Genomic DNA, 62,701 nt, shown 5'->3' on the forward strand with positions numbered 1-62,701 from the left:
AAGTACACCGGAGAGGACCACAGCTATTCATTTAGCAAATGCAAGCTAAAGTAAGGTCCTACCTCACAGCACAGGGATTAGACCCTAGTCCGACAGTAGGCTTTGTGTTAGATGCGCTAGAAGGGAAAGCTCACCGACCAGTCATGTTGCTTCCCTCCAAACGGAGACAGTCAGAGGAAACTATTCTGGCGGAGTTGACTAAATTATAAGGAGATAAGAACGGGGGGAGAAGGTAGAAACTGTCATGTTGCGTCTTTGTGAATTTTTCTCCAGGTGGTAGAGGAGCTCCCCCGACACCACAGGCCCCCGAGATGAGGTCCTGAAGGATCACTTCGTTAAGGGCCTAAGGGAGGGCCCACTGAAAATCGAGCTGGAGCGACATGGCAGACGCAACCCCACGTGACCTTTGAAGCTCTCTGCACAGAGACCGAGGCAGTGGAGAAGGAGGCAACCAGAAGGGAAATGCTGGCTTGTGGGGCCTGTGTGGCCTCCACCATGACACCCTCCCACCAGGAATCCATCCCTCCATCGGAGTGGCACCAGCTGAAGGACGCTCTCCGCGCTACGCTGAAATAGGAGATATAAAGCCAGGTGTCTCTCCTGGGCAAGACCATCGCAGAGGAGATATGCAGCCAGTTTCAGCAGTAACCAGCCCTGGCCCCTCGAGGTAACCATCAGCCACCCCGTGGAGGACCACCGACGGGACAAGAGACCCAACCATTCCAGTGGGATGCTGAGTGTGGAGCCGCTGTCCCACACTCAGCACATAGGGGGCACATAGGGTTAAGGTTAACCCTAACCCTAACCCTCCAGATCTGCAACAAGATATGGACAGGATCCCCTGGATCCCCCTCAAAGCCGCCATCGGATTGCGGATATCCTACATAGGCTATGCAGTCTTAGACTTTGCTGTTGGAGGGATCGAGGTAACGAACAAAGGGATAATAATAATGATTGAGGACAGCAGTATTGGCACAGAGTATGGCCTTCTAGAGATGAACGTGATCAAGGACTGTTGGGAGAATCTTTTCCTAAATGGCCATCCTGGGGAAATGGCGTTCAAGTCCACCGTACCCCAAGCCTTGATTAAGACGTGGGACACAGCTTTTGTCATCTGCAAGAGGATCCGGGCCCAAAGGGAGAGCCCCTCCAAGTAAAGGCAAGGCTGACTCAGCGGAGCCCCATCTCCATTCCCCCACGCTTGAGCTGGGCACAAGGAGGTAAGGTCCCAGTGTATATCTGTAATCCCCAGCTGTTCCCGGTGCTTCTCCCCCATCGATTGACCCCTCGGACGTCCAGGGGCGGTACCATTTGGTTCTACGAGACCCGACCCCAGGAGCGGTGGACGTGGACGTGTGAGGGCCCAGCAAGAGAGACGCCACCGCATGGTGGGGAGAGCGCTGAACTTCTTCCAGGCAGTCGGAAAAGTTCTCTGCCTTGCTAAGGAAGTGGCCAAGGGGTCCTGAGTACGTTTGTCCAGGTTACAGAGGGTGGAGCGGAGGCCAACCCTGCTGACCACCCGACCCACCTGGGAGACCCAGAAGACAGGCCCTGGTTGGAGTGGCAACCCCAGGACCCCGACCTCCAACAGATCTGCCTCTGGGTGGAAGTGGGCACTCTTACCACTGGGCCAGGACAAGCGTTCCCTCTCTCCCCAGATGCACCAACTACTGCGTGAGTGAAGGTGGACAGGGGTCTCCTGATGAAGCAGTGAGTGAAGGTGGACAGGGGTCTCCTAATGAAGCAGGTGCCAGAACCTGATACTGGGGCAGGCCTCCAAATAATCCTCCCGCCTAATTAAATTAAATTAAATTTTATTTGTATAGCCCTTAATCACCATTACAGTCTCAAAGGGCTTAAGTGCGGGAGGGACCTTTTGATGGAGTACCACCGGGCGGTGGGGCATAGTGGCGTGGAGAAGGTCCTATCCATTCTAAGACGACAGTTCTTTTGGCCAGGCATGAGTAGGGGCGTGGACGCAAGAATGCCCTACGTGCCTTGTAAGTAAGGGCCGGCCCGTTGAACTAGTAGGGCTAGATTAACTCTCTCTGGGGAAACCAGCTGATGCCTTCCATTCCTTATTACTGACTTCTTTTCCCGCTACGCTCTGGCCGTACCCACACGGTACCAGACAGCCACGACCACAGTGAAAGCTTTGTGGACAGCCCTAATCCAGCCATTTGGGTGTCCAGAACGAATTCTCACCAACCAAGGGGGCACCTTCGAATCAGCATTGATGCGTCAACTCTGTGAGTTGTATGGCTGTGCAAAAAGTCGCACCACCCAGTATCCCCCAAGGGAACGGTGCATGTGAGAGGTTCTGGGATTGCTGAGCTTGCTGGATCCCATGGACCACCCGCGATGGCACCACAAACTTCCGGCCCTAATCCAAGTTTATAATAACTCTGGCCACGCAAGCACAAGGCATGACCCTCCCATTTTGTTATTTTCGGACGCCATGCCAGACTACCGATTGAGATGACCCTTAGAGTGAACCCGCCCCATTGGCGAGGTGATCTCGAAGAATGGGTCCACCAGCACCATAATACCCTGATGGACGCTTACGCCACGAGTGTAGCTACACTTCTCGGCGTGGGACCAGAAGCGTTACAATAGACAGGCAATCATCTGCTACCTGGCGAGCGAGTGCTGGTCAAGAACTTCCGCAAAAGGGTACAGGGGAAACTGACATCGAAGTGGCTTCCCACCCCTTATGTTGTGATAGATCGACCCCGGCCAGAACAGCCCGTCTACCTCACTTGCCCGGAAGGGGAAGAAGGGCCCACACGAACTTTGAATCAGAACAACCTCCGCCCATGCCCAGCAGGAGTGCTGGCCAGTCCGTAGGTACAAGAGGAAGGCCCACCTGGTGCCAACGTGTCTGTTCATCTGCTACCTGGCGAGCGAGTGCTGGTCAAGAACTTCCGCAGAAGGGCACAGGTAGGCCCCAGTTCAATCTTCCCGGTTTCCTAGTGCCCCCGTACCCCTCCTGTCCACACGTCCCTGGTGTCCTGCCAAGAGCAGTACAGCAGACAAGCAGACAAGTACAGCCCGCGCTACCCCCCGGTCGCTTTACCCCTATATAATCCACCTCCATTCCCATAGGTCCCCCCAAGGCCTGCTTTAAGCATCCCCACAAAGAGGACCAGGAAGCAGACCAGCACGCACGGAGCCTTGTCGCTCACAGCAAAGTAACTTTGGGGTACGACCCACACACTATACCTGATTTACCAGGTCGGGGGACCATGGTTAAGGGGGGGGGGGGGGAGGCGTGGAAGGCGACTAGGGGGGGATAGTACATTAATTGCAAAGACAGTTGATCCCTGTTATGTATGTGGTATACCCAAATAATGAAGGCACTACTTTTTGTTGTATGCGTTGCCTGTGGTATGTGTGCGCAGTGATGTTTCCAGTTATGTTGAACAGTAAAACTATGTTGACTACAACTCCTGGTTTAGACATCCTTATTACGTTGTATTAATGAAGTTAATACATAACAATTGGCGACGAGAATCGTGTTGTATCCCCACGGTGCAATGCTCCATAAGACAGGTTGAATGTGTCTTTGATGGCCGTCAGAATCGCGTTGTTTACCCACCCGCATGGCGGCTGCTTTAATGGAAATGCTACTGAGTATCCTACGGAAGAAGTGACTGGATAAAAGTTTAACAGTGAGTGAAAAGAAACGAAACAAGTGAAAATGAATATTGGACAGTACTGTAGAGGATTGGTCTGCTTATGTGGAATGACTCGAGCAATACTGTGTGGCAAATGACGTGGAGGACGAGAAGAAGGTTGCTGTGCTTTTGAGTCTGATGGGAGCTAAGACATACAATTTGCTGCGTAACCTCACAATACCGGATAAGCCGAATAAACAGAATGTGGATTTGCTAAAATGCCACTTGAATCCGAAGCCACTAGTCATAGCCGAACGTTTCCGATTCCATAAGAGAGATCAGCACAAGACGGAGTCTATAGCTGAATATATGGCAGAGCTCCGCAGATTGGCTGAACATTGTGAATTCGGGGCGGGACTTTTGGATGCACTCAGAGACAGGCTCGTATGCGGATTGGACAATGAGAGTACACAGCAAAGAATATTGACGAAGAAAGATCTAACACTGGATATGGCATATGACAGCCTATTCAACTAGCGGCCCGCGGGCCGAATACGGCCCATCTTACTTTTTATCTGGCCCGCAAGATGTTGGCTGTAAAAAAAAAATATATATAAAAAAAAAAAAGAAGAAAAATATGAATCATATTACACCGTGTATTACACACTCGGACCGTGACTTTTACCACGAGGCCCTAGTCCCCATTAGCGTCAACAGCGAGGGTATTCTCTCAGGATTTTGAAGAGAATCTTTTTTATTTTTTTTACCCAGAGACAGCGCAGGGAAATTATCTGATTGGATAAGGGCTCTAATACATATATTGTCGCGCTGGAGGCAACGCAACTGAAGGAAAAACAAATAAATAAGTATTTAGACTTATGTGAACACACTTATTAAAATAGATAGAATGAATGAAAAATATATATATATTAAAAGGTATAAAATTATATATTTAATAGAAATAATGTATTGTTCTGAAAGAATTATATAAAGAATTATACGGCAACAGGATTACATCCGCTCTGTCTGCACCTGCCAACGGCTCAGTCAAGGTCAAATTGCATTTTATGCTTGCAGACCACGGAGAAACTCACTGTAGCTAGGCTAACAACAGCTCCAAGATGTCTCTTTCTACGCCAAAAAAAGGAAGGTTCATGGTGAAAATCGCCAATTCAAAAGCGAATGGACTGAAAAATATTTATTTACTTTGCCATCGGCCGCAAGTAGTAAACCGATGTGTTTAGTGTGCAACGAAGCCATTTCCGTGATTAAAGAATACAATGTGAAGAGCACTACCACTCACATCACGGCTCGTTTGCTTCCAGTTATCCCGCGGGCTCGGAGGAACGGAGAAAGAAATGACAGGTGCTGCAAGGAGCATGGTACGTTTTATTACTCTGTTTTCTGGGAATAATTGACGCAAGCAGAAACCAGAAAACGAGCCCTTTTTTCGTTTTTTTTCGTTTTGACAAGAAAACGAAAATCAAAATTTCAGTTCGTTTATTCGATTTTTGGTTCTTACTGAGCGAAACGAATTTACCACTCAATATCTGGTTTCCGCCGGTGGGCGGGTCCTCTTATTGGCTAGCGTGCTTCATTGCCCTGTGCTCTTCATAATAAAAGTTCTTCCGTTTGATAATGTCGACAAAAATATTACTGTATTATAGACACTAGCAGACACAGAGGACCACACCACCCACAGTCAAGACTGACACGGCTTCAAATAACAAATAATAGTATTCATAATCATTTGAAAATGAGAACTTATGAAGTTATGATGACTTCAGTGCAGTTGATGTTTAGCCACAGTAATACATGCAGAGTAGACCTGAGGGCTTTACTACGACATCATTGTCCGGCTCTGAACTATGCGCTCTGTGCGTTTTCACATTAAAGGAGCTGCGATCGCGGGCTGCTGATTTCCTCACAGCCTGAGAGCTATGAGGAATACAAGTGATTGCAACACATTTCTGACAGCTGAACATTGCGCAGGGCTCTCCGTGAGAGGCACGCAATTCAACCCCTTCACACGCCACACAACTTGCGCCGCTATTTAACAGTGGAAGGGTAGGAATCAAATGCGTCCGGGTGAAATTTCAAAATCGTCCGGGATTTTATTAAAGCCGAAAGGTTTTTCGATGGAGTGAGATTTCAGGAAGAACTTCTTGGGCTTATTCCGCTGGAGGGACACACTACAGGTGAAGTGATTTTTCAAAAGATAGTGTCATTTTTTAATGAACATGAACTGGATTTACAAAAGGTGTGCCTGTTGGTTACTGATGGCGCTCCGGCTATGATTGGCAGAGTTCAGGGGCTGGTGGCGCGGCTATCAGCCATAGCCCCGCATATGCAGTATTTGCACTGCATTATTCATAAATCGGTGCTGTGTGCTAAACAATAGCAGTATGGCGTTGTGTCAGTTCTGTTTGGTGCGTGGTTACTTGTTGCCCGAAAGCGGTCCTGAGGTTGTCCAGGGGTGTTTTTGGAGTGTGGAGGCTGTTGTCTAATGTTTATAACCAGTGGCAGGCCTTATTTTTTTTTAAGGTGCATAAACTGTTGAGAGGTAAAAAAACGATGTCTGACTTATCATACCAGTTTAACTATTGCATTTATTAGCGCGTTTAGCGCCCTCCGCCTTGTATTAGGCCTATCGTATTTGTGCGCGTGAATGTGTAAACTGGGTGCATCCATTGCCTCAACAACGAGAACAACATATTGTCGATAATAATACAAATACTACTACTAATAATTATAGTTATATTGATAATAATAAATAATTGGCCTAATACTAGTAAAGAAAAACGTGTGCATTTCTGCTGACTCCACTGCGTTAAAATATTTCTCAAACAACAGTGCCCCCCCTACTGGTGACCCATGCCCCTCCAGTAGAAGTGCTCTGGCGCCGACTCTGCAGATCGTAACGTCATATGGGTGACACCTGAGGAAGAGGGAGTGAAATTAAAGATGGAGTTGGCTACAGGATCTGCCCTCTCAATCATCTCCCACAAAGATCCAACCACATTAATGCTGAAAACATACAAAGGGGAGATAATCTCTCCTATGGGAAAATTGAAAGTCAAAGTGAAACATGGGAAGGACAAGCAAAAGTTGGAGTTGTATGTGCTGCAAAGTGAGGGTGTACCTTTATTTGGATGTGAATGGATGAGAAGCATTCATCTCAACTGGCAGGCAATAAAGGCAATACAGATCACCTCAAAGCAAAACAGAAGCACTACTGATGAAAGACTAAAACGGATACTGACACAGTCTGCACAGGTTTTCCAAGATGGAATAGGCACCCTGAAGCATCTGAAAGCACAGGTTGTGGAACGGGCAGGGCTCGAAAAACTCCAGCCAATGATTTCCAGACCCACGAGTGGCATTGGACAGTAAGTACGTCAATCAAACTGTCGTACTGCACTCCCCCTCCCCCGCACGACCCCTACTCAAAGCTCATGACCCAGAGCAAGCTTCTGTTTGTTGTTATCCTGCGGTAGCTACTGGAGCTAGCTAACTAGCTAATGGCTCGCTCTCGCGCATCTGTGTTCGCGCTCCTGCATGATTGCGCGTCCATGTACTTGGAATGGGTGGAGTCAGAGTCATCGTTGAAGGAGAGGGGGTAGGACCATTTGAGTTGTGTATTTTCAAAATCTGCTGGCATTTTGCAAATCCCATACCCAACCTTTAAGTTAACTTATCCACACCCCATTTAAAATCAGACACTACCAGCTTTAGGATTATGACTGTATATGCCACAGACAAAAAAAGTGGCATTGTTAACTATTACAAATGCATATTTCACTGTTTAAATTAATTATGCTTTCACAGGGCTCATCTCTTAAAGGCCCATTATTTTAAGGCCCACACTTTTCTCGTTTTGCGCTCGCACTTTTCTCTACACAGCTCCCCCTACAGCTTCGTAGTAGGTATTTTGCAACACTGTCATAACAACTCGTTGACGACCCTTCGCCATGCACTTCTACGCTAGCCATCTGCATTTGTTTTCAAAGAAGCTGGCGAATGTGTGGAGCCACGTCCGAGGTAGATTTTCATAAAGAGTAGACAAGGTTATACATTTTGAAATGGTGTATTTGTGTTACAATAAACATAAACCCATCCTTTTTTATAGTTGACAGGGACATTTTATATCCTAGATTAGAATTGTTATATTTGGTTCAACAGAACGATCAGTGTAAGAGTGTTTGCCAACATAATTCATAATGATAGCATGAACAATTTGCGCAACATTCGTACATTTATGTATCTGCTCAAGTACGTCACTTGTGCGGAATCGCCGGGAGTTGGATCCAGACAACAAGAGGGTATGCTGTCGCCAGTGTGTGGAAGATTAGGGACACATTTATGTATACGTGTCAATGTTTGCAAATAAAAATTGTAAATAATTATTGTATATGGTTTTAAAATGTTTCCCTTTTTTTTAAAAGAACAGATGTTTGCACCACCTTTCTTTCATTTGTTCAATAATGCATACTTTTTGATTAGAAAAATATTTATTTTGGATATTGAATAAAATGTAAGTGACAGTTCTTCATGGTTATTTTTTGTGCCTTACGGCTGTGTAGCATCTTCTTGATGGTTCTCTTGATTTCCTCGTGACACTTGTACCCGCACAAGTTCGGATGTGAGTGGCTGTACCGGGGCAAGCATGCTGAGACATCTTGGGTCATCAAGCAACAATGCTGTTTGCCAACGCTTGTAACTAAGAAAAAATACAAAGTAATCTTTTTACAAATATGTTTACACACGGGGAACTACACCAAAGGTATAACATGGCTAAAGCTATAATGGAGGTTCACGTCTCGTAAAATGTAACAGTTCTGTTACTGACAAATATGTGCTAACTAGCAGCTCTCGTGCAGGGTACTGCATTATATGGCCAGCCGGACATATCAAATGATATAGGCTACACTCAGGCCCACCGCTCCCTATACGCAGAGTACGCAGAGTGCGTAGGGTACCAAGGACCTGAGGGGGCACAAAAAAATAAGGTTTGTAAATAAATAAAAATAAAAAATACATAATTGAATTAAAAAAATATGTACATTAGTTATGAAGAGGCCCACCGTTGTTTGTTCTTAATTGTATAACCTATCACTCAATTTCGTCAAATTAGATGTTTTTACCTAATATATAAAATGGGGCTCCCCCCCACACTCTTAGGAAAATCTGAGGCACTCGAATACCAGTCAATGATCTATTCTAAATAAACAAGAACCTGGATTCGTGGATTTAGCCTGTATCAGGGGGACGAGACAGACGAACAGCAAAACAACCATGGAAACAAATGTGTTTGGTAGCGAGTATGCTAACAGCCCAGCAAGTAAGCAAGCTAGAAACATACAGGGCTCACAACAAAACGGTCGAGCAAACACATTTTTACAGAGACTATCAACATCAAGAAAGCCATGAGGACAAAGTTCACCCAAGGGTACTTACAATTTCAAAAGCAACACAGCCAAGTCGGCGTCCGATTTGCAGTCTTCTTTTTCTTTCCGTTCACGCTATTCCTGAAAAGCTCCCCTAACGTTTACTCGTGTCTGGCCTCTCTGTCGGTCGTCTCCCTTTTCCCTTCTTCTGTTCCTCCGACATTAGGTTTCTCTGTCTCTTTTTAGTCGGCTGATCCATGATGAATGTAACAATCCCTTCGCTACTTGTGTTTATATCGAGCCGGTTCCGTGTTTGTGGGTCTGTAGTGCCATAAAACAATTCGCTACTTCGCGAGACTGGCATGTTCCCTTTCTCCGCCAAGATGCGCTGGGGGGAGTCGAAGCAGCGACCAATCGAACCAAAAAGTGTAATAGAACCATCACAATGACTCTTGACCTGTTATATTAAGGTAAATTAAGCCAAAAAAGTTGCATAGTTCCCCTTTAAACCAATGTGGTAAGTCATGGGGATTTAAGATCAGGTTAATAAACAAGGTAATGGATAGATTTGAATGAAAGACCTCACTTCGTATAATCTGTAACTTCATGTCACTAATGTTTAATATGTAACCCTTGTGTACGTAATGCTTCAATTACTGTATGGAATGTACTTTTGGATATCGTGGAAGTGAATGTCGAGGGCCCGTAGTTTAGAGCATTGTGATTGGCCAAGGACATCTTAGGGGAGGCCACACAATAAGGATATAACGCAGAGCTCCGAGACTGTTCGCTAGTTCTTTGCAAACCAACTCAGGTGATGTTGTTACTCTCTGCGGTGACAATAAGCCGTGATCATTCAACCCTAGTCCTTCTTAACATCTCGTAATTTTAGGCTGTGGGTTTTATCCACGACATTCTGCAGTATCGTTTTTCCAGTTTCACGCTATGTCCGTGGGTTCTTCTTGGTACAGCTAGTCTAACGCCTCGCCTCGTGCCCACTACCTCCGTCCGTTGACTGATCCCCATTGACTTTGAATGGGGACGGACGCGCAATGCATTGTGGATCCGTCTGTTCCGTTGGAGCCTTCGGCTCCGTCAAAAAGTTGAATTTTTTTTTCAACTTTTCGGCAGCGAAGGATCCGTCATCCAATCAGATCGCGTATGCAAATGTAAGCACTGTGAGGCGACTCGGGCTCTGATGATACTGGAAAGCGAGAAAGCGGGTCATCTATCGCAACAAGCAGGAAGAAGCGGGAAGTACCCTGCGAAGCGATTTGATTGGCTGACGGATGCCTCTGCAAAGACTACTCCCCCATCCGTCAGCCACGCTTTCCCACGTCCGTTGACTGACGGTGCGGTGGGCATGTAGGGTCATGCCCACTGCCTCCGTCCGTTGACTGATCCCCATTGACTTTGAATGGGGACGGACGCACAATGCATTGTGGATCTGCGCTCTGTCAAAAAGTTGAACAATTTTCAACTTTTTCGGCAGCGACGGATCCGTCATCCAATAAGATTGCGTATGCAAATTGAAGCACTGTGACGCTACTCGGGCTCTGACGACCCTGGAAAGCTCCCCCATCCGTCAGCCACGCCTTCCGACGTCCTTTGACTGACGGTGCAGTGGGCACGAGGTTACTAGCTGGATATCCGAGGTTGCCCTGCCTCTATAGTCTCTGATCTGTTCTCGCTTGCACGCTGTTTAGATACGGAGTAGGCACGGCCTCTATGACGTAGTACATGTGATACTATGTTGTTGAGTGACCGCCTCCGGCTTCCTCATATGTGTGATGGTGCTGCCATCTTGTGGCAATGTGCAGTTATTACAGCTTATATGCTTGGTCCTGCTCCCTTTGTGGCTATGTGCAGTTATTGCAGCTTATATGCTTATTTGCCTCACATGTCCCCACGGCTACGCCTGTAGAATAGGGACGGCAGATTCAGCAATCTGATCCTCTCCCCATAGGGTTGGTTCCTCATTTCCAACCCTATCTTGCTAGGAGACCAGACCGACACCCCAGACTCAAGATGTCAATTTAATTGATTGTTGGGTACACCTTTGTACCGTCTGTATAGAGCATTGCGAAGCTGGAGATAATGTCTGGCCGGTCGTTGATGAATACTATGAATAGAAACGTAGGCTTATGCCGTAGGCTTGTCGTTTCTGAATCGGGACAGTGTCAAAGGCCTTCTGGAAGTCTAGATACAGAATAGCTAGGTTTGATCCTTCATCCAGGAGTTCCGTCCAATGGATGAGTACCTTCAGTAGCTGTATGGTGGTGGACCGCTTAGCTCTGAAACCATGCTGTGTGTCTGTGAGGCGGCTATTATGCTGTAGGTGGTTCGTCATGTGTCGCCTCACTACTTTCTCAAGGAGTTTGCCCACTGTTGACGTCAAGCTCACAGGTCCGTAATTTCTCGGCTGCGATTTCCGATTTCTGGACTTAAAGGCCTTTGATCTCATCTTGGCTTCCTTCACTATTAGCTTCTCGAAGTCTCTTCTCAGTTGTAGGTTCATGTTTTGTGACACGTTCCTCTTCCTGGTGTATTTCTCATAGTCTTCTTTGCTGCCTGTGTATGCATACCTCTTCAATGCCCAGTATTTCTTCTTGCAGCTCTTCCTGGCCTTGCCATTCATCCACAGCGGTCTGGTCCATTTCACGCTTCCCCTGGTGCATCATGGGACATAGTCAACAGCTTGCTGGTACTTGTCCTTGCTGTAGTTCCATTTAGCGGCTCCATGACTTCCCAGTTTGTGTCAAAGAACTTCCTCATCTTTGCATATAGTCAACTCGGTTTATACTGTGCTTCAGGGTCTCCGATTTGGTAATCACTGGTTCAACATCTATTATGAAAATCAAGCATAATTGATCACTTTTACCCAGTGGTTCTGTGTATGTGACACTTGTAATAATCTCTTCCTTGTTGCTTAGGACTAGGTCCTGTAGGGAAGGTGTCTGTCCGAATCTGTGTCTGGTAGGTTCTGTGATGTGTTGCGTCCAGAATTCGTCTTGAATGACATCTATGAACATTTTCTCGTCTCTGCTAACACAGTTTTGGTTTTCCCAGTTGATTCCCGTCATATTGAAGTCACCCACTACTACTCTAGTTCTTGGCGTTTCCTCTGCAAGTGCCACTCAACATATCTCTCAGTCGTTTGTTCTTTGTGGTACTGCGCGGGCTGTGGTATATGTGCCCTGAGTAGAATTCTGTTCCCATCTGTTGATCTCATTATGCACCATAGTTGTTCCTTGTGAGCTGCTGCAGACAGAGCTTCTTCTCTTGTCACTTCCAGGTGATTGGCAGTATATATCAGCACTCCTCTATTGCTATGATTCCCTTCCATCAGCTTGTAATCTTTAATGCTGAACTCCACTGTTGCGTCCACCCAGGTGTTCGTCTTGTTCTTGGGAAGGGACTTGGTTATGGCTATAATGTCAGGCTGGTCTCTGTTGATGCGCAGCTTCAGCATGTTGCGTTTCCCGAGTAAGAAGTCTGCTTTTGTGTACATCTAATCTACAGATACATCTAATAATACCTCTTGTTTGTCTAGTGGTAGTCTCTTCACCCGCATCCCCATCCATCGTATTCTCTTCAGTATCTCTGGAACTCCCGTGATTGTAGATTCATCTGGAAGGAGACTATTGTCCATGATTTGGCTTGATCCGCTTCCGAAGTCAGAGGAGTCATCTTCGCCTAGATCTGCGGTTTCCCCATCCAACTGCACATCATTTCAAAATATCTCTATGTCGTCCCCCGTGTCATCACCAGTTACTCTAGTTGCATTAAAACCTTCATTATTGCAACATTAAAACTTGATCCTTCACCTGAATAAAATGCCTGGTCCCCTTCTTGGTTGTGGGTCCTACTCATCTTCTCCTTGTTGCTGGTCTCCAGTCACTTGTTCCACTGATTGCCAGTCCTTGTTCACCACTCTCTTCTCTCGTCTTTATCTCGTCTCTCAATGTTTTGTTGTAGTCTCACCTTCTTGGACTCATCTGGTGCAATGTAAATGTGTTTCAGTTCTTCTATGTTCAGTAGCATCTTGGCATTGTTCAGCAATCTTCTTTTCTGGCTGAACTGTCCTAATACTACTTGTCAATAGTGCGCCACGAAGAATCCTACGTATAGACTTATCAAAGTCGTGCGAGGGCTTGTTTACCTCTATAGTTCCCGAGCGGTTTCTTGGGAAACACTCCTTACGTCGTTTGTACACAGCGCTGTCCAGAAAGAAAGTGCTGAAATCGATTGCTCAGAGTTCAATTTTCCATTTCATGCGCAGGTGCATGCACAGCGTTCAAAAAAATATTGTAGTCTTTGCGAATAAAACATTGCTCAACATCCTTCTAGTAGGCTTGAACATTTATTTAACTATTGGTGAACATACTACACATACTACACACATATTACTACATACATATATGGAAAATATACAGAAATCCATAAAATGTACCCAAAAAAAATACAGAACAAATACTTACTGGTACTCCATACAAGTGCTCCACAAAGCAACAACCCGCACACACCACGTCTTCACATCCAAGATTAACAAGTTGTCCACCGGTAAGCACAAGAAAGAACGGACCAAGATGCACCGGGCGCAGCATTAAATAGCAATATACGTTTTAGGCAGGTCTTTGGTCTATAGTTGGGCTGGAAATTGTCAATCCAATCTGGAAACAAATCTAGACAAACAATATTGCTATATGAAAGCTGAGATTCAAATGAGTCCAACGGTAGGCCTAGAAGCCTCATCATTTATCATTTTGTGAGCTTATTTTGATGAACTGTTAAGGAATAAGGTCAATAACATACCTTTCCAAGTAACTACCACCAAACACACACACACACACACACACACACACACACACACACACACACACACACACACACACACACACACACACACACACACACACACACACACACACACACACACACAGACGCGCACAATCAGAACAGCTCAGCTATTTTATATTTTATCTCAAATGTATTCAAAATTGATCACTTTAGCTATTTATTTAACTCTTCACTTTATTTGTTTCCAACCATTTTATTTTTTTTAAATGGTGTGTACATTCTTTACTCCATTTAGACTCTGTTCAAGTCATTTCACTTGATTTAAGCCATTTATCATTTATTTGCGTCTTAAACGATGTGGTTTACTAAACCATATTTTACAGGAAATACATTATGTAGTAGCCTACTGATTCTGATTATGTTGGTGTTTTGTCCATGTTGTTTCATCCCGCCCTGCAGGCGTCACTGTGGTGCATAATATGTGCTGCTCAGGTGACCGAGTGAAGAAGAAGTCCGTTACTACGCAACGGCCCTAACGCTCATGGCTTCCTTGAAACTGTGTTCTGGTTCTGATCTGTTCCTTAGCATCATGGTGGTTCACTCTTCAAACAGAAAGCTTCCAGATCATTGATGTAACGAGGCTTTATAGCTGTTTATCCATCAATGAACACGGGAGCAGGTGTCTGGAGACTCGGACCCAGACGGTAAAGTTTAGCTGACCAAGCTCGACCCCTATCAGTTTAATCTTTTGGTTACCTTCACATCATCAATGGCAGAAAGCTGGAATACAGACACGAGTGAGGCTGTGTACCGATCGAGGGATGCTATCAAAAACCTCAGGATATCGTAAGTAATCTTTTACCTTTTGGCCTTCTTCCATCTCGCTAATTCGGCCTCACGTCACCTCCAACACATCATGAAACTACATTAAAGACCTCGAACCCATCATGAAACTACATTAAAGACCTAATTAAACTACATTAAAGACCTGCAAACCATCATGAAGCTACATTAAAGACCTCATGAAACTACATTAAAGACCTCCAACTATCATGAAACTACATTAAAGACCTCCAACCCGTCAGGAAACGACATTAAAGACCAACAATACTGACCGCCTTACAATGTAATCATGATGATGACTCATTTAAATGGTTTTGGTGTCTGCTGTCGGGTGTCTCAGGGTGCGTGTGGAGAGGGTGACTTCCAGCGTGGTGCTGTCCCAGCATCTCCAACAGACAGTGCTGTCCCAACAGAACCCAGGGGTCATTGAGCTGGACACCCTGACCCCGCAGGCCCAAGCTGGTACTTTTCACGAAGTGGATACTCTGTTAGTAACAGATGAATGTGCACTTTAAGTATTGTAGTTATCACATCTGCACTTAGTAGTACATATGATAATACAAGATCTGACTTCTGGTAGTTTACCCTGTTTTGTGCGTAAAATATAAAAACCATTGATCAAGAATCCTAAGTATGCACTCCTCCTTGCAAAAAATACAGCACAACACTGTCTTTTTTCTCTCTCTCTCTCTTTTTCTCTCTCTCTCTCTCTCTCTCTCTCTCTCTCTCTCTCTCTCTCTCTCTCTCTCTCTCTCTCTCTCGCTCTCTCTAGGAGATAATGTGGAAGAGCTTGTGGTGCATTGGCAGGAGAAGCTTTTCAGCCAGGTACCAGTACAGGCCAGTTAGTTTGTAGTTAGAATGTCTAGGATCTCTCCTAATGTCTCTCCTTATTTCTTAATGCTCAACCGTTACCTGTTGGACCACCAGTGTGTTCTTCTGTGTGTTCAGAGTGAGATGGATCTCTTCCAAAGCGAGGCAGCATGCCACAGTCCTCTGGAGAAGCAGTACCACACAGAGGTCAGGGCCCTCCTCCGGACCAAGGGTCGACGCAACCAGAGGGTCTTCACCTACACCGAACACGACCGCTTCACCAGCCTTCAGCAGCTGGTGGGGCTCCAGTGGCATGCACACGTTTCCACGAAAACACGCACAGACGCACGTGCGCACACACACACATTGAGAAATGCATGAGATGGACATGAGGAAATGTAACTTTTTTTATGTGCAAGTACGAATAAGCCCACCCTTGTGATAAAAACACTCTGTTTGTGTGTTCCACGGTTCTCTATTTAAAACTCTGATGTGATTATTAAAAAAAAAAAAAATGAAACAGCACAGTGAAGACTCGGTGACCACAGCCCAGTCGGCCCCTACCTTCCTGGCTGAGAGGATGTCCACGGTCAGAAACCGACGCCAGGAGAGACGCACCGTGTAGGTCGTCCTGTTGCTCAGATCGGCCTCCACCTCATTGGAAGGCTTTTAGACTAACAATGTTAAAAAATGAACAGTAATATGCATGGGAGGGAATATATTTTTACTTTGTTATTTAATCGGCTGGCTGAAGTATTTCCAACATAGTAAGGCAACACACTGGATTATCTCCCAAAGCTACGTTGCTGAACAATTTAAACCGGTGTTCATGGTGCTGTGGTCCGCCCGCAGAGACTGCAGTGTTCCCCGGTCTAAGATGATTACCTGGGAGCCCTCGCACGACTTTGTGAAGAGCAGTCATGTGGTGACCAACGCCATGACAACCATGCACATCATGGCTGACCTTGGACCTCCGGGCAGGTGAGTGGAGGGGGAACCATCACATGCGGCCATGTTCTGACCTCAGGAAACCTAGCTTGTTGTGTGTAGAACCTCCCCTTGTCATATAGTCTTTGGTTGTGAAATGTTTGCATAAGTAGCTATTAGTGGAGCCATGAAGCTGAATTTGTCTGGATGCAGTCAGACAGCTGGGTCAATAAAGTTACAGAATATCCTACTTGTGAGAAGTATGGATTCATTCGTTAAGGGTGATTATGTTAGAACTAATGTCATCTACCTCAAACCGTTCAATAAAGTAATGAATTCTGTACAGGATCTAATACTCTTTATAATGTAAGATTTGGAAGTTGCGAAGTGAAAGAACAGAAGAGATCGAGATAAGATACATAAAACTGAATTAAAGCACAATAAAACCTTTCTTCCCTCTCTGCTCCCTTCCTCTCTACACGTTTCTCTGCCAATTAGAAGTGCTGCCATTCACCTGTGAATTAGGGGTAACATGGATACTGACAACCAATCAAGGAAGAGATGCCCTGATAAGCCACGAGCAGTCTAGAAAATGTTCCCATCCAAAAGCAGGCGTTGTCAAACAGTACAGAATATTCCCAAGGAGCGTTTCCCTCACTGATAGCCGATGGATGGCTTAGGCATTCCTTAAAAAAATGTGAAATGTAAATAACTACTTACTTCCATAGTAATCGTACCTACAGCACCTTTTAATGGAATTATGACGAATGATTGTATTCACTATCCAGGCGTGAATGTTGCAGAACCCTCTTGTCTTGTACTGTACCGTCTGTGTGTGTGTGTGTGTGTGTGTGTGTGTGTTTCCAGGTTGGGCCTCAAGGAGAATGAGTGTCTTCTGTTCACTGTGAGGACGGACGGAAATGGCGTTGTCCTCCTGAAACCAGACTTTAACAAAGGGAAGGAACCATACAGGTAGGTCTATAACGGGAACCCTTCCTCATCATCTTTATCCTTTGGTTAATGTTGGGGTCCTCTCCTCTCTCAGACACCTCTCACTACACACCTCCCCCTCTTGTTGATGAGACCCAACAAGAGGTATCTCTCTGATACGACATGTCTGTGTGTGACTCGCAGGGTCGAGACCAACGGAGAGAAGAAAGAAGTGTGGCGTCTCACTCTGGACAACGTGTCGACGGCAATGGCGGCGGAGGACAAGGAGAAGGAGCAGCACATGTACAAAGATGTGAGCTCTTCTCACGTCAAGCTGAAGGTTTAACAGACCGTTAAACCTGTCTATTAAACCTGACTTCAGCTCTCCTTACATCAAGCGTCAGGTGTAATAGACCAATCCAACCATGGTTTGGCTGTTATTAAATCCTTTGACCTAACACATTCATGTGTTAGGTCAAAGGATTTAATAACAGCCAAACCATGGTTGGCTACCAAGGCTATTATTACTGAATACCTTATGCTATCCACAGCTATACTCACGGCACAAAGACTACCTTAACAGCTTGGTTGGACATGATTTTGAAATGGTGAGTCAATGTAAAATGTGGGTAATTTATTTTTAAGAGGGACAATTTCTGTTTGAGAAAGGAGATGGCTTGCCAGCCTATACTAATGTTTGTTGATTGATGCATTTCCTCTAGCCACCACCAGGAGTCCTCCGTCTCATGGTGAACGGGGAGATCGGTGAGTGAGACCCATTAGACCAGGGGTTCCCAACCCTTTTGTTTGTCAATTAGAATGCAGCATTTTAAGATGCATCATTTTTAAACAAAGGATGGGGCTGTTTTTCAAAATGGTTTATGTGTCATATTCACAACAATTAAAGCAACTGCAAAGAAATGCCTGAGTATCAGGCTCCCTTCAACAATGCATTCATATAAAAACTACAATATATACTTATAAGACAAACACAGGAAAAGTCACCTCCGACTTCAATAAAAAGTAGTGCAAAGACAGTCCTTGATTTTCAGATTAATTCACTAAATGTTTCCCTTTTCTCCACTACAAATAAGTATATTGAGTCTATGCTTTGGAGGAGATAACATGACTCGTGTATCCTAAGTTATGCAAAAAGAAAATATATATTTATTTTTTTGTGGAAACAGTTCAAGGCCAGGTTCTAACTGGTCCACGGACCGGCTCCGGTCCGCGGACCGGGTTAGGGATGTCTGCATTAGACCATTCCAGAACACCAGACTACTCCGATTTGTCTCCTCATCCCTGCTCATCCCTCCTCTCCTCCTCTTCTCCATGTCCCAGTGTCTGCCCTGGGCTTTGAATACGACAACCTGTACGTCCACTTCTTCATGGAGCTGCCAAATAGTGAGTCTCTGTTGTACGTAAATTTCTTCATGGAGGTGCCCAATAGTGAGTCCCTGTTGTAAGTCCACTTCTCATTGAGCTGCCCAATAGTGAGACTCTTTGCACTTCAGGATCCAGTAGTACAACATGGAGCTGCCCAATAGTGAGTCTTTGTAGTACCAAAGGTTCTAGTTTGGTTGTTTAAAAATACTGTCGAAAAACTTCAATGCACAAGGAGTTCATTTGATAAAGAGTATTGGAGAGTGATCACGCCGTGTTTCAGGGAGTATAAAAACATCTTAATGAATAGATTCTACTGCAGAGATGGTTCTGACTGGACGGTCAATTACTGGTTTTGACTCATGAAACGTCTCAGTGTCATGGTGAGCTCTGCTCCTCCTCAGATTGGTCACCTTGGTTTAGACTCATGTCTCACTGTCGTGTTGAACCTCAGATTGGTCCAAATTAGTTAAGACTCATGTTTCAGTGTCATGTTGAACTCTGCTCCTCCTCAGATTGGTCCACCTTGCCCTTCCAGCCTCTTTCAGGGGTGACCCAGACCTGCCGAACCAAGACCATAGGGAAGGTGAGTACCATGTGAGGAACAGAAGGCAGTACTTAGTACCGAGTGAGGAACAGAAGGCAGTACTTGGTACTGAGTGAGGAACAGAAGGCAGTACTTGGTACCGAGTGAGGAACAGAAGGCAGTACTTAGTACCGAGTGAGGAACAGAAGGCAGTACTTAGTACCGAGTGAGGAGCAGAAGGCGGTAACTTTGTAGGCAGAATGAGACTGGTGATTCACCAGGTGTCCCCCTGTCCACAGGAAAGCGTGGCTCTCTTCAGTTACCCTTTCAGTTTCGAGGCGTTCCACCTGAGGGAGAACGAGAGCCAAGGTGGGTTGTGCGTCCCTCAGATGTGTGTTTTTTGTGTGATGGAGTTGGTTGTGCGTCCCTCAGATGTGTGTTGTTGTGTGAAGGCTGCTAATGACCGCCTCACTGCATGCCACCAGAATCCCTTCCCCAGTGGCCGGTGCTGTACTTCAAGGTGCTGTCGCTGGACTACTGGCAGCGCTACCGGACGGAGGGCTACGGCTATCTGGTGTTCCCCGCCACTCCTGGTGAGTCAGGAGTTATACTCATTCCCAACAAGTCCAACGGCTGGCAGATTGGAACGGAGATTACAATGATTGTCATTTGTCAAGCGATGTGTGTGACCAAATGTCATGATTGGAATGGCTTTAAAGGGAATCTATTTTACTGACTGTTTCTCTGCAGTCATACCGAGTTCATTGTGGAACATTCATATTAATGCTTAATATTAGGGCCCGACCGATATTCATTTTTGAGTGCCGATTCCGATTATTTTCAGAGAAAAATTACGATTACGATTTAATCGGCCGATTAAAAAAAAAAGCATATAAAACGTAGTTTTTGATACCTTAAATACCCTTTAAACACTTTTGACGAATATGTAAATTGAATGCAGAACCTTTGAGTGTTGTAGAATACATTTACAGTCAAAAATTAGTGTAATTTAAAATGTAAAATAAATAAATAACTCCCAATGTGCCGAGCTCGTGAGCAGTGACTAACACGTGCGTGCTGAGCAGTATAGTCTCACCGTTAGAGTCTACAGTATAACAAATTAACATGGCCTGGGACCTAAAGAAAAACAGGCACAACATGCTCAAACAACGCGTCTTGTGTACATTGGTGAGGTGAGCGCGCAGCTGCCTGAGCGAGCGTGCTTTCATGTTGTACGGTAAAATTCAATCTCCTTTTTTACTCCAGCTAAAGTTGTTAGTTAGCTAGGCGAGTAGGAACGCAATCTGGACACTAAGTGCAATAACATTTCGAAAAAAAAAGAAGAAGATCGATTGTAATCGGCGTCTTTTTGGCAGATGTCGATTATTTTCAAAAAGGCTATAATCGGCCGATTAAATCGGCAGGCCGATGAATCGGTCGGGCCCTACTTAATATTACATCAAGTCTTGAACCTGCCGCCTCTCAGAAGGTGTTTGGTCGTTAAGACACATGCATATGAATCGTGTGTGTGTGTGTGTGTGTGTGTGTGTGTGTGTGTGTGTGTGTGTGTGTGTGTGTGTGTGTGTGTGTGTGTGTGTGTGTGTGTGTGTGTGTGTGTGTGTGTGTGTGTGTGTGTGTGTGTGTGTGTGTCAGGTAAGCATGTAGTGACGTGCCACACGTGGCGCCCCCTGCAGACGGGCACTGTGTCGGGGCTGAGGCGCTTCTTCATCGGGGGGTCTCCTGAGCTGGAGGACCACAGCTATGTCCGGGTCCCAGGAACCTTCAAAGTAAGAGCAATAATAGATTGAATTTATATAGCGCTTTCCCAGACACTCAAAGACGCTTTACAGTGAAGGGGGGACCTCACTAACCACCACCAGTGTGTAGCACCCACTTGGGTGATGCACGGCAGCCAATCTGCGGCAGAACGCTCACCACACACCAGCTTGAGGTGGAGAGTGAGGGAATTAATGAGTCAGCCAATTGTACAGGAGGTTGATTAGGGGGGCCAGATTGAATGAGCCTGGTTGGGCCAGAACACTGGGGAAGCCCCTACTCTTTGCGATAAGTACAATTCACTTTATTTTTATAATCCGAACCTTGCTCACTTACTTGATGTAATAAATATGATGTGTGTATATATATATAATAAATATATATACACGTGTGTGTGTGTGTGTGTGTGTGTGTGTTTGTATATATATGTATATGTTTGTATATATATATATATATATATATATATATATATATATATATATATATATATATATATATATATATATATATATATATATATGTATACACATACTGTATACACATACTGTATACACGTGTGTGTATGATATGATGTAACTTATTTATCATGTATATATTTATAATGTTTTTAAGGGGGACCGACTGAGTCGATTTGGATTCTGTACTGAAACTACAGGAAGTCTAGTCTTTAACCTCCACTGTCTCCAGCACGCCAGGTGAGTGATGGACACGTTTGGCTGACACAATATTTCCTTTGTGTTACTGCTATGAGGCAGCTACCTCCCAAGTGACCAGCGCTAAGCAATATTTACAACTGATATTAGTTTTCACCATAATGCTATCTGCTGAAGCAGTTTGAATCAATGTTACTCGTATGCTCAACATTATCTCAGCCACTCAGCTAAAACCTGAACAACTGTCTTAACCTCAGGATTATATTTAGTTGATGGTTAGTTTCTAGGTGTATTTTTTTTTACCTATTTGGGTTTTCTTTTTGCCTATCTGCTTATTCACGTTCTACAGGGCATTCGTTGACGCCAGAGATCTAAGGAAGAAGAGACAAAGTGTGGTGGACCAGTTGGGGGGCTTCAGCCAGCAAGGAGCCGTCTACAACATCATGGGTAGGAGACACGGACCACCTGTCCTCCTAGCTATATGTGATGTGCCAGCTCCACTCAAGAATAGTTTCCACGCCAAGATATTCTGATCGCTATCAACCCGCTGTATTACTAACCCCTCAGCCAACAGCCATGATATACTTTATTCTACGTGTGTGTGTGTGTGTGTGTGTGTGTGTGTGTGTGTGTGTGTGTGTGTGTGTGTGTGTGTGTGTGTGTGTGTGTGTGTGTGTGTGTGTGTGTGTGTGTGTGTGTGTGTGTGGTCGGTCCCAGAGGCATTCCAGAGGGCCAGGAGACGCATGCAGGAGGCCCGGGAGAGCCTACCTGGGGATCTCATCAACACCAGCGCCCAGACCCAGTCCATGATGTAGACCAGACCCAGGCTGGAGACCAGAACCTGGCTGACGCCACGTATAGACAACACCCAGGCTGTAGACCACGACGTAGACACAACCCAGGCTGTAGACACGACCCAGGCTGAGTCAACGACGTAGACTAGACCCAGACCCAGTCCACCAGGTAGACCAGACCCGGACCCAGTCCACGAGGTAGACCAGACTCAGGCAACGACGTAGACGAGACCCACACCCAGTCCACAACGAAGACCAGATCCAGGCTGTACACCAGACCCTGACGCGTAGACCAGACCCAGAGCCAGGCTGAGTCCTGACGCAGACGCTCACTGTAGCTGTGTAGCGATGCTTTGTGGAGGTGGAACAGGTTTTGTGTTTGGGACTTTCCATACTTTGATATTTGTGTTTGCGTTGGATTTGAAGCTTTTTTTGGATTTTATTCTGGTCAAATTGTTGAAAATGTTAAGCCATTATAAAAAACTAGACCTTGACTAGCGTCTGGAGTTTAAAGACATATTGCCTTTGTTAGACCTGTCCTGTGAAATCTGGAACAAGCTTTAGAGACATTACAGTATGTAAGTATTACGGAAACTATGAGAAACCCTTTTTCACAAAGATGCTATCAATTCCTTGGTCAACTTTCTGTGGTGATGGGCATCAAAAAACTTTGTAAAGATATAAACAATTTTATAAATCAACTTAATTTTTACACTATGTTACTTATTTGACTTGATTTATTCGAATGTTTCTGAATATGTATTGTGTATTTGGATCACTGGATCTGGTGTGAGTACATCTAAATAAAATATGCATAAATAAATACATGAAGGGTATCTCCTTCCCCTCCCAAAGCGTGGGCGATCTCTGGTTGATCAGGGCTTAGCGTAGGCCTCTGCTTGACCTCCCAAAGAGTGGGCGATTTCTGGTTGATCAGGGCTTACCGTAGGCCTCTGCTTGACCTCCCAAAGAGTGGGCGATCTCTGGTTCATCAGGGGCTTACCGTAGGCCTTCCTCCCAAAGCATGGGCTATCTCTGGTACATCAGTTGCCATGCTTCCAGTCTGACTGGTACCGGGGGGCTGGGTCGCTTGCCAGCGACTTGGACTATTTCCACAGAACCCATACATGCCTGGTGGTTTTCAACCTCAAATGTCGCCTTGCGTTGTATAGGCGACTGTAAAATGACAATAAAGGCTATCTTATCAAATATATGTACTAAACGTGTAGGACAGTCGTGTTAATTTTTGCGGTATGCTGAACTATACAAACATACAGCATCATACAATTTTTGTCTTTCAACTGTACTATGCTACATATTAGTACATAGTAGCCAAATATGTGGCCGTAAGACATGTCGGATGATATATATATGTTGAATGTCTTCATGTGTTTTAAAATCAGGAACAGAGTCCCTTTGAGAGAGTGAATGCTTTGACGTTGCTCTCTTCCTACAATATCTCTCATCCTGCAACGACACCTGTGGGACTTGTTTGACAGAATAATAACAGTTTGCCCTGTGATGTGCCTTTTTGTTTGAATTCTGGTCTGAACTCTGATCCGTTCATCAATTGATTACTGCATTTTGATATTCTTTGATAAATCTTTACCTTTGCTCAATAGACAGATTGATCTCTAAAGCGAACATGTGTTCCCATAGAGCGGTCACTCTTCATGGAGACACAGCTCGGTAGAGGGGAGTCCGCTCTCTCCTGCTGGACTCTTCAATAAACCGTATTTATGATGTTTGGTTGATATTATTTTTGATAATCTTGATCATTTTTCCGTCTGTTAAATATCAGAGAATTCCATTGACCTGCTCCTTTTCATGGAGACACAACCGGGTTACAGGGGAGTCTGCTCTCTGCTGTTGCTCTGGGCTTCAACCAAACAGACCGAGCTTTAACGGCTCAGACTGAGGATATATCTATTTATCTGGGCTCTGGGATGGAGGCACAGACAATAGGATATCCTTTTCTTACCTCTGAGCATTACTCAGGCATTCCCCAGTGGTACTAGAGGTAGGGCCCCTCTTCAGACTCCCCCATGGTGCTAGGACCCCCTCATCAGACTCCCCCAGAGTGGTGTGTATTAGAATGATCTACCCCACACAGTGTGTGACCTTATTGCCTCTCATTAAAGAGATTATAGGCAATGCAGTTAAAACACATTTGAAGTCATTTATTTTCCTTTACAGTGACTGCAAATAGCTATAAGTTGTATTAAGTCAAATGATACGTAGTTGAAAGCAAAATGTTTTGTTTTGTGATAATGCTTCGAATGCAGTCTTGTAGTTGCAGAACAAATGACAACTTTTTCTCTCATTTGATGTTTGTAAACTCAAACGTTTCCTAAATCCCGGTAGATGTAATTTGTGTTGCAGTACCACAGTCAGCCATCCGGTAGCCCCGAACCGTTACTATCATTCTGCACGGTGAGGGGAATCTGGATCAACACGAGTAGACGAAAGCAGTGTTTTTTTTGTGATAAGATTCAAGACTCTCAGGTAAGTTGCTAAATATAGGCTAGTTCATATAATTCAAAGTCGTACCTAATGTTAAAAAGGACATCTTCTTGAATTATATCGTATGAACCCAGTGCTTCCCGCCACAACAGACTCAAGCTATCTTCATAAGGAGCTTAAGCTAACATAAGTTTCATTTAATCATTTAACATTAGTTCAGGTAAAATCAACACATCACAGTTACAAACCGACCAACAGTTTGATGTTTACCACAATTAATTAATTAGACAAATGCTACCTGCTTCAGCCATTGGTTTAATAATTGTTTTGCTGAATATTGTGAATCAAATCTACAATAATGAACGACGCTGAAGTTGGCATCCGATTCGCAGCATCCGATTCGGCTTGAAAACCACTTAGAATCTTCAAATCGGTCCTGATTGAAAACCACTACACCTAGACTCTTCAAATTTGGACTACATTATCACAGTGAGGCTATACATTATGTAAAACATAGTTTCAGATTTGTGAAACCTTTACCCTATTTGTGAAAATGCAATACAGGCTTATTTGAATGCTTTTTAGGGGTCCAGACCGCATTGCATTTTCACAAATAGGTTAAAGGTTTCACAAATCTGAAACTATGTTTTACATAATGTATAGCCTCACTGTGATAATTTAGTCCAGATTTGAAGAGTCTAGGTGTAGTGGTTTTTAATCAGGATCAGTTCTAATCCGGTCTGGACCCCTAAAAAGCATTACAATGTGCCTTTATTGCATTTTCACAAATAGGGTAAAGGTTTCACAAATCTGAAACTATGTTTTACATAATGTATAGCCTCACTGTGATAATTTAGTCCAGATTTGAAGAGGTGTAGTGGTTTTTAATCAGGATAAGTTCTAATGCGGTCTGGACCCCTAAAAAGCATTAAAATGAGCCTGTATTGCATTTTCACAAATAGAAAAAAGGTTTCACAAATCTGTAACTATGTTTATTATAATGTATAGCCTCACTGTGATAATTTAGTCCAGATTTGAAGAGTCTAGGTGTAGTGGTTTTCAATCAGGACCGATTTAAAGTGGACCAGCTGCTGAATCGGATGCTGCGAATCGGATGCCAACTTCAGCGTCGTCAATAACCAGATGAATGCACATTTAACAATTAAACGCAGCGTTAATCGTTAAAAAAAACAGTGTATTCTGTTACATTTCTCCTACTTTAACTGTGTAGAAGTCCATCATATCATAAAGTCTTAAAACTTAAAACAAGTGAAGTGTACCCATACAGTTATTTTTGGTCCCTATTATTACAGGGATCCCTACACCATGACAACACTGCCCTTCCCCTGCCCTGTGAGGCTGGGAGTCATGAAGAGTGAGGGCCTGGAGGAGCAGTTGCACAGATACACAATGGAAAAGAACCTGACCAAGATGGAGAAGTTATTGAGAAAGGGTAGGCTACTCTTCAAACTATCTGCAACCAATACGATTAACATGGATGTTCTGTGTTAAGCATGGAGGCCTTGTTGTCCTGTGCTGTAGGGGTGGATGTGGACTGTATCAATCACCTGGGTCAGACACCCCTGTTTTGTGCTGCCCTCCTGGGCCACGGAGCAGTTTCTGAGCTGCTGCTTCAGTATCGAGCTGACCCCAATCAGTAAGTGCTATTATTTCTCCAGAATAAAGGCGCTTTTTATTTCATCCCAAAGACCTCCTGCTCTCATCATACACATGGAGATGTAAGAAGGCAAATATAAAAGCCCCAGAAAAGTGGCTGCAAAGTTTTCTATTCAAAATGTCCATTTCAGTCCTAGGGTTAGGGTTAGTGTATCAACTCTATACAATTGTTGTGGTCCTTTTCTGGATTGAAGTTCTGTACTGGTCTCCCGTATAATGATCTAGATACCATTCAAACAAATCCCACTGAGATCTTAAAGTGGCTGCGTGACTGCCTTTAGTGCATTGTACCTCCATTTCTAACAATATAAATCGTACTCTTACCCCAGTCGCTGTAAGGATTTGAGCACCCCCGTCCACGCTGCTGTGTTCTCCGGTAACGCCCGGCTGCTCAGTGGCCTTTTGGATTCAGGCGGGGACATCAGACTCCATGACCAGGAGGGCAGAGTCCCTGGTGATTGGCTTATGGCTAATATTCCGGAGCATGGGGTCTGTGAGGTGTGGCAGCATGATGAAAACGAGAAAGGAAATTGTAGTCATAATTAAGCTGTGTGCCACTGGTTGAGTCAGCTGATATAAGACTGCATGCCTCCTCTCGTCTGGTCTCCGTGTTTCAGATAACTGAGTTTCTGCAGAGCTGTGCATCCCATGTGCACCAGTGTTTCCAGAGGCCAGGGATTAGGGAGCTGAGTCAAAGCCAACCCTTTAATTCTACTTCCTCTAAGATTTTGTTGCGAACACCCTCTATGTTGGGTCTTATAAAGTCACGGTAATATATGAAACATGAGCACATTTGATAGATAATCTAATCCATTGATATTTAGGGTTCATATATTCCTATTGGAGGGAATTTAGTTCAATTAGCTTTATTTAAATGATGGTTACTTAATTTAGGGTTTTGTGTTTATGTTTTCTGTGTTCACTTTCTTTGCCTTTATAGTGGATTGGTTCAACAGCTCCACAAGAAGAGCAACGACAACTACAACAAAGGCTTATGTACAACAGCTCAGTGCTTTGGCTTTGGAAAGGTAAGTTCACCCACCTGGCACCAGAATGTACAAAGGGAACTGAACATAAGTGATGTCTAAACTTTGTCCTCTTTGGGGTGTTCTGTGTGTGTCTAGGTGTGTATGGACAGACCCTGCAAGGCACTGGGTGTGTTGGCATCTATTCCATTGATCCAGGAGACCGATCTCACCCAGGCTGATGATGAAACTCTTCGCTCCTTCAGCTGTGGTTCTTTGACATCCATGACTAAGTAAGAATACAAGACAAAATCTGAGAGTATCTTCAGTATCTCAGCCTAGTACTGCAAAACCCAGTTCAGAAATTGGCATTTTCAAGCTTATTTCTTAAAGTTAGTAATAGAGAGAGAGAGAGAGAGAGAGAGAGAATTTACTGTGTGTCCATGTATGTTGGATGTGTCAGTTACAGCTGGAAAGGCTCCAGGGTCACGGTGAAACAGATCAAAGCATTGAAGGCAGCATACAAAGACCTGCTCCTCACTGAGCAGGAATACTGCAGGTGAGTTAAGGGCTTTCTCCCTGAGCAGGACTACTGCAGGTGAGTTAAGGGCCTTCTCCCTGAGCAGGAATACTGCAGGTGAGTTAAGGCCAGAACTGCAAACATGGGAACCAAATACCTTGACTGAAATTAAATACAGAAAGCCTTTAAAGGGCCACCTTCTACCGCAAATGACCTTGCCCAAAGAAGTTTACTTGTTGTGTTCCCATTGTTCAGGCATGAGCAAAACTACAGGGAGGACAAATAGAACCAATCCAATTCCTTCTTTGCGGTTCTCAAGTCACTGTGTCAGTAATGTATTATGCAGATTAGTTATTACAAGACTGACTTTTTGGGAAACTTTTTGGTTATTTTCCACTTACCCATAGTCAAACGAGAAGCACTGTTACAGAAGCATTGATACAGTCTATATCAATGGCTTTTCATTGATTTTGGTTACCTTGGGCAGATGCAAACTCGGTAAAATCATGTGATGGGTCGAGAAAATGGTATAGCACTTTTTTAGCAATCGTTTGACTCCATGCAAGTAATATAATATTTCCAGAAAATGTCTGAGCATTCCTTTTTAATAACAGTGTTTGTGTCCCAAACAGCCAGCTCTTTCACCCCCACCTACTGCAGCTAATGGCAGTGAGTCTATCAGCTGACCTTCTGCAGACCAGGCTAGTGTTTGAGAGGGTCCATGTCGATACCCTCCACAACCTGCTACACCACAAAGTAAGGGGAGAGTTGAGCAATAGTCCTTTGGGATATAATTCTTTGCTTATTGTACCCATTTTACATTGGCCGATGTCTTGTGTGAATATTCTAAAAACTGAAAATTAGGGGTGTCAATCTTTCAGTATCTGCTGCTGCCTGCTAAGAAAGGCAGAGTGGCAAATTATGGCATAAAAAGCAGAGTATAGAATAAGATTAACATAAGATTATGTTGTTTTTACATTTAAAAAGTTGTACCAACTGTTTGCAGTAATGTTGATACACAAAGAAAAAATCAAACCAAAAAACAAAGCTGATATCTACGGAGCATGGTAGAAAGAAACCTTGATATCTATATCTGTGAACACGGATTTGTAAACCTTTCCCTTGGATTCCGAAACCGTACTCATGGTTTTCCCAACCCGTGCGCACGGATTTGGTTTGTTCTACATGGTAGGGAGCATTGTGATGGCGAGCGCCTAACTGATTCAGACAGGCATCTATACAGTATGAATGACTGAATGTAGGGGTTACCATCCATAGTATAGACCAGGGGTCGGCAACCCTAGGCATGCGTGCCACCACTGGCACGGGGCATCATAATCATTGGCAAACTTAAAAAAAAAAAAATATATATTTAGATATTTATTTATCTTTTATTATAAAAAAAATGTCACAGCACAATGCGGAAGCATAATCATTACTACAGATTTTTTTTGCACTTTATTCTGCGTTAGGCATTTCCTCCCAGTGCAAATATGTTTAAATTAGTTACAGAAGGTAGTGTCGTGAAACGGGATCAATTACCGTAATAGTTTTTAAACCTATGTTGGGAGTTATAGAGAAGAAAATATTTAAAATATTGTTGCAAGTGGCCTGTATGCATCGCCTTCACATGGTTTTGCAAAGCTGTACGTGTCTTAAAAATATTGATGTGGATGGTTCCAGCATTCTCATATATTCTCTGTTTTTACATTTCTCACAGTGCAAATATGTTTTTGAATGAGTATCTGAAAATGGTGTTTTAAGATGGGACATATATGTAATTATAATTTGTAAACCCTTGTTGCAAATATAAAAACCCAAAAAATATTTTAAATGTTGATGCATGATTGCAGACTATATGGAAATAGTACAATTCCAGGTCTTCTGGAAATGGTTTTGGTCGCTGTGTCATAATTCAGCTTAATTTTTTATATATTCTTGCGTAAGGCACCCTCATTAACGAGAAAATGTCAAACTGGCACTGCATGTGAAAAAGGTTGCTGACCCCTGGTATAGATGATAACCGACATTCAGTCTATACTGAATCTATACTGTATATATTCTATACAGTATGAATGACTGAATGTAGGGGTTATCAACTATATAGTATGAATGACTGAATATAGGCTTTATCATCAATTCAGTATGAATTACTGAATGTAGGGTCATCTATGCAGTATGGATGACTGAATGCAGGGGTTATCATCTATACAGTATGAACTGGATGCAGGGTTTTCCTTTTCTCATGACGACTATGTTTTGTGTCTGTTTCCAACAGCGAGCAGAGTTCCCAGTACTGCATATGGCATGGTTGCTGCCAGTGTTGCTGCAGGTCTGTGAAGGAGTTCTTTACCTCCACAGCCGTGGGCTTGTGATCAGAGCCCTCTCCTCCCACAGCGTCGTTCTCACACGTCCGGGATTGGCAAAACTTACTGGGTTTGGCTTTATGGTTCATAGGTAGGTGGTAGTGGCAATAACCCCACAACTATAAAGCACTGAAGGCGGTCTTAAATTAAGTCCTATTTCCACCCTGTGTGTGCGTGTGGGTGTTCGTGCGTGCGTGGATGTTTGTGTTCTTCTCAGGAAGAGTCCATGCGTAAAACCTTCAGTTCAGTTGGACGTCCCCCCCAGCTTTTACAACTGGGCTGCCCCAGAGGTTATCAGGAGGAGAAGCTGCACAGAGAAGGCTGACCTGTACAGCCTGTGCACCATCATTCAGGAGATGTATACAGGTCTATATATATATAGATGTATATGTATATGTATGTATACAGATGTATTTATATATGGGTATATATATACAGGTATACCACTAGAGAAAGGTCAACAGTGCTTCTCTCTCTCACATCGGCCCTTGCCTAACATGAAGATGAACTAAAGATGGAAAATGTCCAAACAGAATTAATATAAAAACAAATATAAAAGCACATTATTATCTATTTAATTTTCCTGTTAAGCAACCCTTAACACTTCTTCACTCAAATATGCATTAGTGCAGACTTTGTTGCTTTCACGGGTCATTCTCCCACCAAACAAACCCACCTTTGGTTAAAACTGAAGGTAAATGTAAGTAAATAGTGCTGAATGCTCTGCTTGTAGACGCGGTGCCCTGGGGGGCGGTGGACCACAACTGGATCAAACAGGTTGTGGAGGGGGGTGAAGCTCTGCAGGCGGACAGCCGCGTCCCAGAGCCGTTCTACCCCCTCATCTGTGTGGGACTGCAACCTCACGCCACGGAGCGAACCCAAAGTGTGCAGGACCTCTGCGTTACACTGCGGTCTGACATTAAGGTGTGTGACCAAACCCAACGTGTGCAGGACCTCTGCTTTACACTGCGGTCTGACATTAGGGTGTGTTACCAAACCCAAAGTATGCAGGACATTTGCGTTACGCTAAAGTCTGACATTAAGCTGGGTTTCCCCACTGCCTGTCTATGGTTTTCAGGCAAAACTCATTCTGGTTCATTAGTAAAGGCCAACTTCATCTCAAAGTAATTTGGCATAATTGACCGTTGCTTGACAGCATAACTTGAGTTAAGGGGAATTTTATAAGTTAAAATAAGCTCCTTCAGGGCGAAAGAGCCCTCCGCCTCGCGTCTGGGTCCGATTTTCCCTGTCGGGGCTAATTTTCCCGATGACGGCCGGCGTTCTATACATGATCCCTTACTTATCTTACAATAATAAGATAATAAGATTAATCCTTTCTAAGATATCTTATCATTATAAGATATATAATCTATCATTATATTAGAGATGGTTATGTGCACTTCACCTGTAATTTCTATCAACAGACGCTTACTAAAGCCATATGATTTAAGCATACATCTGTAGGGAGGCAACAATATTTAGTCTGTTGAGCGTGTAACATAGGTGGCGATTTAAACAGGATGTTGGGATGGTTTGCAAGATGGAAGGATTCATGTGGGTTACGAAAGACTGGGAAAAAATATGTGTGTATTGACCAACGGATATTATAAATGAACACTGATTGAAAAAATATCAAATTAATTCATTATTGGAGTGATAAAGTACCATATTATGTTGTTTGGATGTTTTATAGAGTCTATTGCCCGACGGGAAGTTAAGCTCCTCCGGAGACTGGGGATACACAACAGGTAAGACTAGTTTAATCTGCTAATTAGTAAAGTAGTCGCACAAACAGGGTTACAGTTCAGGCTCAAGGATCTGCAGAGATGTATTCCAGCTACTTCCAACATCCTGTGGGTCAGGCACTGCTCCATTGGTAACCACCATGTTAGCAGGTACATTTAACATAACGCAGGTCACCCTGCGCTATGGTGGCCATGCAGCGTGGTCTAGCATTAGCCCAGGTTTCCAGATTGTGGCTTTTGGTCCATTTCTGACCAGTCTGCGACCGCTCACAGCAGAAGAGTCCTAGAGATAACACCAAAAATCGAACGATATTACATTCCTTCCTAATGCAAATTGATGCATTTACATATAATTTGACTACACTAGGGCTTAACTAGAGGTTAAGAAGACAGAGAATGCCAGCCAGGCAGTGTGCCCCAATGACCAGAGTTTTAGACTGTAGTTCTTGATGTCAATCAAGGTATTGGGTTGGACCATAGTTGCCTAAGATTAAAATCAAGTAAATGATAATCGAATACCTCCAATGTCCGAATGTCGGTTTCCAAATAGTTTTGCTTGCTGTGAACTTTGATGAAGGTTAAAATGTTGAACTTTCATCTAACTCCCCATTTTCCACACCTCCCTGTCCTAAAATATAAGGCAATTGTGTTGTATTCATCAAGATGCAAGAGTTATTCAAAGCAATTTGGCAGCAGCTCTTGATAAGCTCTCAATTCTGCCTTTTTCGTCTAGCTGCCCCTCACACACAGTCCTGGCAAACGGTGAATGAAAAGACTCACCAAAAACTGTCCAGTAAACAGGCCAGGCAGCAACCGATTCAGCATGAAGGGATCCAGTCAGGGGAGGAGAGGGAAGTAAAGATGGTTGAGCAGGTGACAGAAGAGGTTAAAGACGATGAACGTCCTCTGATCTCCGTTCTCCATCCTGTCCTCTCGGTCAACGGCGCACTACCTTTGGATGAGTGGTGCGTGTATCCCAGTGCCCCTCTTACACTCAGCGAGGGCTCCATGCGCTCAGACAGTGTGGAGGACTGTCTGGAGCCAGCCAAGAACACAGACCTCCTGACGGGTGACCTAAGGTTGTCAGAAGTAAGACAGGAGCAGATCGGTTCCATTGTGCTGAATCTCAAAGTATCCCAGGTACTGCTGCAGCAGGGCGACGCCAGCCTAGATGTTGTGGAGAGCTGCCTCCGGACCAGGGGAGGGAACGACGAGGTGGACTGTAGAGAAGCTTCCCCCACAAACCCATCCAAGTATAGGAGTGCTGTCGGCCCGCCTTCACCTCGCTACCGTCGGCCACCTCGTCCTCTAGCCAAGACACTGGAAAGACAAGGACATTATGGAGAGCGACCGCAGAGTCAGGAGCGAGAGAGAGAAGAGCTGACCTTTGGGATGGCTCCTTCTCCCTTTTTGAACAATGATTGTCAGGAATATAGAAAGAAATCTTATGAGCAGACTAATCGAAGTAGCTTGATTAACAAGGGATCACTTGATATTCATCCAAGACCAAAGCATGAGGTAAGAAACTGTTAGTTGGAGACATTAACTCCAACTCATATCAATATACATTTAAATAACTTTGGATGTATAATATATATTATAATTATTTTTTATAACTAATTTCCACCTCTTATAAGGTACAAGGTATTTATATGTTTTTTTTTCTGGTACTTCTAGGAAGTTGGAGGCATAAATTCCAGGGCTTGGTCCCACCTTCAGGATCTCCCTGGAACACGGAAAATAAATGAGCTCATAGAGAGGTACGTTTCTGTCCGAGATAAAAACAGGATCTTTTTACTTAACATCTGTTGAACTTTAATCTGAGGCAGTCACTGACGTTTGAGAGGATCCAGTTCCTTTATCTCTGCTTAGGTTTTGATAGGTGGGAACACAATGTGGTAGGTAGGTGGCAGCATGTAATTTACCCTGAGTGATGAGATGTTGCTAAACGACACTCCTTTCCAAAGTAATGTAGAGCACAAAACGGGTGGAAGGCTTGGCATGTTCCCCGGCACTATCATGGCCACCAGTGGGGCAGAAAGGGCAGACTCATTGACTCCCAGCGCTATCACAGCCAAAGTCACAGCAACAGTAACTGTGTTTCTTTCTAGGTCATGCGCCTCACCAGACTTTCTGGAAGGGATCCAGTCGTCTCTACAGCAGATGGGCGTCCAGGCCCAAGCCACAAAGACCGGTAATACCATAAACCTGATGCATATTTACTGCTTCAGTTTTTTGGTTGTTTTGTGGTTCCACAGAGCCTGTTCTCTGGTCTCTATAGGAGAGTTGCATAATGGACCTTTAAAAAAAATGAATGCCCCAATGCCATTTCATTAGTTTGAGTACTGAGTATTCACTGTATTCATATATGTTGGTTGCCATTGTCTAGTGTGGCTAACATTAGCAAACATTTTGACGAAAATGAACGGTATCAAGGTCGCCCGTCTCCGGGCTCACAACGATGAACAAAGCCCTCCGCCGTGCTCTTACCTCTGCTCCCTGCTCAGGGAATCCGCTGGCTTTGGATTTGTCAGGGTGGAGGCAAAGATAATGATGCACTTCCTTTGGGCTGTGATTGACCCTCTTGGTCTAGCTGTCGGTCGGTTGACCTGGTACGCAGGACAAGGACCGATGACACGGACCCTGGGGGGAAAGGCAGGACCTTCATCCCCTCAGGCGTCATTAAGGATCCCCCCCCCCCCCACACACACACACACACACAAACACACTCGGGAATCTCTAGTCCTGACTGTCTTTTGATGGAAGGGTTTTCTACAAAGGACAATACAAAAGAGTCAGCTAAACATGAGAATAAGTAGCAGCTAGAAGGTGTGTTCATTTTGCCCCTGTTTACTGATACTGAGGTCCATTGCAGATAGCAGCAGTGAGAGTGAGTCTGACAGAGATTTCCACACAGTCAATCAGACCTTCGCGTTGACTTCTAAAGGCTGTGACGACCAAGAGCCTTCACAGGTAAAAAAAGAGAGTCAAACCCAGAGTGTGGACAACTTGAAACAACAACACGCTCGCCCTGACCCGTTTGATTGCGTTTCCAGGAGGAATCCAACTCTGATACAGACGATCGCCACACTACCCTGAGATCATGTCCTACTGTGCACAACCCCGACCCAAAAGCTACCCAGAGTCAAGTAAGGGAATCTTTCATCCCTAAACAAATAGTCATTGACTGTGTTGCAGCCACACAGGATATTCCTGATGCCACAGAATGGTGTATTCTGTGGACGAGTGTATTGAGTGTGTTACCCTTTTGAATCCGATCCAGGATCCTGGCTCAGAAGAGGGTGGAGATGTAATCCCAGTGGTGTTCGGACCAGAGGGTTGCAGACCAGAAGGACATTTAGCCAACATCACACACTGCGGTCAGAAATTAGTATCAAAGCCTGTTAACTATTATTTATATAACCCATGCACAAAGAAAATAAGCTATACGTGCATGGATTTAAATTCAGATATCAGAAACTATGGGTGAAACGGTCCTCATTACTCTTTAATATTTAATATTATCGTTTTATTAAACAGACTCCCTGTTTTGTGGGAAAAGACGTTTAAAGTTATGAACCAGTTCATAATATTTAAATATTAATACAAAGCAGTAATGGCCAATAATGCTCCTCTCTAATCACTTCATCCAGAGGATGAATGTGTTCTGAGTGAAAAGGAAATGCCCTTCGATGGGGACTCTGCTAGACCAGCGCTGTCGAGACTCAAGAACACCACATCAGACCCATCATGCCTGGCTCAAGTCGACTCAGACATGTAAGTGTCCACATATATTGATGTATCTTTATATACCTTTTCCTGTACGATTGTATAGGCAAAAACTCTTGAGATACCTAAGAGGCAGAGATACATAAGAGGCCTACAGCCTATGTAAAGGTCTTCCTTCTGTGACGCAATAATTATAAGAAGTATTTTAAAGCCATCCTTTTTGGTCAAATAATGAGGGGAATTCTGATGATCCATGAACAGGCTGCAACACTTTACAGAGCTGGCTGAACTCTCCAGCATCACAGGCTCTCCTGGCCAGCACCAAGACGGGCTCTTTCGGACCTCCCTCAACAGGCCTCCTCCACCGTGCAACAGCACACCACGGAGCCTGGGTAAACACACTGCCCCTCCTCCTTTACCTTGAGCCCTGTGCTCCTTAGAGGAGCAGAATGTCCAAACCTTTTTTTAGGGCTGAATAGTTTCCATGTTTTTTAAAATAGTTGTATATCTTTTGTTCTGTTGATGTTTGTGTTGTATAATTCTATTCAACAGCGCATTTGAAATCCAACCCTACGGGCACTGAGGTGACCAACAGCCCCATCCTGGAGGCTCCAGCAGTCCAGTGGACTTCTATGTCTTTGAACTCTGAGAGCTTTACCACAGCAGCTGCAGATGTTTCAGGGGACGGCCTCGTAAGTGGCCAATGCTGTCAACAGTCCGAAACCATTTGGCTACTTCTCTGGTTGAATATCATTGTCTGGGATTGCACTGGTTAATTATCAACTATCTTTCTTTTGCCATTACCAGCAGGACAACCTGGTGGCCACAAACACTATTCAGTCTCCATTCTTGAAAGTCGACCCTGGCCCCCAGCCTCCTAGTCACCTCCTGCAGAGCCCTGACTTGAACCTTGCTGGCTCCACGGACCGGGCACAGTGTCCTGGGCCTGGGAAGGAGCAGAGAGGAGCCGGGAGGGAGGCAGTGGAGGGAAGGCAAGAGGAGCAACATGCCGAGGGAGCAGGACCGTGTGCAGGGTTGGATGAGGGGGATAGAAGTGGACAGCAGGGGGATGGGAAGGGCCACTGTGTGGAGGCAGCGGAGCATGCAGGACCGGACCACCGAGGCGCCACTGAGCAGCCTCTGCCTGGAGGCTGTGGCGCTGCTAGTGTTATGAACAGAGGTTGGCAAAACACACAACCCGTCACTTGAATCCAAGTGATGCACACATTCATCACGTGACGATCCCATCTGAATGTATGTAGTTATATTTACTGTCCTTGCATGGCAATATAACTTTCTAGAGTTAGGGCGACACCTTGCCCATCAACTTTTTTATTTGTATTGTTGTGCAATGGAAACTGATTTTAGTAACCTTGGAAAAATGACGGCTGTTCATCAACTTGTTGACTTGGCGTCAGCTTATTAACTTGCGACTTCTCCCCAGAGTTGAAGGGACTGCTGGACGACGATGAGGAAGGAGCCCTACACAAGGCTTGTGCTGACCAGTGTGGTGAGCACACACACGTTGGGTTCAGTTGGCGTGGTGAGAGGTTGATCAGTGCTTGTGGTTCACTGTAAGCTGATGATGACGATTCCCCAGGAGACCTTCAACCAGTTGGAGGCAAACCCTCAGAAGACCCCAGCTCACTGGAATGGAGTGACAGGTATGTGTACCCACTGTTGGTAAGACATGAGAGCTATAATGTGATTGTCAGCTATTATGAGTGAGAATATTGAGAGAATATCTGTTTCCAGTTGAATGCAGCTGCCTCTGTATGAGACCGTTTAGATGTGAGACCGCTCCCGCCTTACCCTGTGTTCCTCCATTTTAATGTCGATTAAAAAAATGCTCTTACACACTACATTGCTAATTTATTCCGGTCACCAATTTATGCATTGCACAGTCTTGCTGTGCGTGCAATATAAAGTTGTTTTTCATGACACAATCAGAAAGACGAACGGGAACGCTATAAATGCTCCGAGACCGGAAATGACGACAAAAGTGCAACTCGGAAGGCTGGCGTGCGAGGATTCAGGAACACCATTAGTTCTGACCAATCAGGGCATCTCTTGCCTGGGAAATCAATCACTGTTGCTTGAATGCAACACTTCCATTGGCTTAGGAACGTAGAGAGAAAGGGGCAGGATGTTTTTGGCGGGGATATTTTTAATTGTCTTTTGTAGTCTCGTTTTATATACTTTATATATACTTTTATATACCCCCTCGTCGTTAGGCTGGGACTTCTTAATGAAAACGCTTAAACAGGGTTGCGGTATTTCGTGCAGCGCGTGAGCCCGTCCTGGCCGATGGAACACCTGGTAGTCCTGCAGAGTCAGGAACCTGACTCTGGCGTTGGTGTCTTTGGCCGTCGCCATCCATTTTAGGGATGGCGAGGCTGAGGAGATAGTATCAGAGCTTTTCCAGGGTCCACTTAAGCACACTCTCCTGACCGGACCTAGGATAGTCCAGCTTCCAGCCCCACCTCGGATGCGTCAGTGTGGACCACGAAGGGGAGGCTAAAATCGGGGGTGATTATTACTGGCTCGGTGCAGAGGGCCTGCCGCAGGCTCGAGAAGGCCTCTTCCAGCCCCAGGCGGCACTTTTTTGGGTTGGCTGTTCAGTTTACGGAAGTCAATGCCGGTGGGTCCCGTCTGGTTTGGGAACCAGAACTCAGGGCTGGACCAGGCGCTATGGGACCCCTCTATGACCCCCATCTGCAGCGACCTCGGCCCTGATGACGGCGCGCCGTGCTACCGGGATTCGGTAGGGGCGGAGGTGGACTCTGACTCCCGGTTCTGTCCGGATGTCGTGGCTGACGGTTGTGGTCCTCCCAGGTCGGTCGGAGAAAAGGTCAAGATGCTGGAGCACCATTTCCCGCATGTCCTGGGTCTGGCTCGGGCTTAGCACCTCCACCACTGGGACCTCGGGAGGGGGTAGTCGAGCGGACAGCCTCAGGAGAGTTGGGTCCCGCGGAGCGGTCAGTGGTTGCCACCGCTTCAGCAGGTTGATGTGGTATAGCTGGGTGGGTTTGCGTCTCCCCGGTTGCCGTCCCCGGTAATTGACGTTGCCGACCCGGGTTGAAGGTGCACTTGGGCTTGTTGGGCTCGTCCGAGGTGATCCCGGACCACGGGCCGGGTAAGCGCCTTTCAGCCCCGAACCTGCTCTACGTGCTCATTATATAGGTGCAGTGGGGGGTGGGTTGGATCTCTCAGGCGTCCCGGGCGATGTCGAGGAGCCCTTTCGGTCGTCTGCCGTAGAGTAGCTTGAACGAGGAGAAGCCAGTGGAGGCCTTGGGAACTTCCCTGATGGCGTACAGGAGCAGCTGGTCCCAGTTCTTCCCGTCGACTTCCATTACTTTTATCAGCATGTGTTTTAATGTCTGATGAACCTCTCTACCAGTCCGTCGGTCTGGGAGTGGTAGACGGAGGTCCGGAGGTGGCGCATCTGTAACAGACTGAGTAGGTCTTTTAACACCCGGGACATGAAACAGGAGCCTTGATCTGTCAGTATCTCCATGACCACCCCCACCCTGCTAAATAAAATCATGAATTCTCTCGCCATCGCCTTGGCTGTGGCGGCGCGGAGAGGAACGACCTCTGGGTAGCGGGTCGCGTAATCTACCATGACTTGTATGTAGCGGTGGCCTCGGCTAGTTCTGGGGAGGGGACCTACGATGTCTAATGCTAGCCTGTCGAATGGGACCTCTATCCGGGGCATGGGTATGAGGGGATTCCGTACCGATGGTCTCGGGGCGGTGCGCTGGCACTAGTCTAGGCTCGGCAGTAGTCCTCTATGTCCATCTTTACCCCAGGCCAGTAAAACCTGTCCAACACCCGGTCCCTGGTCTTATTCATCCCCAGATGAGCCCCGAGGAGGTGTGAGTGGGCCATGTATAGCACCTCACGTATGCCCGTGGAACAACCATCTGTTCCGCCTCCTCTCCCCCCTCTGTACTACCCTATACAGTACCCCCCCCCCCCCCTGTACTGGGTACTGCAGGCCACTCACAGTGTCCCGAGATAGTCCATCTTGGGTTTGCACGCGTCCCCAGGCGTTTCTTAGGGATTCGTCCTCCACTGGGCGGTGGTGAACTGTCTTTCCCTGTCCGCTCGCCCCTCGACGGCCAGGGGGAAGTCGGAGAACTCGATGAGGGGTGGGCTTTCCCTCTCCTCTGGTGGTGATATTATGCTTTTTCGACCTTTTCCCTTTGTCTGATTATTATACGACGTGTGTATACATGTTTTACGTCTGCTAAGCTAGACAAATCTGACTCTGAGCCAGGGGAAGTATTTGCGACCACCGAGAACGCCCCTCAATAAGTGTGCAGTTGGCGGTGCTTTAGTGCAAAAGTCGCCCCTCCCGGCTACCCGCAATGTTTATGACTTCTCAGGAGTGGGAATTTGCCAAACACACGCGCAAAGCGTTCGACCAATCACAGCGGTGTGGGCGTGCTGGCAAATCACAGCAGACTGGGCTACTCAGGAGGGGGCCTTAATGGAATATGATACAAATCAGTTTTGATAAGATGTTTTTAATGGGGAAAATTGGTTTTGCAGAAATTAAAAATGTGAGAATAATAAGGGGTATTTCTAACATACTGGCATGTAACCCTATTCTAGTAGTACCACCAAATGCAATTATTAACCCTAAAAAAAATATGATATGGGATCTTTAAGCATTATACAGTGAAACAGAAATCAAGGAAATAGTCCTGTCTATTTATGGAATATCCACTGATTCAAACAATTAATAATTAGTCTATTTGTTTTGTAGTATGCCTCTCTAATTTAGCATTGCGGGCAAACAGATGTATAAACACACCCTCTTTTCAGGGCTCACTCTACTTTGGACGAGGCCCTTGCAGATAGCAGAACTCCCAGACTCGTAGGGCCGGCCGGGGCCACGGAGACGGTGGGTTCAGTTAACAGTGCTCCCAATTTGGTCAAATGAAAATACTCCAACCGGGTTCCGACCTTTCAAAAGTAATATTTATCAGCAGGGTAAATGGTCAAAGAGGTTGTCCTTGACCACAACGATAAAAGAATCACAAATGTCGCTGCATTTTAGACCATTACATACATGACATTAATCTGCCCGTTGCTGCCAAGTATAGAGAGCATGTGTAATGGTTACACCTCGGTGCTGGTTAATGGAAGTATCTGCTCCCTGAATGGCCAGGGAAGCCCCAGGTGAGGACCATGCTGATGGGGATGAATACAAGATCAACCACCACAACAGGAAGCACCTCACCGGCATCTCAAACGACTGAAGACGCGTTTTCTTTTTGAAGTCAGACGTTGAGAATGTGTTGAGAATTATTGTTGAAAAAGCTTAACTTACAATTTTGTATTAACGTAAAGTAGAAATATTTACATATTTGTTTTTCTCATTATCTGAAATAAGTTATTTTACAATTCTTAAAATATGAATGTTATTGACAATGTACTGGTGTTGATTTGGCAATGTTCTACCGAAATAATGTGTTCTCTGTAAACGTCAAGTTAAGCCATTAGTAGTATGTTTTAGAAAACAAACAAGTCTTTTCTTTTTGATACATTTATTCTGAAACCGTATGCATTTCCTAGCAAGTTATCAGTCAATTGTTCCACACATTCAGCTCCAAATGGTCATTGGCTCATCCTAAGCTTCACAGTATTATAGGAATAGTGTAATACATTGTAGATCTTGTATTGATTGTTCAGAAATTAGCATGTTGTAAAAACATAATTCAACCACATTTTTAAAAGGTGAAAATTTTGTGGTTCACTGAAAGGCATGCTATATTCAAGTCCACCCAAACGGTGGGTCTTGTGTGTTTAAATCCACACAAAAAACTTGTGGAATGTAATGGCTTTGCTGTGGTGCACAAAAATTCCCCATTTATTTCTATCGCTACTAAAAGGTGTTGCAGGAGCTTTTTTTTCCACTGATGCATCTTCTGAAGGGTTAGGTGGACATTGTAAAACAAAAAAATAGTAAACCATACAGCTAAGTATACAACATTCATTCAGTAATGCCTTCACAGCCAAGGCACCATCTGAGTTATTTGAAACAGCTCAAACTTGTTTTGTGAGCAGCGCTTGTAACATAACACCAGACTGATTTAATGCTGTGCGATTAAAATGTACTGAACCTTCTCATTTCTGAAATGAATTGTTATTTTTCAATCCAGATTTTTTTCTCTATTGCATGAGTCTTAAAAATCCAATCCTCTATTTCCTATATTGATTCAATCCAATCCAAAAAATAGGGCATTTTCACATTTCACAATTAATCAGTGTTCAAAAACCGCTGACATGCCAGATCTGGGGGGAGCATCTTTTAATGGATTCAATGTCACATCGTTTACAGAACGTTGAAAATAATCTGAATTCCTTGCACATTCACGGAGGGTGAATGGTTAGGTTGCAGAATAAAAGACAAAGCATCACAATATAAGGATGTTGATGGACTCCATGATGTACAACTTGACCATCATTTTCTGCGGCAGGTTGAACTTCTTCAGCATCTGCAGGAATAAAACCTCTTGATAGTGGAGGTGCTGGGAGATGATTGTCCCTTGGGATCAGAAAGACGTTTTTTTGCACAACGAGCAAAAAGCTTCTTGGTCATTTCCCATCACGGGTTTCAGCCAGTCTTTTAATTTCGGGTCGTCCACCCACGTTTGTGAAAACTTGCATTTACCCATTCTCTCATAGAGCTAGAAACTCAGCCGTACAGAACTCTGAGGGGGAAAGGCGGAAAATTTTGCCGGCGTCGCTATAGCAACCAGCGACGCCAACTCTAACAGTTACTCAGTTCAGGTCCTGCTGGCACCGTATACTGTATTTTTTAGGCTAGATTCAGTTAAAACATGTAAACACATATTAAGCAAAAAATGGAAACTCATTTTATATTGAGGTGGTGAAAACTACTACGAAGTCAAATTGCGTTTGTTACCTCAAGGGCCTTAATTTTTTATTTTATTTTTTACTACCTTTTACTACCGCGCGGACACCCTGGAGGCGGCCGGTTGGGGCTCCTCAAGTCTGCTAACATCTCTACACTTTTCATAGCATTCACCTTGTGGGAACATAACGTCTCTTGATCCGGGTGACCCCAAACATTCTCAAAGGCATACGTAAAAAAGATGAGCTGGTGTTTGAGTGTCTGCTTGTGGAAAGAGGGCATCACTTTAAAGATAGGAGTAGGCCCACATAGAAGTCCATTTCACCAACCTCCTGCATTTAAGGGGACAGATGCTGGCGCAGTCGAAAGTGTTGGTCGGTCAACTAACGCCCGCCGACCTGTCTGTCCTAGATGTTTCTGAGAAGAAGAGAATGGAGAAGGGATAAATCGACTTTTGTTTGCTATTAAATGAATGACTTTAGACATTTTAAAGTTTCAAAACACTTATGGGTGAGGAGAGGATTGTTTACATGTTGCATTGACATTAAGTGTCATTTCAAGCAAAGTAAATATTTTTTTAAAGGAGATAAATCCTAGACACAGAAGTCTGTCCCGTTTCCTTCAAATGTCTGTTAAGCAGTCAGAGGAAATCAACCAATCCACAGGCATGCTAGTAGCCTATGTAATGAAATCGTGTTAAACCAGATAATTGGCAGATGAAGAATGATGACAAACAAACATTGACTCACTTTGTTGCTGCTATTGTTTGACAACTGGTGTAACCTGTAAAAGCAAGATTAGGTTTAGATAAATTTCTCTTAATAGTGAATTACGTTTTTGGACAGCGTTTCAAGCGTGCATGCACACTTTGGCTGAGGGTAACCAGGACTGGTTTTGACTTACATCTGTCATGCTTTGCGAAGGACCCTGGGCGATGAGCTCCGCTGCCTCCTGCGCTTCTCCAGTCAATGGGGAGATCTGTACATTTACACCACAGCATTAAATGTAACTTTCTCATCTGTAAACAGAAATCAACCTTTTATATGCAATTTACATTGCACACATAATTTACTTATGGTTGATTGTATATCCAGACTTTTACTGCTAAACCCCTTTGTAAAAATGTTAAATCACAGCTGAACTGACCATCAACGTATTGTAAACTTAAAAAATTCCAGAGATAATCTGTTAGAGTTGCTCATGGTATTGGGATTCATGTAGTTTAGGGGACACTTGCCTTAGAATTGTCTGTCTGTTGGAAGTGCTGAATGAGCTGCAGAGTACCATCCAGCTGGCCTCTGATAGAGTCCATGGACTCCTTCTGGGCGGTGGCGATCTCCTGTACCTGTGTGGACAGTGCTGCGTGTTTGGCCTTGATCTGACCCAGGGAATCCAGCATCCCAACTAGATTTTCCTGTTGGAATAAAACAAGACATTAATATACTATACACATACATAATATACACTACATAAGTGATTTTTCAGGTATTTTCGTTAAATATTAGATTTGGCCTCTTCTTTGTGCACTGCTCAATTACTTCGAATTAAATATGATGCAATCGAAAAAATGTATTTGTTGCAAGTGTGATGCTTAACTGGATTATTATGCATCATTTGGTTTTCGATAATGTCGATAGTACAGATGTGTTTTAAGATGGCTGATCAAGGGAGGGGAGAGACCTCGGCTGGGGCCCCATCTCCGGTGTGGTGGGCGTTGATGAAGTCCAGCTTCAGCCGTTTCTCGATGTAGTCAAGGTCCGCCTCAGACTTCTGGAACTGAAAAAATAGTTCCAATAAGTCCTTCATTAGTACATAAGCTATGGATTTAAAATATATATCGATAGATGTATACAAAAAAAAAAAAAAAAGCTCTAAGCTTTAGACAAAACCCAATTATTTTTTTATAGAGATTTTTAATCATACCATCATATGAGTTACTCTTCGTTTTGGTTAGACTAATACAAATGCTGAAAGGCTGTAATATTATTTAACTATTTTTCTAATCTAAATGTGGTGAAAGCAGCTACAGAAGCAGCTGAAGGACCCAATATCTCCATCTCAGGCCCTGTTCTAAGAGAAAGTGGAGCTAACAATGCATTGAAGTTGTCATGAAGTGTACCCAAAACTAATGGGGGCACGGGTGATGCCATCTTAAAACAAATCAGATACAGATATTGAAACCATAAGTATTTGCCAACAGCGATTATATTAATTTTGATCTCAAACAATTAGAACAGCTAGGCTTCTACCTGGCATTACTGCATACTGTATGACCTATAAGGGTCGTTTCAGGGAGAGATTCAGAGGATCACATTGTATTATTTGTATACAAGCCAGTGTTTTCTAACCAATTATCTAACCACTTTTTTTTTAATAGTCCTCTTCAATTTTGGCATCTACACCAAACATTCATATTCTATAAATGTAGGTTTGTGTATAATGATATGATGCTGTGGACACAATTTGAATAATTTGACCGCAAACAGTAACAGTACTTGTTATCTTAAAAGAGACGGAATTCCCCCGTCTAGGGTTCATGAAGTACCAGCTACTATCTGATGATAGATAATCATTTCTGACAAAAGGCGTTCAATTAACCTTAAAATTGTTTGTAGCTTGCAATCTTTTTGGTATGAATCCATTCATATGAAAATAAAAAGAACCAGAATCTTTAAAAACAGTTTATTTTTACTAAAGAAATAAACATTATAGACCAGTCACTGCATGCTGCCATGAGCCAAGTTTTAAGACCAACACTGAAACCCTATAAGCAATATTGCACTACTCTGAACTCAGTGGACAGCAGGGGCAATACTGATAGGGTTGCAGGATTTTCTGGTAAATGCAAGATTACTGATGAACAGCAGCAGGACCCAACTTTATAGACACACTGTAAGATCCAGAGAGCCATTTCAGAATCAATCAACTGAGTTGAAACTGTGTTGTCAGGGAGAGTTGATCTCAGCAACCATCAGATGCTTTGACAATACTATTGCACTGCTAGCTGTCCAATACAGTAGTGCAATGAAGTCAGAGCACCTGCCAGCAGCATTGTCAGGTGGGTTCATGGACAGGCAGATGGACAACAAAGTTATGTTAACATTTGTTTGTCTGCGTTAGTACATTTTGTTTAATTGAACCATTAATGGCTCATACTTTAGATTTAATCTAAACAAATGAACACAGCCTCCACATATACAAAACAATGCATACTCCAAACCGTGTTGTCAGATCTTTTTTAATTAAGTTTCATGCTTGGTAACGCTTGACCCAACATTTCATACATCAGATGACAATACTAGAGGATCTATGATAGATGATACTAGAGTATATATGATAGTTAATACTTATACTAGAGGATCTGTGATGCTTTTACAATCCCCAAATTCTAAGCATTTTTTTAATTTCCTCTGAAAATACATCCAGATTCCTGTTGGTTTTCTGCTCTCTTACTATGGGAACAGACCCAGAGAGGACCACCGGTGCGGCGTTATGTACGTTGTGGTGCTATTGGGTCTCTAGCCTCATAAGGCGGCCAGTGTCCGGCACTAGTCGGCCTCGGAGCCTCAAAGCGGACCTGTCGTTGTGTTGAAAAACAAACATTATGCGTAAAACCAAGGCAGCCTGAACTCATCCACCCATTTTTGGACGGAAACGAACACGAACCATCTGTTTAGGACATCTAAAGGACATCTAACCCTAACCAATAACCAGTTTAGGACATCTAAAGGACGGTTTAGGAAATCTAAAAAAGACCGTTTATGGACCGACAACTAAAGGATATCTAACCCTATCCAGTTTAGGACGTCTAAAAGGACATGTTAAGATGTCTAAAGGACATTTAACCCGTTCGCTTTCACTCCCGAGGAGGATCAGAATAGAGACCGTTTTGTTTCGGTTTTGCACATGTATTTTTCTCCAAACTGACGTATCACAAGCTAACAGTAAACTTTGAAACATTAAATGTATTAAAACAACATGTATTTGTCATTGTTCTGGACAAAACCACCATTGGAGGCGAATAGCTTACCATCGCCTCTAGCTTTTCGACGGTGGTCTCCATGTTGAATAGTTGACATTCTTCAGACCGGAAACCCCAAAGATAGACTGCCGCCGCCGCGCTCTGTGATTGGCCAGCTGTTACGAACCATCTCAGTGGAATGGCCAATAGTTGGCCAATAATCTTTGCGCTAACTGTTATCCTCATAAATCATATCTGAATTGAACACGTTAGGAATTTGTTAAATTTAAATACTTTTCAAACTACCAATCATCTTCTCTAAATTCTGTTTCAAGCCACTTTATTTATTCATATTGTATTAATTTCTACTGTTAGATGCATATTTAATCTATAATGTTTATATATCTGCTGTATGTGTGTGTGTGTGTGTGTGTGTGTGTGTGTGTGTGTGTGTGTGTGTGTGTGTGTGTGTGTGTGTGTGTGTGTGTGTGTGTGTGTGCGTGCGTGCGTCTGGGCGTGCGTGTGTGTGTGTGTGTGTGTGTGTGTGTGTGTGTGTGTGTGTGTGTGTGTGTGTGTGTGTGTGTGTGTGTGTGTGTGTGTGTGTGTGTGTGTGTGTGTGTGTGTGTGTGTGAGTGAGTGTGTGTGTGTGTGTGGGGTTCTATTTGTACGTACAATGTTTTTCATGTTCATGAACACTTGGCAGCACTCATTTTTATCTTGGTCTCGACTAGAAAGCATTGATTAGCATTTGGTTTAATCTCTTGAAATGTGTGTAACCGATACACATATTTATAACCACCCAGGGCCTGGGACCCATCCACCCCTGGAGCCATGGCAACACACTGACACATCTGACAGTTCAGCAGTGGTACAAACAACACAATAACTGACGTTACTCTAGTGACTAGTCTAATATGCCCTAACATCCTAGGTTTGCTACAACACATTGAATGTTCTGACTAAAGCTGGGCACTGGGGGGCAGTCACACACACACATCAAAGGACCATTTGGAAAACGACAAAATAAGTGTTCCATAGTAACATTTATCAAAGGTACACAGTTAGCAAAAAATATTTAGTATTCTTGCTTTTGTTTTGATTTTTTTTAGATTTATTTTGTTTTCTTTATATTTTTTATTTTGATTCCATTTCTTTGAAAAGATACCCATTGAATTGCACCTCAGTCCAGTAGATGGCGGTCATAGTTAGAACCACAGAAGGAGAAGACAAAAGAAGAAGAAGATCAAGTTGGATGGGGAAAAGTTCACCTGAACTAAGATAATATAACGTTTAATTGAGAGTTGGCAATGGCATCTTTTGTCACCGAGGTGCTTGCGAGCTCGGGAAAACTAGAGAAAGAAGACCTTGCTGGTAAAATATGCAAGATATCACGAAGGGTGGAGGACACGAAGGTAAGGCGCGAACTAGCACAGCGTCCCTTCACAAGCATAACGTCCCTCCGCTAGCATAACGTCCCTCCACTAGCATAGTGCCCCTCCACTAGCCTTGTCAAACAGGCTCTTTGATTACTGTAACATCATTTTGAACCACGAGCATACCAACAGACTAGATGGTGTCGTACTTCTTAACGAGTTGAGCTTTGTAGTGAGTCAACTTGTGACAGTGTTCATATAATCGCCCCTACATTTAGAAGATGACAAGTTGATGATTTGTTTGTTGATGTCTGATGACGGGTCGCTAATGAAGAATACTGATTGGGTCATTCATCCTCAACAACCCAGAAAATGATTGAAACCTGGTGGGATCTAGCACGTAGCATCGCATCTCTCAATAGCCATCGATATAGCCAAATATGAGTTTCCAAATAAACAGAAACATCTTGCAGCTGTGAAACATGGTAATAAACTTGCCGAACTAATAGAGGCGTGTTTTTCATCATCTCCCCCCTTCTCAAAATATGAATAGATGTTCTTACACATTCGGCTTTACTCGATTCAATATTTTGACAGCAACATATTCTATTCTACTATTGAACTGATCGGTATTATAACGGATACTCAACGGGATTGACCATGTATGCGGTTTATTTCTTGAATTGATAGATGTGGTTGACAGTTAAAAGCGTGCTTATGTATTTGACTCACTAGAAATTCTTATTCTGATGTTATCGGCATTTTATATCCACCAGGAGGCGGTATGTGACATGATTAACAAGCGGTATAAGGAGTTCCTGCCTAGTCTTCAAGCCTCTGAGGAGCTCATGGACCAGGTGGATAAGGTCTCCAGAGAAATGGATGTCCTCAAAGACTGTATTGATAATGAAGTAAGTTGGATCATTTGTATGCCCCAACAAAATGTTCTAAAGAACTGATTATTTATCAGAAGGCATTACATTTCAGATACTTGTTGTAAAATGTCAGTTTTCACACTAGGGAATGTAAAATAACTTGTATAATTCGAAACAATTCGATTGATCAACCAACTGGCTCCACATTGAAATACAAAACCATCAAAGTAAAGGTGGTGGTAGCAGGCTTTTGAAGACAACTGCCATGAATTCTGCTAAGGTAGCTTCTATTTGTAGCATGTCAAATTTCTACCACTGTTTGTGGGGAAAAAACCTGTCCGCTTAGGTGAATAAGGCCCATCAGCACAACCACAAGCTGAAGTTGCATCATAACCCTTGTATTCATCCATTGCGCTTGTATTGTTTCTGTTTTGGTGACTGGTTCTTTCGCTACAGGTTCAGCAGAATATCCATTGTTCGCTGGCAGAGTATGCCAAAGTGAAGCAGCAGCTGGAGAAAAACACAATCATATTGACTATGCTGGGACACTTAAAAGAGGTTTGCTTCACCCAACCATTTACTGACCAATTCAAACATGGAGGAGCTAATAGAAACATTTATGGTTGTCATATAAACATTACCCATTGCTTGAGACGGTGAAAAAGTAATCTGCAGAAGTAACGTTGTTTTATACACTAGTGTTAGAAAACTTAGACAATATTATGAATAGACCAGACCGTGTCATTTTCACCTCCTCAACATTTTGTCTAATTGTATAAAAGCCTTCATCTACCTCTAATGCTTTTTAGTTTTGATTAAAAGCACTTAAAAATTCATGCAAAACATACTGAGTGCTCACAAAGTACATGCACTACCACGTATGAATATTCAATATTCATTGCAATAATAACATTGCAAACGTTTATAATTATGGTTTGTCTTTTGTCTTTAAAATCGGATACAATGTCTGTCTATTATCTTGGTTTAGTTTTTATTATGAGAGGATTCTCTGCTCAAGGTTAAATACATGTGTTCATATTCTTTGGCCAATTTCCATTTTTAGCATCCTCCTTAAAAGGTCTTTATCTTCTGGCCCATCTATGTCTTTCTTTTATTATTGAGGTGTTAACCCATTCCCGGTTGTGTCCGTGTTTGTAGTTCCACAATGCAATGGAGGACTTCAGCAAAGCCTTTGCAGACAATAGATATGTGGATGCTGCCAAGTTGTTAGAACAGGTAAGAGCATCGGCAAACGCTTCAGATCTAATCTTGGAGACAGTCGCACCGCCAGAGGGGTTTTCTTACACCCTTAATTCATGAGACAAATAACCTCCTAATGAATAACTGAACTGATGAATTTGTGGTGTGTACGGTTCTCAGGCCCAGCTGAGTGTTGATTCGCTGAAAACATGGAAGAGTTCCGAGCTGCCCCTTCTGCGTACACTGGGCTCGGAGTTGATCGTTCAGAGGGAGAACTTCATCTACCACCTCGGTGCCGAGTGGAAGCGTCTGGCCATCTGGAAGTTACCCTCTTCAAAGGGTAAGGCATGCTTTGGGATGTTTCCCAAAGAATGAAGTAATCGTGGTTCATTCACCTCCGTGGTACTTGGTGTTGTTAAACAGATTTGACCGTGGTCGGCCTCAAGGACATCCCATTGGTCGTCAAAACAATGGAGACATTAATGTTTTGTTTTTTTACATTTCAAAACAAGACCAAGATCCTTTATAACGATCAGTCCTCTGCAGTGACCTGAAAGTAGTGTTTGGCTGAAAACAAAATCAAAATATTTATAAGCAGGTAAGATGTACCCGATTTGAGGAGCTGGTGATTAGCAAGCAGTTTTTTTTAAGAATGTGTTGACGTATGAACCCAGGCAATTAAAACAGGTTCTGTACTAAGTACTTGTTGCCCTGATCCAGAACCCACCAACCCGAGATGGTCCCTGAAAACAGAGTTGAAGTTAACCCTCAGCTGCGGTAAAGACGGTGACCCCGGTTGTCCTGCTCATCTCAGCTCCATCCTCCAAGCCCTGGCTATGCAAGGAGACCTTCACTACAAGATCAAGCTCTTCAGTAAGACTCCCTCTTCATCTCTCTTCAATGTCTGCATGCCAATAATGCAGCTCATGCAACCGGGTGTGAGCGGCACCTGATAGGTCGACCCGGCAGCCCTGACTGCAGCGACTGCACCTGATAAGTCGACCCGGCAGCCCTGACTGCAGCGGTAGACTCTTACCTGGCTGGCTTGTAGACACGGTTGCCATTTGCTTTGTAGTTTGTTTTGGTCGTTCTGTGTGGACAACGTCACTGTGGAGCTAATGCTCTCTAGTGCTAACTGTGAACTTGCCGTAGGTCAATGTTACGCAGTCCCTTTTCAGCTGATTGTAAAGTTAAAGAGATAGATTCTGCCTTTTAAACTTTGCCTTTGAATATTCATGATAAACAGATTTGACCTATGCCATCTTCATATTAATAGAATAATAAAGCGTTTTGAACACTTTACATTCAAACGTATTTGAATGCAAAGTGAAACCATGAGTGCTGGATTGAAGGGTTCTTCTCACCCGCCAGCCCCTCTGGTCCTCTCCCCCTCATAGGCCAGGTTCTGCTGAAGAACATGCTGAGGCCACTCATCGTCCACCGGGGTTTATCGGTGAGGGTGACGGACAACAGCGACGGCCCCACCCTGACCGTGGAGCACCTGGATGCTGAGCTCCAGCCAGATCGATCCTCCCCCTCCCAGGTGTACACCAAGCTGCTGCTGGTACTCAGAACACTGCACTCTCACCTCTTGGGTGAGTCAATGCATCAGCATGGTGTTCAATAACGAGGATATTTGAAAACTGCCTTGATGACTAATAGATGTATAATGGAAAAGGCATTTATGGGAATACACTAAACTTATGATTGCATCAGTCCACTAATACGGATTAGGGATGTCCCGATACCACTTTTTCACTTCCGATAACGATACCGTAGCCTTTGCCCAGCCGCCGATACAGATATCAGTCCGATATTTTTATACTTGAACAAATAATAGCTAGAAGAGTTCAACAAATAGCTAATGTGATTAAGTTTGAATACATTTGAGATAAAAAAACAGAATAGCTGAGCTGTTCTGTTGGCATTTCCAGGCCAACTATACACTTAAAACCGCCCAATCAACCAAAAACCTGCCCAAAACGTATATTGCCAGAAAACTGATAAATCATATACGTCTGCAATGGCAACTTCCAAAATACACACCTAAACGCAACCTGATTATTAACTAGGACGAACCTCTCGTCCATCTCTCACACACACAAACCTCACTGTAAAGAACACACTGACAGTCAATGAGATGATATTAAAGGGGCACTTCACTCATTTGCATTAAGCTTTTATCGTTAGAAACAGTCATATTTTAACAGTCACTGAATATAATGGATAGAACCAGAGACGACCCGACGCAGTCGTTTTGAGATGATATTATGAATAAACGTCTGCGTCTGGTTCTCCGACGTCTCTGGTCCTTCCACATCAATCTGAAGCTGCAGTTCAATCTGGACTTCAAAGCCGGAGAGTCAAAGCCAACGTTTCTTCCCCAATTCCTTCTCCACCATGGCCGAGAATCAATACACAGATCTTATTTTGCCAACCCGCAACTGCCCGTACCCGCGAATTACATTCCGCACCCAACCAGGTCCGCTATAAACTGATACCGACGCCCGACCGGCACCAGAGGGAAAATTACACACAAATTAGATGGAATGCCGGGGAAAAAGACTGGTGTTTGGCATGCTGCTTTAGATCGCTGTGCAAAAACACATCCACTGCGGACGGTTTTAGTTGACTCCTCTGCTCCTGAATAACATCTCCAGCACCGGAATAATCTCGCTTGCAATCGCAAAACCAGCGACCGATCCGCGCTGTTCAGGCGCCCTACCCGACCAGCACCTGTGTCCGACACCGTACATTATTTCCCCCCCGTTTCATCCAAATTGTGCTTGAATCCGACCTAATTGAATTAATAACTTTTACACTACACACACACACACACGCACACACACGCACTCTGTGTGCAGGGACACAGGTACATGAGCTAAAATAATACAACCCTCGAAATAGTCATGCATAAAATGATCTTACATTTATGTAGAACTTCAACTTGAAATAATCGAACAAGAACTTAAAGAAAATCAACATTACAGTCAACGCCAGCGCAACTACATCATGAATAAAATCTCCTTACAACTGGTGCCGAGGTTTGAGTGACAGGTCTGATGGGTCCTACCCCTAATTACTATTGGACAGGCAAGCATAGTTATTAGCATTAGCGTCTACCGGGAGTACACCCGGATATAGCAAGCAGCAAGCCTTTAGCCTTATAAACGGGGGTCCCCACAGAGAAACGCCTATATATAACAAGGATATTTCCAATCGATTCATCATTTTAGAGCCACTAACTTGAAATAACGTCACCGTTTAAGCTTGACATGGTGTTTCTAGGTTAAATATTGACGTTGTTTAGGCTCTGCGACATCCGCAAAGGTTAGCTTTCATAGCCACCTTGGGCTATCGCATTCCAGCCTAATCTGGCAACACTGCCTGAACGTCCTTGCGCTCAAGCCTCAACGTAACACAATTAGTCCAACTGGAAATATACGTAGCCTGTATGAAATGAAACGGTGATTCTGAAAAAAGTATAAATTATATCAAAATTCTGCTTTCATTATTATTGAAGATACATACTTATTAATCGAGATAAGCTCACAAAACGATAAGGCTTGCCTTGTACGGTTGGACTCCTTGGAGTCTTTTTCATATACCATATCGTTTGTGTAGATTTCATGACGTGAAAAAGATTGTTTAAGTTTGCATTTAGCTCTACCGTCAGTACATCGGATATGTAAGAAGCAGCTAGCCTCTAGCCATATAAATGGTGGTACCAACACACAAACGCACAATATTTAATAATCATGATTCCGATTGATTAATTATTTTGATCGAATGGACATCCGCGCCGTCCAAAATGGTTAGCTTCTGTCGCAACAGCTGTGATCCGCTCTAGCTGATCCTGGAGGGCGTTATGAAGTATGAATTTTAGAAGTTTGGTTTCAACCTAGTTATGTATTCATAATTATGTTTCCAATCAGGGCTCCTTCCTCCTAGGATATTGCAACTAGTTGGAATAAATATCTTTAAGTGTCATCTATGTGTAACATGTTCACTAAATGGAAAGACACCCAATTATTATTATTTTTTAATTTTGCTAACAGAGTGATTGTAATAGGTCTGTCTGTGTTTGGTCTCAGACATGTCTGTGGGCGAGAAGAAGCTCTCTGCCATCCTGGGAGAGATGATCTGGGAGGAGCTGTCCCACTGCATCATCCACGAGTGTCTGGTCTACTCTATCCCCACCAAGAGCAGCCAGCTGGAGAACTACAATGCGGTATGCGGCTGTGGTCCAGGGATTTCCCCAGGATCAATACTTCACTCAACATGCATGTGATGAATGCAAAATGTGTAGAATGACGTAAAGAATCTCCTCTCGTATTGTAACCTCATCTGTCCGGCATCTGCATAAAATTGGATGTGCGTGTATATCTCCTTCTTTATGCAAAGACTCATTTTGAGTGCATGATATTCTGTCTGGTTGATCGTGCAGGAGTTTCCTCATGTTTGTTGTCCCCTCTGAAGGTGATCAAGGAGACGGAGGAGTTTGAGAGCTCCTTGAAGGAGATGCAGTACTTGCAGAGTGACTCCACAGACCTGCTCAAATACGCCAAGGACGTCAACTGTCACTTTGCCAGCAAGAAGTGTAAAGACGTCATTGTGGCAGCACGCAAGCTCATGACCTCCAAGATGCACAACACCGTCAGAGTACGTTCAAACGTGTGTCTGTGGTTCTGGTGTTCCAGTCACACCGCTTCGCCGCTGAAGAAACAGCCCAGATTATCTGGGTGCAAACTTGTCACACTCGGCAAAAATTCAGGGGGGGGGGGGATAATTCTACATTATTACTTATTTTTTATATATTTTTATTTTTACGTCAAAAATTCTAATAGATGCAACTTCGTTTTTCTTATTGTTAGCACCACATCACGTAAATTTGATGATCACAGACTAAATTTTGAATACATTCGGGATAAAATATAAGAGGATGGTGACAAGCTCAAACTGGGTATTTGTTTTTCCTTTCTCTTATAAGCCAATTTGTTGGTTTGGGAGAAAGTGTATGTTGTGGTTAGTATCCTTTTTAAGACATTGTTCTACTTCTTATTTCTGTCGGGCGTCCAGATCAAACCAGAGACCCGGCTGACCCTCCCTAAGCTGCCGGCTCAGGGCTCGGAGGCACCCGGGAGGCAGCAGAAGATGTCCAGCGAGGAGGAGGTGAGGCTGGATGGCCACCAGCAGCTCTCCTCCAGGACCCTGTGTCTCCCCGTCTGCCGCATCAGCGAGTCTGTCCAGCAGCTGATGGAGCTGGCCTTCAACACCCAGCGAGAGGCCGTGGGCAGCTCCGTACAGTGGTAGGCTGGGGCTTCTCTGTTGTACGCCACGGGTCCCCAATCAACCAGTGCTGCGGTGGTCGGCGGTAGCGCCAACGTGCAGCGGTGACGCTGGCCAAGCCCTTCATGTTGCCTCCTCCCCGGGTACGCCGACCCCGGGACTCGAACCCGGCTCCTCCTCCCTTCCAGCAGGCTTAGCGCCAGCAGGCGTAGCACACTCAGACATAGTGAAAGGTGGCAAATTCCTAAAGTCAAGCAAGCGTATTAATCTTCTTGTGTTGTGTTTAATTTGAGTATTCTGTGCAATTTGTAAGGTAAGGTATTTTTTATGTCTGTAAAGTGACCTTGCGTGCCTTGAAAGGCGCCTCTAAATTAAATGTATTATTATTATCAATTTAAGCTTATTACCCAGCATGATGTAATGATGATCACTGGTTGAAATGGGATGATCTGCAAGTGTAAAAAATGCATCCCTACGGGCAGTTTAAGTGTGTGTTTGTTTTTTTCATTGCTTTTTCAGTGCCCTGCAACTTTTTTTCACCGTGAGAAACATTTTCCAGTTGTTCTACGACGTCGTGCCTACTTACCACAAGTAAGATATTCATGATCACACTCGTGCTAAATGCCAACATCTGGGCCTGAATTTGAGGTTGAGGATGAAGTTGGTAGTAGAAACGTGCAGATGGTGAACAATCCAAATACGATTAGTCTAAACAGGGAAAGGTGGAGCAAAGGGCTCTGTGGCGATACAATTTACAATATTTACAACGCCTAGGACAGGAAGTGTTTTAACAGCCTCCTCCGTTATTCTGGATGTGAAGTGGGCCCCACACCTACCTAGTTCTTTAGAACAGGACTTTAAACATACACACCTGGGTGTAATAGTAAAACTCGGCATTACAAGAGATCTGGGCGGTCCGCAGTCCAGAGCATCGGCGTGAACACATGAAAAAGGCGGACATCTCTTTAGTGACGTTTAGGGGGTCAGTCCTCTTAAGGTGCCATAGGAAAAGCTGGTTCAGCCTTTTGATGGTGTTGACAAGCTACCGGACTATGTCCACCAGTCTAACGAACGTTTGGCCAGGGCTTGCTTGCAAAGGATGCTTTGCGTCTCGGTCGAGCACTGCATTCAACACTGGGCCACAAAGACCTTCCACTAAATCCTTCCTCCCCGACCTGTTTCTGTTGTGTCTCGTGTTCAGAGAGAACCTGCTGAAGTTCCCTCATCTGGCGGCCATCCAGCACAACAACTGCATGTACCTGGCCCACCACCTGCTCATCCTGGGCCACAGCTTCCGGCCCCACATGCCCCCGCCCCTCAGCGACGGCATCGCCACCTTCGTCGACATGGTGCCCGGCTTCAGGAAGCTGGGTGAGTGAATTGTTATGGTTTTAGGACTCAAGGTCCTGCGTTTTTTGCAAAAGGTCAAACCTATTTCTTGGTTTAATGCAGTGTTATTCTGTAAGGCCCTATGTAAGGCGGGGCGGTCTGGGCTCACTGCTGTGATGCTGGCTGACCATCAAGACAAAGCAAGGCTCCGTGACTTGTGCTCATATATATGTGGACAGCAGGGCCACCAAACTGAATGCGAGCAGCCATAAATATCACAATATGCTTTTGAATTCTAAATACAATACTTAACAGTCTGAGGACAAATGTCCTGATTAATTGGAAACTTTAAGTTTTCCGTTACCTAATCATATTCATTGAAAATGTATGTATATGTACTATATACTATAACTGTCTGGGTCTCACGATGAGTTGACCCATGTTGATGCATTGCAATTCAAAAGCCTATATTGAATTATTCTTGTTATTGCCCAGCCCGCTAGTAGAGGGCCTCTTGTGGAACAGTGTGTCCTTCAGGTACACAGTGCTTCCTCTTGTTAACCAGTGTGTCCTTCAGGTGCACAGTGCTTCCTAGCCCAGCTCAACACCCAGAAGGCAGAGCTGTTGGAACGTCTGTCCACCGCGCGCAACTTCTCGAACCTGGAGGACGAGGAGAACTACAACGCCGCCAGCAAGGCAGTGAGACAGGTACGGCCATGATACACGGGATGCTGGGGATGCTGGCTCCGCCCCAGAGAAAAACATATTTTAAAATGCATCGACTAGCGTTGCTAAATAAAAAGCCAACTAGCATTTGAGCAGGAAGATACTTAACTTTGGGTCTGTTATCAGTCTGACCTTGGCTGTGCAACAATCCTTTTCTGCATATGGGCGTGGCATTACTTTGTAAGACAAAAATAACTCCAGCCAATCACATCTAATAACCACTTGATCCTCTTGCCATATTGGGTCGTAGTTAAAGCAAAAACAGTCCTTCCGTGCATATTTCTGTTCATTATGAATGGCATTGTGTTTGAATGGTGCTAAACAGACTTGCTCTCCTTTTAACATCGTTATTGGTCTATTTTGGATGTAATGGGTTGGTTTGCTCCTTCGCTTGCTACTATTCTCTCGGGCGCTGCCATTGTTTTGGGATTTTGCAGACTGCAGCGTTTGCTGCTCGGTCATGGACTAAACCCCCCCTCAGCCCTGATTGGGATGCTTTCAGTGGGCTCCAGGCCATATGTTTCTGCAGAGAGAAACGCCACTTGAACTTTCCAGATCAGGATAGTCTCATGAGGCTACTTTGGTTTCCTTAGAGGTGGTGTATGCAAGTCTGCCAGAAAGTATTATGGCTCAACTCGTATTAAACACTTTAACAGCCTCTGGGAGCATGCATATTTGAGTTTCATTTGTTTGCATATCGGGGTTGAGTTTAGTCACACAAATGTGAAGGACATATTAGTTTAGATGGCATTGAAGGCTGTTCCATTGACCTGAATGTCTTTTGCAGGTCATTCATCAGTTGAAGCAACTGGGCATCGTGTGGCAGGATGTGCTCCCAGTAAACATCTACTGTAAGGCCATGGGAAGTCTTCTCAACACGGCCATCTCTGAAGTCATGGCCAAAATCATGTTGCTAGAGGTGACCTTTTGATTGTTTTCTTTTTATTGTTGCCAACCCCACCCCAGTATTCTTCTAGGACGGCTTCTTGAGGCTGTACTTTTGTCTCAGAGAAATCCTCTTGTTCTCCTTTGGATTAAATGAGGAACCCTTTCACTTTGTATCGCGTCGAAAGAAGCAAGTTGAGTCTGCACTCTCCAGCTCTCCTTGTGTTCAACAAGGGCTGTAAAGTGCTCCGATATAAGTGTTGATGCGAACCATTAAGCATCACGCTACCGACCTGCAGGACATCTCGTCTGAGGACGGGGAGCACCTCCACACGCTGTGTCAGACCCTCATCGTGGAAGGGCCGCTGGTCTTCGTCCCGCTGGCCGAGGAGAGCAAGAACAGCGTCTACCAGGAGGAGGTCCCGCTCTTCGTCAAGAGGTGGATGACCTTCAAGGAGTTGGTGATCGTGCTGCGGGCCAACCTCCAGGAGATCGTCAACAGGTAAGGGGCTCTTTTTCACTGCACCTCAGAGATGCATGACCGGGTTTTCTGGACTCCTAACATGGCAATTATTGGAGGCGAAAACAAACCGGCCCAGAGTAGCAGGCCGCACCACTACCGAAACAATGTCATATAGCCACCTTCTTGTCTGCTAGAAGTACAGCATTGTATATTGTAGGGAAGGCTGTTGCTGAATGCTTGGCTGGGGATTATCTGGTTAACATTAGCCCTTCTCTACAGCCCAACATACCACCAACGTTTGAGAGTAAGACGCGCATGTCATTTGTTTTTGGGGCGTTACTGGAGACCACTACTCTTAGCTGATTGGTATTGTCCTCCAAGGAACACTGTGACACTGTAGACTGTGGTACAACAAAGTGTACCGTCTTTATTTAAGGAGTGAAGGCACACGCAAAGCCTTTCAGGCAGAGCTGTTCTCTTCGATGAGGACTTTTCCATGATGCCAATAAATATCCCGATATATGATCGTTAATTCAGAACACAACTAGTAGTACTGTGGCCCTAGCAGCAGGTCCTCACGGTGTAGCGCTGTGGCCCTGGCAGCAGGTCCTTGCGGTGTAGCGTTGTGGCCCTAGCAGCAGATCCTCACTGCTCCATGTCTCTCTGCAGGTGGGCGGAGGGGAAGGGGCCCCTGGCCATGGAGTTCTCGGGCCCCGAGATGAAGAGCCTGGTCCGAGCCTTGTTCCAGAACACAGAACGACGCGCCTTGGCTCTAGCCAAAATCAAATAGTCTGTCGTCAGCCTTCTGTTCCAGAGGAAGAACCAAACAAACACGTTGACCGTATCTACATTTTCTTTGAGGAATCAGGTCTGAGCATTACAATGTTGTTCCCTATCCCTTAATGAGACCATGGGAAGAAAGTGTTCCTCTCTCCCAGTTGTGATGCAAGCCATGCAAGCCCTTCTGGTCTCTATATTGGGGATGTCGGCCATAACCAAAACATTGATTAATGCACAACTTGGTGTTTGCCTTTGAGACGTGTTTTACAGTTTGTTATGCTGATTCATGAACGACGCGCCTTGTTGGCGGTTGGACATGTTGAATTACAGTGTACGAAAAGTTTCCCTAAAGACGATGCTGTTGGTAACAATATCTGAATTGAAAAAGCAACCCTGTGGCCATGTCCTTTAAACATTGGAGATTTGTATGTGAGCATTTAAATATCTAAATAATGGATCCTTCATGCCTGTGTGGAAAATTAGAAAAAAAATAGCAAATTTGAAGTATAATTGTATTAAGGGTTCTGTATATTTGTATTTGAAAGTATAACATGTCTCTCAAAGCTCTTTTGAACCACACCCTGGCACGTCTCTACCAAACATAAATAACTAATAAATGTATGCATACAATCAAGATTGTGGCTATTAAGCATTCACCAAATGTGTAATTCCAGAAGAAATCAAATGCTAACTGCTCAAAAATATATAAAAAATACAACTATTCTGAAGGCTTTGATATTGTGTGGCTGTGTCTGGAAAGAATGGTTCCTTTTGTTATGAATTGAGCTTGGTAAATAATTAAATAGTCCAGCATGAGTTGGATCCAGGATAGTCTGACATGCCGCCATTCCGACACACGTCCATTTCGACATGCCACCATTCCGACACCTTTTAGTACCGCCATTCCGACAGTCTATCAATCAGTGGCGCCGACTTCAGGTCAACATTGGGGGATCATAAATATTTCGTTCAAATGTGTTCAACCAAAAAGTAGCCATTTCAGTATTATTTATCTGAAATATATTTGATTAATTCCAAATTTTGGTTGGGATGATGTATCAACTTGTGCACTTATTTAACATGCCCTGGGAATGTATAAATATTCATGAAACTTAAAACTGGACCATTTATTCGTTAGAGTTGGATTTAAACTCAATGCAGGACCACTATTGGAGTGGATTGGACGAACATTCGAGCGAAATTAATTGTTTGCAGTGCCGCGGCAGAACGAATCAAGGCATAGGCGCAGTTCACTTCATATCGGCCCAAAGGCAATACAATGCGCTTTACAAAGAAGAAAGGCGAGAATATAGCTTGCCTCAGACCCACCCCTTTCCACACAAATTCTCGAAGGGGATCAATAATAATAAACTAACAGTTTTTGCCCATATGGGAAATCCGTTACACATAGACTGTTACACAATATTTTTTTAACCTATAGGTTTCCACTAAAAGGGCCAGTAAATATTCCCTAGTGGGCCGTGTGTGTGTGTGTGTGTGTGTGTGTGTGTGTGTGTGTGTGTGTGTGTGTGTGTGTGTGTGTGTGTGTGTGTGTGTGTGTGTGTGTGTGTGTGTGTGTGTTGCGTGGTTGCACGCGCATGGCCGTAGCACCAAATTTTGGGCTCTGTATACAGGGGGAGGGGGCAGTGTCGGCGCTAAGGTGGGGCAAAAATCTTAATATTAAATGTGAAAACTGTAACTTAAATTAAATAAATGAACAGGGAAATCTGATCATTTTGGTTGTGCATGCATAGCAGGTTAGACTGCTTGGTCAATGCTCATTGGTTGCTGAGTAAAGAATCCTGCCGCAGAATCCTGGTTTGAATCGAAAATAATATGGTAGTGAGTTTGATCGCCTATATAGCATAGACAGTTAGCCTAATTATCAACAAAAAATGGTTTTACGAAAATTGCTTAGCCTTGACACGCAAATGCACAAGGGAATGGAAGGACACAGTAGACGTTGTTCATTGAAGCCAGCCCTGGCTTTCTGTGTATGGCCTTGTGTCATTTCTGCCTGGTGCGTGGCTTGTCCAATAGGCTACTTGCTGCCCGAATGCGTGCCTGTCAGCGTACCTGTTCTGTTACTTATGTTGTCCAGGGTGTTTTTGTTGATTGTGTAAGGGTTATAACCAGTGGCAGGCCTACTTAGTGGTTTTTTTTAGTTGCATAAACTGTTGAGAAAAAACTGCAGTATTTCTGACATATCAGAGGTGGGTGAACTGCATTTATTTGCGTTTAGCCTCCACGACCGCCCTCCGTCCTTGATTTTCGTCTTTGTGTGTGGCTGCGTAAACTTTGTGCATAGGGCTACTACCACATAGCCTCGACAACAAGAACAACATATTGTTGCTAAAAAATAATTAATATTAGCCTAATAATATGAAGAAAAATGTGTTTCGTTTTCGATAGCATTTCGGCTGTGTTTGACTATGAGGTCACCACTGAGTTAGTCTCGCAAAGTCAGACCAAACTACGGCAAGTAGAATGAGTACCACTGAGTTAAAGGGGACCTATTATGCTTTTGCTAGGGTTTTTATTTTTTTTATCAATCAAAATGATTAAAGACATAATGGAAAGTCTATTATTTTGTTATGGTGGAAATATAGTCATGTAAATTGAACTTGGCCACCCCAAGCCTGTCCACCCTACCCCCCCCCCCCCCCCCCCCCCCCCCCCACGTCCGGTGTGTGTGTGTGTGTGTGTGTGTGTGTGTGTGTGTGTGTGTGTGTGTGTGTGTGTGTGTGTGTGTGTGTGTGTGTGTGTGTGTGTGTGTGTGCGCGCGCGCGCGCGTTTGTGTGTAAGACGTCAACCTCGTAGAGCTCCGAAAACATGACCTCAACACAGAGACAAACGCTCTTCAAATTAGCCTACGCATATTTGTAGGAGTGAATTTGCTCCAAAATCGATTTGTTCGCTGACAGCCTGCTGCTGAGGAATTGCGGACAGATCCAAATTGGCCCGTGTGATAACGCCTTTAAGGTGGGAACGGTGCGGTTCATCTCGTCAGTTCAAGTATT

General features: G+C 44.2%; 4 protein-coding genes across 7 annotated transcripts; 3 read left to right on the forward strand and 1 right to left on the reverse strand.

The window, feature by feature from the left end:
- The first annotated feature begins 14,282 nt into the window (after positions 1–14,282).
- mks1 (MKS transition zone complex subunit 1) lies at positions 14,283–23,271 on the forward strand. The gene is made up of 18 exons (XM_030362242.1): positions 14,283–14,650; positions 14,988–15,109; positions 15,420–15,472; positions 15,596–15,754; positions 15,981–16,078; positions 16,310–16,438; positions 17,252–17,356; positions 17,519–17,627; positions 17,866–17,922; positions 18,037–18,079; positions 18,656–18,718; positions 19,213–19,283; positions 19,523–19,592; positions 19,709–19,816; positions 20,877–21,010; positions 21,612–21,694; positions 22,002–22,099; positions 22,370–23,271. Exons 1-18 carry the CDS (start codon positions 14,574–14,576, stop codon positions 22,465–22,467), a joined length of 1,677 nt encoding a protein of 558 aa, XP_030218102.1. The 5' UTR covers positions 14,283–14,573; the 3' UTR covers positions 22,468–23,271.
- Positions 23,272–24,836: 1,565 nt separating this feature from the next.
- Positions 24,837–42,055, forward strand: tex14 (testis expressed 14, intercellular bridge forming factor). 2 transcript variants are annotated; one of them, XM_030361717.1, is made up of 27 exons: positions 24,837–24,951; positions 26,223–26,362; positions 26,452–26,566; positions 26,916–27,084; positions 27,204–27,355; positions 27,527–27,614; positions 27,711–27,844; positions 28,015–28,110; positions 28,704–28,827; positions 30,350–30,528; positions 30,655–30,803; positions 31,171–31,361; positions 32,131–32,185; positions 32,916–33,700; positions 33,860–33,942; positions 34,294–34,376; positions 35,058–35,155; positions 35,239–35,331; positions 35,466–35,562; positions 35,836–35,959; positions 36,173–36,303; positions 36,464–36,603; positions 36,722–37,091; positions 37,356–37,421; positions 37,512–37,575; positions 40,745–40,823; positions 41,091–42,055. In XM_030361717.1, the coding sequence occupies exons 2-27, from the start codon at positions 26,236–26,238 to the stop codon at positions 41,103–41,105; spliced, it is 3,807 nt and encodes a 1,268-aa protein (XP_030217577.1). In that variant the 5' UTR covers positions 24,837–24,951; positions 26,223–26,235; the 3' UTR covers positions 41,106–42,055. The 2 variants fall into 2 exon arrangements, with proteins under 2 accessions (XP_030217577.1, XP_030217576.1); XM_030361716.1 differs by having other exon boundaries at positions 24,838–24,951; positions 36,719–37,091.
- A 161-nt stretch (positions 42,056–42,216) lies between these two features.
- On the reverse strand, positions 42,217–46,907 carry ska2 (spindle and kinetochore associated complex subunit 2). 3 transcript variants are annotated; one of them, XR_003977373.1, is made up of 7 exons: positions 46,831–46,907; positions 44,481–44,576; positions 44,038–44,214; positions 43,704–43,778; positions 43,550–43,583; positions 43,130–43,217; positions 42,217–42,420 (listed from the first exon to the last, which is right to left on the reverse strand). XR_003977373.1 is itself a non-coding variant. In XM_030361719.1 (6 exons), exons 1-5 carry the CDS (start codon positions 46,861–46,863, stop codon positions 43,560–43,562), a joined length of 405 nt encoding a protein of 134 aa, XP_030217579.1. In that variant the 5' UTR covers positions 46,864–46,907; the 3' UTR covers positions 42,800–43,217; positions 43,550–43,559. The 3 variants fall into 3 exon arrangements, 1 of the variants encoding a protein (XP_030217579.1); XR_003977372.1 differs by having other exon boundaries at positions 42,217–42,470; XM_030361719.1 differs by lacking the exon at positions 42,217–42,420 and having other exon boundaries at positions 42,800–43,217.
- A 1,048-nt stretch (positions 46,908–47,955) lies between these two features.
- On the forward strand, positions 47,956–60,413 carry zw10 (zw10 kinetochore protein). The gene is made up of 16 exons (XM_030361858.1): positions 47,956–48,173; positions 48,911–49,045; positions 49,466–49,567; positions 50,168–50,245; positions 50,390–50,549; positions 50,930–51,082; positions 51,607–51,804; positions 54,304–54,440; positions 54,689–54,871; positions 55,289–55,518; positions 56,018–56,089; positions 56,700–56,869; positions 57,405–57,535; positions 58,341–58,472; positions 58,738–58,940; positions 59,571–60,413. The coding sequence occupies exons 1-16, from the start codon at positions 48,069–48,071 to the stop codon at positions 59,689–59,691; spliced, it is 2,310 nt and encodes a 769-aa protein (XP_030217718.1). The 5' UTR covers positions 47,956–48,068; the 3' UTR covers positions 59,692–60,413.
- The last annotated feature ends 2,288 nt before the right edge of the window (positions 60,414–62,701 follow it).

The sequence above is a fragment of the Gadus morhua genome, chromosome 7, assembly GCF_902167405.1.
Source record: "Gadus morhua chromosome 7, gadMor3.0, whole genome shotgun sequence".
NCBI classification, from domain to species: Eukaryota; Metazoa; Chordata; class Actinopteri; order Gadiformes; family Gadidae; genus Gadus; species Gadus morhua.

Bases quoted from the DNA above. Each gene is read 5' to 3' on its own strand.
- mks1 (XM_030362242.1), top strand. From the start codon at position 14,574: ATGGCAGAAAGCTGGAATACAGACACGAGTGAGGCTGTGTACCGATCG. The intron at 17,628-17,865 runs GTGAGCTCTTCT...TGCTATCCACAG, and splicing joins AGCAGCACATGTACAAAGAT to CTATACTCACGGCACAAAGA. The intron at 21,695-22,001 runs GTGAGTGATGGA...CACGTTCTACAG, and splicing joins CACTGTCTCCAGCACGCCAG to GGCATTCGTTGACGCCAGAG.
- tex14 (XM_030361716.1), top strand. From the start codon at position 26,236: ATGACAACACTGCCCTTCCCCTGCCCTGTGAGGCTGGGAGTCATGAAG. The intron at 27,615-27,710 runs GTAAGTTCACCC...GTGTGTGTCTAG, and splicing joins AGTGCTTTGGCTTTGGAAAG to GTGTGTATGGACAGACCCTG. The intron at 30,529-30,654 runs GTAGGTGGTAGT...TGTTCTTCTCAG, and splicing joins TTTGGCTTTATGGTTCATAG to GAAGAGTCCATGCGTAAAAC.
- ska2 (XM_030361719.1), bottom strand. From the start codon at position 46,863: ATGGAGACCACCGTCGAAAAGCTAGAGGCGATG. The intron at 44,577-46,830 runs GTAAGCTATTCG...CTATTTTTTCAG, and splicing joins TCGAAAAGCTAGAGGCGATG to TTCCAGAAGTCTGAGGCGGA. The intron at 44,215-44,480 runs GTCTCTCCCCTC...TTATTCCAACAG, and splicing joins GAGATGGGGCCCCAGCCGAG to GAAAATCTAGTTGGGATGCT.
- zw10 (XM_030361858.1), top strand. From the start codon at position 48,069: ATGGCATCTTTTGTCACCGAGGTGCTTGCGAGCTCGGGAAAACTAGAG. The intron at 51,083-51,606 runs GTAAGACTCCCT...TCCCCCTCATAG, and splicing joins CTACAAGATCAAGCTCTTCA to GCCAGGTTCTGCTGAAGAAC. The intron at 51,805-54,303 runs GTGAGTCAATGC...GTTTGGTCTCAG, and splicing joins ACTGCACTCTCACCTCTTGG to ACATGTCTGTGGGCGAGAAG.